The sequence below is a fragment of the Homalodisca vitripennis genome, chromosome 5, assembly GCF_021130785.1.
Source record: "Homalodisca vitripennis isolate AUS2020 chromosome 5, UT_GWSS_2.1, whole genome shotgun sequence".
Taxonomy (NCBI): domain Eukaryota; kingdom Metazoa; phylum Arthropoda; class Insecta; order Hemiptera; family Cicadellidae; genus Homalodisca; species Homalodisca vitripennis.
This window is the reverse complement of record NC_060211.1, coordinates 59284305-59356393: the sequence shown is the minus strand read 5'-3', so window position 1 is coordinate 59356393 and position 72089 is coordinate 59284305. Positions and strand designations below refer to the sequence as shown.

The 72089-nt window shown below is 31.3% G+C and overlaps 2 protein-coding genes across 2 annotated transcripts; both read right to left on the bottom strand.

The window, feature by feature from the left end:
• Nucleotides 1-18131: 18131 nt before the first annotated feature.
• Nucleotides 18132-20961, bottom strand: LOC124362272. The gene is made up of 2 exons (XM_046816629.1): nt 20771-20961; nt 18132-20342 (listed from the first exon to the last, which is right to left on the bottom strand). The coding sequence occupies exons 1-2, from the start codon at nt 20935-20937 to the stop codon at nt 18410-18412; spliced, it is 2100 nt and encodes a 699-aa protein (XP_046672585.1). The 5' UTR covers nt 20938-20961; the 3' UTR covers nt 18132-18409.
• Nucleotides 20962-24388: 3427 nt separating this feature from the next.
• LOC124363485 (protein gustavus-like) lies at nt 24389-47632 on the bottom strand. Its single transcript, XM_046818734.1, has 6 exons — nt 47556-47632; nt 41987-42107; nt 41392-41571; nt 39813-39966; nt 39240-39356; nt 24389-24507 (listed from the first exon to the last, which is right to left on the bottom strand). The coding sequence occupies exons 1-6, from the start codon at nt 47630-47632 to the stop codon at nt 24389-24391; spliced, it is 768 nt and encodes a 255-aa protein (XP_046674690.1).
• Nucleotides 47633-72089: the final 24457 nt, after the last annotated feature.

Below are 72089 nucleotides of genomic sequence, written 5' to 3'. Positions count from 1 at the left end.
CCTGCAAATATCGATTGTAGGACTGTAGGTCCACACATAATTTTGACGAAGCTGACGAAACCCGTCCGTGCACTACCGACCCTACTGTTCAGAACTGATGTGGCCGTATCGAGTGGTCGAGTAATAATATCGATGTTATTCTCAGTTGTTATTCCTATATTAATACATCACTTATTATGTATAGTGAATTTTTTTGATGAAATTTCGTAAAAAATATAAGAAGAAATCAAACAATGTTTGAGTGTACAGGCCCAAGGTGTGGCATATTATACTCTCTAGGTAACGGATACTTTTACACGAGTAAAGAGAAAATATAAAATAGAATACGGTAATGATGTATGGACAAAAACTGAAAATCGTCGCCTTTTTGTATGCAGTTAAAGAATCATTAACTATTGTGTGTTACATTAGTCACACCTGCACTTCTAACCCCATGTATCTGGAAGTGTCAAACTTAAGGATGAACATTCTTACAATATTCTGAAAAGAAGAGTGAAATCTCAGTGAAGTCTTTAAAAAAGCGTCTATAAAAATGTAAAATTTAAAATTACACTTCAGCTTAGCTGTACTTTTATTTTAAGGCTATTTATATCGGAAAGTGTAATGAATGTTTTTACACTCTAATTTTCAATTCGTTGTAATTGTTATAACTGATTTGTAAACTAGGTAGTCAACATATGTATAGAAGCATAAATATTACTTCATTAATAATAAAAAAATAATATACAAATATACATAATATTTCATTTTGTATACAGTAAACTTTTATCTTTTTTAATGTTTTATTTTCCGGGTAGAACAAAATCTTCAAACCTCGGTTAGAACAAACTTGACAACTGCAACAAATAGCAATCTTTACTGGTAAATTTAAGCATCTACGTTTACCATCGTAATCAATAGCATATCTACAAACTCCGTATAAATTTACAAGCCAGAAGAAGGTCTGATGTCTTCCACTTAAAAAACTAAATATTAAATAGAAATATAATAACTATAAAGACATTTTTTATTTTTGGTCTAGGTAATCAACATGTATTAGAGTGTTTTTTTTTTTTTTTTTTTTTTTTTTTTTTTTTTTTTTTTTTTTTTTGACGTATTAATCAAAAGAAACTTATATTCAGAAATAATTAAGGATATTATTACCACAGTTCAGCAATGTAATGTTAAAATCACATGATTAGAGCAGCTAAAATCAAAACAGCTGATTGATGGAGCCTACATTCAGTGCTGTCATATTATAATAAAGGCGAATATTGTTTGGTAAATGGTTTTAAAAAAACATTCATTGGTTTTAAAAAACAAACTATCTTCCTTATTTCACAACCAATTTTTAAAACTTGGTATCGTTGGATTTTTAATTAAATTGTGTAATAATTGAGACCTTTTTTACCATATATCGATCGCTTTTTAAGATATTTACGCTTAAAGATTTTTTAGAAATCACTATTTTGAAAATAAAGCTTGTAAGAAATTTAAATTTTTTATGTAATTACTCCATAAGGTTATAAAGGTACATACAAAAGTTTCACCTAAACAATCCACCAAGTATAAATAGTAAAGTAAAAAAAGACAAAAAACAAAACAAAATTGTGGCTATTTGAGTAATTATTGAGTTTTAGAAAGGTGAATATGGTTGTTTTTGCCTTTGGTCCATGAATAATGTCTGAAAATAATGGTAGAGGTTGTGGAACACTCTGTATAATAATTTTATATACAGTGTCCTGTAATTCTTAGGACAAGTCTATATACCGCAACTGCTCAGGTCATGGCAAACGCATTTCAGAATATGGAAATAGATCTTCGGTGCTTAGTTTCCTATCCGTCAGTATGTGTTTTTTATAGACAAATTCGCTTTAATATCTTAAAACAAATAAACAAATCCTACGTAATTTGGATCATTTTTTTGTGGTAATAAGGCCAGTTATAAACAATATTCATTAATACGAAATGGCGGTCATTAAATCTGATTAACTTTGAATGTCTTAAAATCCAGCAGGTATACAAGAATAAATCTGATCGTTGATTGTATCACAAATCTAATTACTCAAATACTATTTCAAAATAATAATAAATAACTCATTCAGAGCATCTTTACTGTAAAAAAAACATGGTTCGTGAAAATAAATTAAAATCAGCTTTAGAGTATCTTATCCCTATTTTTTATTTTTGTCTTTTATTATGCAAAACATTTGAAATACATGTTTCAGGCCTATCTAAGGATAGAATAGAATCATATATTTGATGTTTATTGAATTTATTTAAATATCTGTTGTTTTAGGACATATTTATTTACGAAAATTTAGTCAAGCGACAATCAGATGTATTTCCAATAAAACCACTTATCTTTGATTTTGTCATCTATAAAAGCATTATTGTCTGAATATTACTGTACGATTTTTCTTGTTGTTTATTATTCTTAATGTATAACAGATAACCTAGTCACTTTATTTAGTTTTTTAACATATATTTTTAATAAATGTAAGCTTTATGATAAATACAACAGTTTATTATTGTTAATTAAGACGTTTGTTTCTGTCCTTCATTGTTCATAAAGGCGTTCATTGTTGATAAATTTTCAATATCTCTAGTAGTTTTTAATTTATTAGAAAAAAAGTTGCTTGGCAACAGATATTAATGTGTTTCGTGCACTTTAAATGAAGGGACTAAGATGTGAGCACAATTGGCGTAAGATATTCTGGTGCTGCCGTTTACTCGATTTTTGTATTGTGACCTACTCGCTGAGAACCTCAATGTCGACAGTGTTTTGTAACAGTAAATCTGTGCATATGATATTTTATATATTTGTCCATTAGATTTGTGATAGAACCCTCTCAAATTCATTTTCTTGCAATATTTTAGAATAATTGCAGATTTTAAGAAGTTAAAAGATAAAATATTTTAATAGCCACTATTTTGAAAGTATTAAAGATAATATTATAATATATTTTTAGCCACCATAAAGTTTTGACCAAGACTTGGTAGGATTCAATTTATTAGGTTTTCCTCTTAGATTTTCCAAGATATTCCATTTTTAACAACAACAAAAAAACGCACACTAACCGACAGAGGGAAAATTAAGCAATGTAGATCCATAATACTCAGTATATAAATGTATGTTTTGACCTAAGCAATAACGCTTTTGAAAATACAGTAGTATATTTATTGCTACGTGTTTAATATTGTTTTCAACTCTTTTTTTTTAATTATAGTTGAACTAACTGATATGGATATAACTGAATGATATTTATTCTTGTAGATATAAAATAATATTTAAATTGTTTTTCAAGTGTGTTTGAATTATACTATTCAGTTTAAATAGTATAATTCAGTTTATGATACGTCATTAAAAATAATTGGCTCTTAGCCGTCGAAAAATTACAATTTCACGCTTCTAAACTTTCCCGCTTTTAATTGGTATTCGAAAAATTAAAATAAATAAATAATTGTTTTTAAATTGGTTAATAGGTTGATATAATCTCTGACCATGTATATTTATTATACATGCCAGATTTACGCAATATCAGTTCCTCTGCGTTGTTCGTACCATGATTTCAAATTAATTTTATTTTAAAATAAACCTGTATTTGAACGCCTAGAACCTAGTTTTTTACTTAAGTATATGTGATGCATACTATTTTTACAATTGGTAATGAACTGTTTGTTTTTTAAATATTAAGTAAACCACAGCAATGCAGTAAATATACTCATTGCATTATATTTAAATTAGTATATATATATAATATATATATATATATATATATATATATATAATTTTATATATATATATATGTTATTTAAAAATAAATCGCAATATGGTTAAACGATTATTATTCTATTCCGTTGGGGCAATTATTCATCTCATCAATACGGCGCTGATTTAGCAGCCCCCAGATTCAAGGGGGTGCTAAATCAGCACATGAACACGGTCAAGGCGCTGAATTAGGACCCCCCTATTCGAAGGGGGTGCTAAATCAGCACATGAACACGGTCAAGGCGCTGAATTAGGACCCCCGTATTCGAAAGGGGTGCTTATTCAGGGCCTGGACACGGCATCGGTGCTGATTTAGCACCCCCTTTCGTGACGTCAAAATGACGTCAGTAGCGAGGGGGTGCTATGTCCAGGGGGTGCTAATTCAGGCGCCCCGTTGTTACTAGTGCTTTAGAGTAGTGACTGTTTTATTGTGTTGTGATTTTGGTTTATGAACAATGGCTACTAGAGGATGTATAAACTCACCAGATTGCTTCTGCTACATTTGTGGTAACTATACCATTAAAAGGCAACAAAGAAACATTTCTGATTTTGTTAAAAAGGTATACTTTGCCTATTTTGGTATAAAATTAGGCGATCAAGATAAGTCTTGGGCCCCACACAAAGTTTGCTCAGTGTGTGTTGAAGAACTGAGGCAATGGTTTTAAGGTAAAAAACAGTCCTTACGTTTTGGAATACCAATGGTTTGGAGGGAGCCCAAAAATCATAGTGATGACTGCTATTTTTGTTCTTGTAACGTGCAAGGTTTCAATTTAAAAAACAAAAAGGACATTTCTTACCCTTACATACAATCTGCCATTCGCCCTGTTCCTCATGGACCTGGAGTACCAATACCCTCTCCTCCAGATTCTTTGGATGATATTCTAGATGACCATGAGCCATTGCATCAGCAAGGTGATAGTGAAGCAGACAGTGATGGCTACGATCCCGGCACATCTGATCCCATTCCATTTTCACAATCTGAACTTAATGATTTAGTTAGAGACCTAGGTCTTCCTAAGAACTCAGCAGAAATTTTAGGATCTAGATTAAAAGATAAAGATATGCTGGCTCCGGGTACATCTTTTTCTTGGTATAGATACAGGGAGAAGAAGTTTGTACCTTTCTTCTCTCAAGAAAGTGATCTGGTGTTTTGCAGTGATGTTCCTGACCTCATGGCATGTTTCAAAATAGAATATGCTCCTGATGAGTGGAGACTTTTTATTGATTCTTCAAAAAGAAGCCTTAAAGCAGTACTTATACACAATGGCTATAAGTATGCGTCTGTGCCAGTTGGACACTCGGTGCACTTAAAAGAATGTTATGTAAACCTTGACCTGGTTTTAAATAAACTCTGCTATCCGGATCATAAATGGACACTATGTGGTGATTTAAAAGTGATTTCAATGCTACTTGGTCAACAAGGTGGCTATACAAAGTTCCCTTGCTTTCTCTGTGAATGGGACAGTAGAGACAGAAAACAACACTACTTAAAAAAAGTTTGGCCACTAAGAAAAACCTTACAAGTAGGGGTTAAAAATTTTGAGAGGAAAAGCCTTGTGGATCCCAAAAAGGTGTTACTCCCACCACTTCACATTAAGTTAGGGCTGGTGAAAAATTCGTTAAGGCACTGCCAAAAGAAGGGAAGTGTTTTAAATATCTTTTTGAGCAGTTTCCTGGTTAATTCGAGGCAAAGCTAAAGGAAGGAATCTTTTTCGGACCATACATTAGAAAACTCATGAGAGATCCCAATTTTTGTGACAAAATGGAAACAAAGGAGAAGGCAGCATGGACATCTTTTAAATTAGTTGTTACTGGTTTCTTAGGAAACAAAAAAGATCCAAACTACAAGAAAATCGTCGCAGACATGCTTGACAACTTTAAGAAGCTGGGCTGCAACATGAGCATTAAAGTTCATTTTCTCCACTCACATCTAGAATACTTTCCTGAGAACCTTGGTGATGTAAGTGAAGAGCAGGGCGAAAGATTCCACCAAGACATCAAGGAAATGGAAAGAAGATACCAAGGAAGATGGAACGTTAACATGATAGCGGACTACTGCTGGATGTTGAAAAGGGACCATCCTCAACGAGTCCACAGCCGGCAAACCACTAAAAGAAGCTTCGACGGAAAGCGAAATCGTTACTATAAAGACTTATGAGCTTCTGAATGAAAGTGTATTGGAATTTATAGCTTAGAACATGATTTATGTATAAAATAATTTAACTTTAGAAAAAATGTGAAAAATTGGTTTAATTTTGTTTTTTTCCCAAAAGTAATTTCTTTTTGTGAGAAAACCTGACGTTATAGGAAAAAATGGATTGCATTTTTGAAATCAGCGCAGAGAAATACATAAAAATCAGCTACCAAACTTAAAACAACTTGCAAAAATATTTTTTTTGTAGACCTGTGTAATTTATGTAAAAATTTAGTTGATTCTACATATAACCAATAAAAGTAATATCAAAACAACAATAATTTCATAAGCTCTACAGCATACAAACAAAACTGTAATGAAATAAAAGTTACTTTGTTTTTTACGTACAATAAATGATATACTACGGTTGGTATAGAGAAATATGGAATTGAGTAAGAAGGGGGTCGTATCTGTTGGGAATGTGTTAATAGCACCAGAATACATCCGAGTGTCCGGTGCTTTAGTCACACGGCTCACAAGTCTAATGAAGTCGGATAGAATGCTGTGTAGGCTTTATAATTTTAGAAGATTACTTGGCTAGGGGGGGAGTTAATGTATACAGCATAAACATGTTACATGTGATACATTTTACTTATACCTTATGCAATGCAAACAATCAGTATAAATTCAGTGAGGATTTAACTTGACATTATATTGAATTGAATCATAGTTTATTTCCAAATATTTACATGCGTGCAGTTTTTTAAATATGATAAAACTTCGTGAGATGATTTAAATAAAATGTGGCAACAAATCTACAATATGTAATTGTAAAATTAGTCACTAAACATATGATGGAGTTAAATTGTGTAGCGAATTGGATACTCATTTATTATAAAACTTTTTATAAAATTTATATTATCTTATAACAAATTAAATATTTACATGAAAAACACAATACACATAAATTTAAATTGGCTTAGGAAATGAGTCTACAAGGGCAGAACATCCTCTGCGTAGGCTCTAGTGGCATTCCTGTAAAAGTTTGGACGGATCGTATATGGGTGATTATCGTACAACATTAACCAAGCTAATATGCGTGCGTGCGCGCCTCACACACGCACATACACGCACAAATATTAAAAGTTATATATGTATAAATATAATAAAATAAAATATAAAATAATATAAAATAAAATAAAAAATAAATAAAAAAATAAATAAATGTATATATATATATATATATATATTTATTGTAGGATAAGCTATCTGAATTGTGTTTATGTATTTCATATTACTATATAGTTCAGAACCCTTTATTCACAATTTCATAGATATATAAAAATTAAAAAATATAACAATATGTGGGGTTTTATTTGTGCTTGAAAATATGGGTTTTGTTAGTTTGGGATTCTAGGGGTCATGATCGGAATCAATGACAGTATTTCCGGAAATTTGTCATGAAGGAGATTGTAGTAGGCGGACCTTTATTAAATCAACGTAAATGTATACAGGGGTTTATGTTCAAAACATTAAGTACACATTTTAATAAAAACAAACAGGTAAAAGCGTTTATATAAAATTACATTCCCTTTTTCGGTTAACAAGCATGTACTTATTTTTACATACCAATTTATTAATGGAAAAAGTACTAAAGTATATATTGTACTTATATGCTCAATTACATCCAGATTTGGTATAAATCTATATGGACTTCTGGTTTAAAGCTGTTACAAACTATTTCTTTAAACTATCGAGTTGTCACGAATGTGAGTTGCAACTAAAGTTATAACAATTAATAGGTACATCAATTGTTAAATTATCTTCACATAGCTTTTATATCTCCTCTTTGTTTATAAGACAAAAGTTTAACTCCTTCTGCAGATCTCTTTTTGGCAACCTTTCCTTCACATCATTAAATTTAAGCTGAAATAAAATCTGCTGAAGATAAACTTATGAAATTGGTACAGTATGCACATGTGTTATAGGTTTTTGGAGTAACGTGGGTTTTATTCATTTACAACTTAATAACTTATGCTGTGACATTAAAATACCCACATAAACATAAGTATTTTATAGTTTTAAATTAAAATTTGTTGTTGTTTTAAATTTTTTAATATGTATGTGTTTAAAATATATAAAAGTGTAGTATAATATATAAGAACATTTTAACTTATAACTTCAGTATAAATCAGTACGTACGGTTAAACCAAATATACGGATACATATCGTAATTAAGGCATCGCTTAAACAATAATGTGACAAAAAATGGTTAATTTTGAAAATTTAATCGTGGTAATTAATTGGTTAATTATTACTTAGTTTCAAAAGTAACTAACAAATGGCTTTTATTTTTAAATATTTAACAGAGCAACTATGTATTCCTATAAAAGTTAAAGGACAAAGTCAACTCAACTAAACAAATTTTTCACATCTTCAAGCCTCAGATGTTTATTTCATTAAAAAGTAAATTCAGGTTATCAGAAGTTGTGAGGAACGCACTTTTGGAAGTTCTACTAGATGTTAAAATTGTATATTAGTGTTAACTAGTCAAAATTTAATTCTCTTTACCTTCAAGGATTCGTAATATTCACAACAGTATAATACCGCCTCTACAATATTGTTTATGACAGCACTAGACGTAGAAATTGACAACCGATCAGGTCTTTAGAAACTTTACACTCAACACTATTTTGATTTATCACTGCATCACAGTTTACTGGCGCCGGTATTTTGTGTATCCTGAGACACAAAGAGGTTTGGCTGTAATGAAGAGACTGCATAATGATTAGGATTTTCCTGTTGATGTTTTTACTACTTTGGTATCTCCACAATGTGCTACATACACTGAGCACTGAATGGATATATATATATATATATTATATATATATATATATATATATATATATATATATATATATATATATATATATATAAATCTTCAATAAGAATTCTTCAATTGTATTAAACAGTTTCTATATTTCGGCTTAAGCCGTCTTCAGGAAATTACAAAAAATATATTAGGGCTATAAGAACAGAATAAACATAAAACATCAACACAGAAAATGACAAATAAGAATGCATTATATACAATGCTAAACATGTGATTTGATTTTATAAATTCACTTTGTTGACTAAATTATTATCCTTAAAAATAATCCATTTGGATTATATATATCCATAATCCAAATTTTATAATTTTATAATTTTTATAATTTTTTATATATAGATATATATATATATATATATATATATATATATATATATATATATATATCAGCCCTGAAATAAAAACAAATCAGTCTGTTTTGCCTTTGAACAACATACAATATTGTGTAGCAACAGTCATTAGCCTATCTACTCATTCACACGCAATCATACAAACAAAAAGTTCCTCGTCCAGAGAAACATACATTCGTCATAGGCTCTTCGTTTTTTTTACAGGAAAGCGTATATTGTATTCTTCAGGTTTTACAGGAGAAGTAGCTTTGATGACGTCCGCGTACGTGTCATGCTGCATGATACGGTTTTGGGCAGGACTGGCAAGCGTCTCACAGGCATCAGAAGCAACAACCAAACCCTCCACTATGATTTCGGCCAGCAGCTCTTTACCCGGCAATCGCAGATGCATGCCATGCCGTGTGAACTAGTTTCTTCCAATATCATTGATATCGAGGAGCTTGAGATTTGAGTGTCTCACGCATAGCTCCTCTATGTATGTAGTAGTTGGCGAGAATGGTCCGTATGTTCACAGGATGGCTAACAGGCAGATCGTGACTATAAGGGAGCGTTGCCAAGATGACATCGGCCGAACTCAGTCGAGCGGTGACACTTTCCCCCAGGCGATTGTAAATGTTGTGGGGCTCGCCGGCAGCGATGTCGTTGGTTCCGGCGAGCAGGATGAAACAGCTAGAAGGAGGCGAGGGGACGCTGGACGTTACATTTAGGAGTTTGGCCCCGGGTTTACATATTCCGGTCACTTTGGTAGCCGATGAGTGGTGGTGCTTCACCATGCCGGCCAGGAAACGGGCATGACTGTCACCCTCAATCACAACATTCCTGAAGGAAAGCAACTCTCTTTTAATTGTGCCTTTCAGTTTTGGCCTTCTACCAGGAGAAGTTTTAGGAGGAGGGTGTTTGCCGGATGGTTTACTACTGTTGCAGGTTTTGTACGGGGATTCTTGTGTTGAACTTACTCTTAGAGAGGTTCAAATCTATTGCTGGTCGTAATAGGAACATATTTTTATTTTGACAGACAATCCAATCACTCGTCGCCTGAGAGTAGCCGCAGGAACACCCCTAGACCTTTCTCTCGGCCCGTAGACATTCGATCTCTGTCTCGAGTATCTGAATAGTATATATAAAAATATAGTGCATATATATATATATATATATATATATATATATATATATATATATATTTTATGCTTAAGCAATAAGAATAATTTAATACTAGGGGAGGTTTTTCAAGTTCACGCTTGACGGTGCTTGATCCTTTTATATTGTGATGACCTCTGTGTTTCCTAAAGTGTCAACAGCTAGTTAGGATCGGTATCAACGCCAGTTAACTTTTGGTTGTTTGTCGTAAATAGTACAATTCTGTTTCTATATTATTAAATATACTGATAAAATATATTTCTATGTTGCTCACCTTTTAAACCTTCCTTAGATGTCGGAACGAAAATTAGCCAAATCGGCCCAGCTGTTCTCGGGTTTAGTAAGGCTAACTAGCGTCATGTCATTTATAGGCTATATATAAAAATCATTAACATAAGAGAAAAATATGGTTTCTTAAAACACCGGCAACTATAAACAAGTCTCTTTTTTTCTGGGATTATTTATTATTTACCACTTGGTTAATCTAACCATAATTGTAATCATACAACTACTTACGATAACTCTGTTCCAATAGGATGGTTTCCGAACTGTCACGGCCCTTAACCTACCTCTAGTGTCGAGAATTAATTAAAAACAAGTCCAAAATCCACTAATCCTCTCCGACAACTACCTATCTGTATATGTCATAGATCTGACTCACTGTATTTCACCTTCTTTAACCGCTTGATTATCATGTTTGGCGATGGGGTTTTATATTTAAAGTAAATCTTAATCTCAAAGTGCACATCTAATTATATGTGGAGATGTCTTTATTTTAGGAAATTGTTCTTATATCATATGTTTTAGTCTAGTGATTATCAATATAGTAAGCTTAAAATATGTTGTCCAAAAGTTACAACGGTTGAATCACATTTATTAGTCAAAAAGAACCCAAAATGCAAAACGACTACTTTAATATTATAATATAATGGTAATGATTTTTAAATAGCTTTTAAAAGATACGTTTTTCTTTTATAAAGCAATATTTTCAATAAACACATAAGCTACTACATATAATTTAGAGTAAAACAGTCTGCGTCTACAAAAATCATATGAACCAAATATAGTCAAGATTTATTTATAAAATAGTATATAATAAAAACAAGCGTGGTAATTTGCATATAGATATTTAGATTTTGAGTAGCCGATATTTTTACATAATTCATTAGAACTAAGACGGTATAAGTGTACCTAAACAACACAAGTGCTTAATGAAACATCCTTAATACAATTCCCACTGCATTACAACCTAATTCTGGGAAATATTATTTCTTTTGTTCACAAAATTTATAAAAATATAAATTACTACCCTAATATGGTTTTTTTATATGGTTAATTATGTATTGCATATCACAATAAAGCAACACTCCTACACATAACGCTGGAAAAAATGTTTCGTCATAACTTTCTTGAAAGTTAGTGTCTATTTCTACTTTAACTAAATCTAGGTTTTTTGTATTAATTCGGTATTAGATTTTCCGATTCAAGATGGCAGCCTTTTAAACCCTTAAAACCTCAAAACAATATAATAGGTATAACCTATTATAATATATATTATGCATCGCAGAGCAAAAATAGGAAACGTTTGAGTATTTTTATGTTAATTACAATAATGTATCTTTCTACATATAAACTGCCATAGGCTACAAGATTTTCAGTAGTATACAGTACAAATCTAGATATTGGTGTCGGGCAGAGCTTTGCAGTGCTGGATACTTTTGTCACTTTCCTTGACATGTCAGATTTCTAACTTCGGCTAGCAGTGCACGCGGCATGCACAACAGGAAAACCCTCATCTCTTGCGGTCACAAGCGGTTTCTTTCATAGACCTACACTCTTTGTGTCTCAGGGATACCCAAAATACCGGCACCGGTAAACTTTGATGAGTGAGGAGCAGTGACAAAACAAAACTCGTTGAGTGAAACATTTCTCAGGACGAGATCGGTCGTCGATCGCTATGTCCCGTCGAGTCATAAACAATATTGTAGAGGCAGTAGTAGACTGTTGTACTGGCAATATTATGAGTCCTGGAGGCTAGGTAGACTTAAATTGTGCATGCTGTACATAAAAAAATTGCTGATTGTAATTATTTGTATTTTTAATCACATACAATGCTTCTACGATAAATATTTTAATACTGTGTTCTGCTTAAGAAAAGAAAAGTTAAAGGATATGTATTTTATTTTGTGCAATTTCCTTTGCAAAGAGTCACGATTATATTTGTTTGGAGAAGAAGTATTTATATAGAAGTTCAGGTGATAGATAATATTTATTTTATTTTATAACTCAGAACCACTGACTTTATAAAGGAATTGAGGTGGCAGGTATGTTCAGAAAATCCTAGAAGAGAGTAAATGCTAATATATTAATATGCATTCGGGAATTACAGTAAGAAAATGTATTATTAAGAAATCCTTTAAACCACAAATCTGTGAGTTTATTGAATTACTAAACAAATATTACAAAACACGATTTCATGGAGAGTTTAGCTTTCATGTAATGAGTAAATTCGAAAGTAGTGTAATATGTTATATTCTTGTAAATATAAATAAATCGATAGATAATTTACTAAGCGCTAATTTCGAAACGGCTGGAAAAGTGTCGCTAATGTGTAAAATGTTTGTTGAAATCCGAAGAAAGTTTACATGAAAAGAAAAATCTGAAAAATGTTCATAGAATGTTTTAGATTTAGTGAAAATTGTAATATCTATCCTTCATAATCCAAGTATAGATAACGATAACAGTTGTTGAAACCTTCAGTTGAAGTTCGACTAAAGACTGAAACATTTGTTTACATTTATATTTATACCCAGAAGTGTGAGAGACAGCAAATACAAATTTAATGTGTAGTTTTTACTCCAGATCGCACTAGTAACAAATATGGAACAACAGATGCATTGGAGATACTATTTAAACATCATCACAAACACGCTTTCATGAAAAAAAAACTGTCAATGTTTTCACACAAGATACCTGAAACCGGTTTGATTCTCTGAAGTTGTGATATAAAGTTTTTACCGTAGCTTGAGGAGAAGTACAGGAATGAATACTAACATGACGTCTCAACGAGCCATTCTTTCCCATACCACACTCCGAAAAATTCAAGACTTCCATAACGTAGGCTAATACCTTAGAAACGATTATTTTAAGTTTTGCATAGCCTTAGCAAGGATTTTTGCCTTATAATGAAAGAATATGTCTTTTGACACTAAAAAGCTCACGTAAACACTGGAAGATGTTATTTGTAGGTAATTTTGTTGTATGTTAAAACGAAAAATTAAAGAAGTTAAATTCAATATAACTTCTGATAGTTTTTTGATACAAGTTAGTTTGTAGTTGATGATCAGATTAGTAAAAATAGGGATCAGCAAAAGAAGAGTTCAGTTTTCCTTTTCCTGGAAACCTCATGGTAACGACAATGCATATGTGACGAAAAGGGAGTTAAAAAACGATCAACTTCCTATTCCTTCCCAATTTCAGTGTACCTCAAAATATCAGTTAACTGACCTGTCTACCGGAAATCACGGGAAAAAATAATCCATTTATTGACTTGGTATACTATATCATAGTAAACATAAATAACTACTGAACGGCCAACAATTTACAGAAATTATATTAAATCTAGAATTTTTATACTAGGATTAGTAAGCAAAATATGGATTACACGTAGGTATGATGAATCATATAGACTAAAGAAAGAATACATTTGTTTCTAATAAAGGGTAATGAGTGTTTTTTGTATGTTATTGCGGAAGGTTTAGAAAATGGTAATCCCAAAGTGAGGAAAACATATGTTATTGTATTTAGTATGCTTGCCAGATTTTAAAACCGTATAGATAAAAGATATATAAAAGTGTGTTTTTAAATAATTAATCCATTTAATGTCTCGTATTCTTGTCCTCTGCCGAGGATTACAATTCCTTTAAATATTTGTTTTGTTAAATTAGTTTTCCTATTTTGTAGTGGGGTTTATTTATTTAGAGTTAATCATAGTATCCAAAATTGATATCTACTTATAAGTGGACATCGTTACTTTACAGAAAATGTTATGATGAGTTTTAAAGGTACATGTTGTAAATTACACATCAAGCATCTCTTCTATTACAACTGAGAGAATATCAGCGTCTATTTGGCCAGACTTTAACTTTCTAAATGTCTTTCTCACTGTATTATAACGTAATTCTGAAAAATTACGTTATAATTACGTTTTTTGGTTGCTTTTATACTCGAGTTTAGTAAAGACTTATATCACTAGTCTACTGCTGATCCTCAGTATGTTTTAAATAGTATTACAAATCTGAATACAGCAGCAATAAACTAATAATAGTGCAAATAAATATTTCCTCATAATTGAAACAAACTTCTTTAAAAGTTATTGTCTATCTAATATGTCTAGGTTATTCGAAAGTAGTGTAATATGTTATATTCTTATAAATATAAATAAATCGATAGATAATTTATTAAGCGCTAATTTCGAAACGGCTGGAAAAGTGTCGCTAATGTGTCAAGTGTTTGTTGAAATCCGAAGAAAGTTCACATGAAAAGAAAAATCTGAAAAATTTTCATAGAATGTTTTAGATTCAGTGAAAATTGAAATATCTATGCTTCATAATCCAAGTATAATTAACGATAAACAGTTAACATAGTAAACATAAATAACTACTGAACGGCCAACAATTTACGGTGATTGTAGGTATTTATTTATTCACGGCAATACGCCAATTACAAAACTAAACACAGTTTGCAGATGGCTGTCTACAATAATAAAATAAAAGCCATTATGACTACAATTAAATTATGCATAAATATATAATAAGTAATATTAACAAGATTGTATAGTAAAAAGCTAGATACTTAATGAAAATAACAAACTAGATATATGAGTAACACCAAGAACCAGAAACGAAAACAATTGATAACAACATAATGATAGTCAACGATAACACTAATAGACTATGAAAAATTAACAATGTAATATATACTAGTAACTACTATAAATACGTAACAACTTGAACATGCTACGGAAAAGATAAATACATAACAATTTAAATAATTAATAACAGAAGATGCCGAATACACAATAGCCTAAGAGACGATTAAAATAAATACAATACAATAAACAATAAAGACAGATATGAGCCTTGTTAATGAAATACACCCGAAATCAGTTAAATGCCGTTGTTGGTTATAGATTTCGGAAGTCAGTGCTCTAAGGATAGGAATAAAGTCCTCAGACTAGAAGTGCTGTCGTAGAAGAAATCATAGTTCGCGGAGACCAGATTTCCAAGCCTGTGCAGACGAGGGATGACGCTGTTCAATTCATGATTGGTAGAACATGAGGGACGGCAGAATAAGTCCGGGCGGAAGTAGTTTATGATTGTATTTCATTTTGTAATAACAACGATGTTAAATGAATCAAAAGAAATACTGTTATTTATTAAAGAAGAGTATAAATTAAAATATAATGAAGCCTATATTTTAATAATCAATGTTTAAACAAGTATAACGTTTAGATTTTAACAAAACTTTTGCTAAAGTTTACTTTTACATGACTAAAGTTATTCACGTGACTAAAGTAAAGAATCACTAAATCTGTAAAGGAGTAATTATTGCCTTCCTGTCTGTTTATCTGTAAGATCTTGACAACGGATAATTCAAATGTTTGACATTTTAAAACAGATTTTTACACAAAGTAGGCTATGTATTTTTTATCTTAATAATTATTAAGTGATTTAAACACCAAATACGTTTTCATATATTATAAGTAAATAAGTAATTCATCTATATACATAGAAGGTATTAAATTCTATAGACGTATTGCATCTCTTTTAATTATGTGATTAAGTTTTTTTAATTTTAACAGAATATATTTATGAGTTAATTGTTTCAACTTTAAACATTTGCTTTACATTCCCTAAACCATTAAACAGTACTATATTCTACTGCATATACGTAAAAATACAGATTTTTAGATAAACCATTATTAATTTCTTATTTTAAAAACAGAAGGAAGAGATTTGGAATATGTTCTTGACACTGGTGTATAATAGCAGACAACTGCAGTGCTTTCCATGACATGTTAATTTATGACTTCAGGGCTCAGGGCCTTCAGCGCTCGCCGCAGACACCTAAGTAGTAAAACTGTCAACGGGAATCCCGTCATCATTATGCGGTGTCTTTAGCAGACCCACACTCTTTGTGTCTCAGGGAAGCCCAAAATACCGGCGCCATCAATCTGTGATACGGTGAGGAGCAGTGACAAAACAAAAGAGTGTTGAGTGGAAAGTTTCTCAGGACGTGCTCGGTCGTCAATAGCTATGTCACGTACAGTCATAAACAATATTGTAGAGGCAGTATTATACTGTTGTACTGGTTATGTTATGAGTCTTTGAAGGTGGGCAGACTCAGATTGAGCATGGTTAATCTAAATATACAGTTTTAACATCTATAAGCACCCCACACAGTTACAGGTCCTGACCTCACAATTTCTGATAACATGAGTTTTATATTTTAACGTATTATAGATTAGATCAATTTGATCAGTCGAGTTTATTTCATTATTGAAGTTGTAACTCAAATATTTTGAAAGAAATGCCCTTTGGTACATGAAATATTTTTAAAGATAATTTGCTACATAAAAGAAACAATATTTTTCATATAATTACAAATCATTTTTCATGACTTCAGGTTTCTTTTAATTTATCTTCAAAAGATTTTGAATTAATAATTTGTCTCTACTGAAATAATGGGGCCTATGATCAAAAATGGTCCTAAGTAAAAAGTTATCTATAAAAGCAATGTTTAAGGCAGAGAGATTATTTGTAATATACTTATAAGATCATTTACGTAACATTTACTTCACTTCCATGTAAAACACAGCTTTAAAATCGAATGCTGGTCTCATGTAACATAGTGGAAAATATACTACGTAAAGAAATCATTTTGAAAATTAAATTGGTCTTACTTTTAGAAAACAGTTTCGCAGGATTTCTATTACAGGGCATCCCATACAAACCAGGCCATTGGCGAGTAGGCCCCGTAGGAAACACAGCCACTACTTGGTTCCAGTCACTTGGTGCCAGTAGGTGAGGGTTGTCAGTCACTTTATATGGGACGATAAATCCTCCATCCTTACGCCGTTGTAGCAGAGTCTTATTGCTCAATTTTGTGCCTGGTCTCTTCTTTTCTTCTGTAGTAAAAAACCTGCAAGATAAATCTAGTGAATGACGATTTATTTTTTATTATTTAAATCTGTTTAATGAGGTTTACATGCTCTCCAATTCGTAAAATATTATTTTTAATTTTTTATATAAATACAATTTATAAAAACTTAAAAAAGTATATACTTAAAACGGATTTATTTAAGTACAAAACCAACAAACAATCTTTTATTGTAAACGCATGTTGTAATAACAACCATTTACAAAGTACACATTTCTCGACTTAGCCTAAAAATTTCTTATTTCTTTGAAAAAATTATTTATTTGCAGTGGTAGCATTTAATTATAACCCGTTGTAGCCAATAACAACAATACGACATAACTGCTATATTCTACAGTACTGCTGCTGCTACTATCTGCAATAAACATGGGAGTGAACCTTGTACATTAATTATTGTCCGGTAAATTATTTTGCTGTGTAAGAACCATGGAAAGAATCTGCATGTAGCATTATCAGTAAACTTAGCAGTAAACATTAAAAGGGGAAAAGCAAAAATAAATTTACATTACATGATTTTATGTAGAACTAATTTATTCGATTAAAAAAATCTTTTGCTATTATAAAGAAGAGTGTTTTTTTATCCTTTCGTGAGAAAACATTATACATTATACAAGTACAAGTGTGAGTTACTCGATGGGAATTTTTTAACATTTCGAGACGTCAGAACCAGAGGGTTCTATCTGCATTTTAACAAATTTTACAGTAGAGCGTTTTAAAGTTTAAGACCTTCTGCAGGGCAACTTTATATTGTACTGAAAGAAATTCTAGGTTATAAATAATCAACAGTTTGTTAGTGTTTACAAAAACCCCAGTTTATTGAAATATTAGTAAAATACAATTTTTTAGGCATTTTTAAACAAAACAAAACGTGCAGATGGAACCTTTTGTCCCTGAGTACAAATCAATATTTAAAGTCCAAAAGGTCCTTAATTCAAAACTGTATTTAAATAGTCTACATCAACTGTAGGCATCCATTTCATCATAGATTTTATGTCTTTAATCTTGTCTGAAGGTAATTTCTTCCTGTCTCGCACTACGTTTGCTCCCCAGAGAATTCTCGGCAGAGTAGTTGTTGCTCGTCCTGTAGATCTGTTCGACTTATTTTTTTTCACCAAGTTAATGCAGTTCCAAGGTTCCAAAGGATCATGGCTGGTTTTAAACTTTACTGATAGTAAATTAGATTGGCAAAATTGAAGTTGGCACACTTTAGTATAAGGGCAATCTTGATACGCAAGGTTCTTGCTTTGTGCTTGGAAGTCGAAGAAGTCATTTGTCAACATTTGGATTACTGAATAAGGTGACTTTTTATTAGATGCGATGATTACTCTTAAAAGAGAAACAGGGGACCAAACCTCAGTTACTTTGAGTGCCTTTTCAATGTTGGAATGCACATTATCTACTTCCTGTATGCATGAATGGCCTGGAGTAGAATATTTCATTGTTACTCGTTCAATGTGTTTATTTTTTGCCATAAATAAAGAAATGGCATATGAAATGACAGAGTTTCTGTTTTGGGGAACACAACTGTCACTCCACAAAATATAATCTTTAACATCTGGAAACGCTGAACTTATTTTTTCCATTATTTTTACCACTGCACTGGCAATATCATTCCCAGAACGACCACAAAGCGCTTCATGCCAAAATGCGCAATAGCCTTTTTTGTCTTTTGAGCAATGTGCAGTTAAGTTGTATACGTTCAACTTTCTTTTGTAAAAAAAACAGCTTACGTTAGCCCTAGGTAGCGCTATAACATTTTGTAAGTCAAAACATACAACGACTTCATTACTCTCTCGGTCTTTTTTTCTTTCATTTCTCATAAATGTTTTATTGAACATATGATCATCATATTTGGCAGCAAGCTCTTCTGTCATTCGATTTTCTTTTAGGGACATAGAGTATTCTTCGCACAAGTCACATCTGTCGGACTTGGGTAGCAAAAAATCCAAATTATATTCATTATTGAAAATAGATCTATACATTGATATGGATAGAGGTTTCACCTTAAGTTCCTTGCAATGTTCAAGGTACATGTCAAACATTCTACTGATATTTAAGTCAGGGCTAAGATATTCTTTTGCTGTTTTTGCCCTGCAGTAATGGGACTCGACTTTTGCAAAAGATTCAATATGTTTCCTAAGAATATCTTTATCAGCTTTTTGCGTCCTGTCTTTAGTTTTTTTTCCTCTTTCGTCCGATTTCGGTACTTCACTTGATTTGTCCTTATTATTGTGAACATTGTAAATGGTCTTCTGACTCACTAAAATAGTTTGGAGAAAAAACTGTTTACAAACTCTAATCTTTTCGTTGTTTATATGTAAAAAATATGAAAAGGAATTCTTTTTCTGGGGATTATTTTTCACCTTTGTTCTTACTGACATTTTGCACTCTGTATTTCTTAGTATGAAATGATATTTTTCATTTTGGTCTATTTTATAATAGCTCAGCATAACAGCTTCACGCTCATCTTTGCTTACTTTATTACTACATTTAAATTTACATTTGCAGTCTAAGTGTTGAAGGTTCTTTTGAGGAACAATCTTACCACATGAGCTGGTGTATGATCTACCCGTTTGTCGCCTCTCCTTCCTAACATTTTTCTTCCAATTCTTCGGATTCCGCTGTCTTTTTCTAGTTTTTTTCTTTTCCTTCATCGGCGTTAGTTCATCAGAAGTGGAGTCTTTTTCTGATTCTGTTTCACTGTAAGGAACTAGAGATCGATTTATTTTTCCACTTTGGTTCACTGTTGGGCTAACATCACAAACAGAACTATAGCTTCCTTCATTTTCCAGAGCTGGATCGGTATTGTTCGTTTGGGCTTCACTGGAAGTTTTATCCGTGTCGTCTGCATCAAACAACCTGAAAATAAACAAACGATGTTAGAACATAAAGCCAAAAGTCAACGATAAAGCTTTTTTAAAAGGCCAAAGCATAAAAACATCATGTTTACATAATAAGTTTACAGTAGTTTTTAGTTATTCTCTGCAAGATGGAGACATACTAGGCCTACGCCATGGTTAAAACTTCAAGTTAAGTAACATGAATATTTTATGATGACTAACTTTTGTTTATAACCGTCAAATCATTGTTAAAATATAACAGTTAACCCACTAACTGGCAGTTGAAATGCGCCCGAATGTCATAGATTTTTAAAGCGATTTTGCAAGGGTTGACTATAAAATCCGTCAAAAATAGTCAATTACTGCAAAGCTACCTATATTTGATATTAAAATGACCACAGATATAATCTAAACAAATCTAAAATAAACAAATATATATATTCATACCTTTTACAAAGTCTTCGTCGTTTTGGGTTTGGTGAAAGAATACAATCCTCTTCGCTGTTACTGTCGTCAGGTGAAGGTATATATTCATCATCACTATTGATGTTTTCTATTGACAAACTATCATTTAAACTGTCATCAATCCATTTATTTATGATATCACCATCCATTTTAATATGTTTACAAACACACAATGAAATTATTTTTAACACATTAACACGACAACATAACCTTACCAGCAGTGAAACAATACTATTCCCAGCTGATGCAGATAGAACTGTCTGGTTCTCAAGTTTGCCAACTTATGCAGATGGAACTAAATTTCCCTGCTTGTAAAATATTAACTGTTCATAATTACACAAAGATTGTGTTATATATTAGTACAAAAAGGCTTAATGTACACATTAATACAATAAAATGAAAAAATCAAAAAATTGCAGATGGAACCCTCTGGTTCTGACGTCTCGATTTTCTTAATTAAATAGATTGATTTGGAGTTGGCTTGAAGTAATACAATCATTGAAGATTATCGTTTTCTTTACCTCTTTCTTTCTACAAATTAAGATAGATAAAGTTGTTTAAGATTATAATTTTAAAAATCACCAGTGCCTTTGTTGTGAGTTTAAACTTTAGATATATAAACTCATGAATATTGTATTATAATAACGAAGCGAAGAATGATATCTTCTAAAATAGTAGTTTTGCGTCTCAACCAGAAAGATTTCTAATGCTGATTTAATAATTAGAAATTCTTTTCACAATATTCAAATAGAAGGAAGTAAAATAGATGGCTCTAAATTGTTTCACTTCATCGTTTTGATTTATTTGGTAAAACAGATGCAATAAGTAATAGATTTTTACACGACGAAATGGTGTAGGCCTGTACACCTCTGTATCCCTGTCTCGAAGTGAAATGGTAGACCTATCTGTAAACTCTTGGTCGATATAAAACTGTTTATCTCATATTTTAAATAACAAGATAACATTAAACTGTATACGAAACTGTTTACTCATGCAACGTCACAAATGTATATGAAATTCGTATATAACATAAAGTATTTTTTACTATTAAATTAAATCGTGGCATTTAGAAATAATTATAACTTATTTTCTTCTCAGCACAAAAGAGCAATTATTTAAAATATTTTACCGGATAGCTTTGGATACTTGCGATAAGTACAAGAATGCATTTACGTCAATTAACTATATTTAACTGTTTTAATATAGACATTTCAAAATAAAGTCAGCAAATCAGTGGTTGCAGAGGCTGGGATTGAAAGTATTCAGAAGTGCCCCTTAATTTTAAAATTATATTTTTATGTCAAACGGGCCTAATTTTAAATATTTCTTTCTTTAAACGCTTATTATATTCCCAGAACCAATATCTGTCTCTACTATACTATTTATGATAAGACAGGTGTTCACAGCAATTATTGGTCTTTCACATCCTGGAAAAACTTTCCACTAACTACCCTTTTGTTTTGTTATGTGCGGCCCCTACTCTACCGCGGTTAGAGGGTAACGGTATTTTTGGATTTCCAGAAACATAAAATCTGCTGATATAGTATTAAAGAGACCGCATAATGACGAGGGACACCCTATTTTATTACCATCCTGACTTCTTGGACTCGAGGTTCAAAAGCCTTCAACCCCTTCGTCAACCGACGGTTACATGGAGAACCTACTCTACTATGGAAATCCTGGTCGTCGATATAACTTGTATTTTAATATACTTTGCACCTATAGACACCTCCATAACTAGTGTATAAGTGCAAACATTACTGAATTAATACTAAAAGCGGGGCGTACAAGATGGTAACTATCGATTATTACGAATTTGCTATGGGTGAAAAAACGATCGCTCATCAGACTTATAATACACTGAGAAACATAAAACAATATTTGTTTTTTATCATTACATCCAAAAAAAAAGAAATACCTTTATGTTAAAACCGTAAAAAAGCCATTTTAGCCACAAGCTTAAAAACACAAGGGTCTGCTTTGACTTGTGACTTGTTTCATACAAAATTTGCGTTAAGACATTTAAACCACTTTAAGTGGTCACATTAATTTTAAAATGTTCTAATATCAATATACCAGATAACTGTGTGTTTAAAAAAAAAATATCCGAAGTTGGGTATTTATTCATAAAAGTCATAAGCTTGGATGTATTTGTATTACTGTATGCATTTTATTATGCATGCCATTAGATTATGTTATGAGAATAGTGGATAGGCTATATATATTTCAATAAAAGCATTTCCTAAATTTCATCATGTCATCTGAATAGCCTAATTAGTAAGACGTATTAAGCAGCAACTAGAGAATTGGAATGTTTTATCATGTTACATTTTTAGGGCACTCCATGCTGTAAGAAAGTTTCTCCGATTTTCAGTTATTTATTGATTATTGATTGCCACAATTTAATATTTACAATGATATACAACACTGAAGGTAAATAATGTTGAAAAAACTTATAAAACACATTTTTTACGTAAGGTTTAGAGTGTATTTTTGATAAAACAACGACTATACTAATTACATTGCATGTTATATGATATAGCACTTGTTACTTGTCCATGAATATTTATTTCATCAGTTGGCTAATTTATCCATGTTCCTAAGCTGCGGACACATAAAATATTTCCAGAATAAAATAAATTAGGTTATATTGCTTAGGAAGTGATTATTTTATACTGGAAATCGTATGTCCACAATTTAATATCTCAAGACAAGCGGAAAATTTAAAAATAAAATACCTAAAAAATACTAACTCGTCAGAACATAATAGTATTATACAAAACACGAATAAAAAATATTAAAAAAATAACCTTGGCGGGGATTGGGACTGCCTGCGCTTAAAACCTTGAACATGTATCCACCACTATCACAGATAACAATGTCTACATGATTCAGTTACCCACAGTCATCCCAGGTTAGAGCAATGTATGGTCGATGGGCCAGTCCTTGATCAGGTTTTTGTACAAAGACCATACATTGCTCCCCTCCCTTATTAGGTCGGCTTAGTTTTAAAATAAACGTTTAGATTATAAAGTTACAACATTTATAAAAATAAATACTCAATAAACTGAATTAGATATGAAGAAGTGTATATTAAATGATCTTAGAAACAGAAAAAGACCGGATATTGGAAAGAATATCAAAATTCCATACTTGTAAAATTAAATAGCAAGGGGATATTTGTCTATACAAATTACATGAATAAATTCTAATAAAACTGATAAACCAACGTATATGTGAGTTTTTCTTTTAGTTTATCTAATGTGCATGGGTTTGCTCTTTTCTTACTATTACCACATAAGTAGAATATTTAACTAGAGTATGCTATATTTGATATAAAATAACATTGAACTTAAAGAAACTCTAAAACACACTGTCATTAATTCTTTTGCTTTTGCTTTATAATGTTAAAGACTTCACTAAATTGTAAATGATAATATATGTCCAATTCTATACTTAATAACACAAATAAAAATAAAAATATAATAAATAGTAATAATGTATAGGATTATAATATTAACTCATATCACTTTCATGCTCTCAAACTATACTCACGTGTAGGTATTAACTTACCATCTGAGCCAGCGTCAGATGCGACAGTTACCCTGTCTGGAGCTGACAATCGGGTACTGGCAGTGCCCGGCAATTCCGCTGAGCGGTCCCCAGCCACTTCCCATTCACAATGAACGACAAAGTGCCGTCCATCATGTCCAGCACAACTATAACAGAATTGTTTTTATTCACTGTAATCGTAACATTTAGTTGTAATTCATTAGACATATGACTTATTGTATTCATTTTTTACTGAAATAAAAGGCTTTTCAAAATGTGTACAATTTACTACGATACTTTAAATTGGTTGTAGGACACAAATTTTGAAACAAGTTTGAAGCATTCAACTTCTAGAAACATATGCAACAAACAGGTAAACGTCTAATAAATACAAAGTATATAGATCCATCCACACTTCCACCTATGTTATTGTTAATGTGTTATTGAAGACTCGGTGCTTTTTTAACTTATTAATACTCATTATTAGCAACAGCATATATCCAATCTAGTAAGAATACCACTTTTATCATACCCGGGTCTTCACCTTACGCTGGTAGAAATCTAGAAACAATATTAAACGTAAATGAACAAAAAACTTAGTTGTTCAGAGTGAATTCAGTTCTGAACTCTTCAATGGAATGATATCACCGTTTTCTGTTCTATATTTCGCGATTTCACTCAAATAATTGTTAACTACAACCGTCAATGCTCCGTTCTAAAATATGACGTTTAGTATGAAATTCTATCGTAACGACGAATATTCAGCAATCACTTGTGCGTGAGAAAAAAACAGATTTTAATATCGGTGGTCCGCGAAATCTTGTATTCCACAGCCTTTGACTCAAATCGGTCCTTGTATCGTCTGCTAGTTTCTTCAGCGGCTGTTATTGTACTGTGTTGAGCTGAGGTTATGTTTTTAATTTACGAATATCAAAAATAAATATTAAATATATCAAACCAAGCAAATTCCTTCTTTACTAACAAATTTTCTAATACTAACGTTATCATATAAAGTTAACCTAAGAGCAAAATATCTAGGGGGAGTAGAGTTATATTCCTCCCCTGCGAAGCAGCTGGGTTCCTCCAAGTAAATTTGTTCAGGTTATTCAATACAAGTATCCTAGTTCAACTATAATACAGGTATTTCGTATGTGCTATTTTTTCTCCGTAGACTTTTAGTATCAAACCTATTGATACTAACAAGCACTAAGAGTTTGTTGTAGCTTACAACCCCGTAATACTTTTCGAAGTAGGAAGTAAAGCTAATGCTGTTTCCAGGGTGCAAAACACACGTTTCGGAACTAGGGTTATAATTGAGAGGTTTGATAAACCAATGACTAATGTCTTTGTAAACAGTGCTGTTACCCAGATAGCCTAATTAAGTTCCTTGCCTATCCTAGCGTCGATCAATAACTTTAAGCTTAGGCTGTTAGGCTTACACGACTTACAGTACGCAAAACATATGATTGTGAGCTATGGAAGTTTTATATAGGCTATATCTAGTATATTGACCACGTAGCTACGCCTAACCTATCTTATGCACCAAACTATTAATTTTAAGAATAGGATAACAAGCTTATACAAGTAACTATGATAACAAGCTATAGGATGTAGAATACTCTTATGCAAGCTAGGAAAGATAGTGAAGGTTAGTAGAACCTATCTACAATAGATATGCTACTGTCACTAAACCACTATAACCTATTAGCTGCGCTTAACCTATCCTACACACCGAGTTGTTAATTTTAGGAATAGAATAACAAGCTTATACAAGTAACTATGATAACAAGCTATAGGATGTAGAATACTCTTATGCAAGCTAGGAAAGATAGTGAAGGTTAGTAGAACCTATCTACAATAGATATGCCACTGTCACTAACCACTATAACCTATTAGCTGCTCTTAAACCTATCCTATACACCGAGTTGTTAATATTAGGAATAGAATAACAAGCTTATACAAGTAACTATGATAACAAGCTATAGGATGTAGAATACTCTTATGCAAGCTAGGAAAGATAGTGAAGGTTAGTAGAACCTATCTACAATAGATATGCCACTGTCACTAACCACTATAACCTATTAGCTGCTCTTAACCTATCCTATACACCGAGTTGTTAATTTTAGGAATAGAATAACAAGCTTATACAAGTAACTATGATAACAAGCTATAGGATGTAGAATACTCTTATGCAAGCTAGGAAAGATAGTGAAGGTTAGTAGAACCTATCTACAATAGATATGCCACTGTCACTAACCACTATAACCTATTAGCTGCGCTTAACCTATCCTATACACCGAGTTGTTAATTTTAGGAATAGAATAACAAGCTTATACAAGTAACTATGATAACAAGCTATAGGATGTAGAATACTCTTATGCAAGCTAGGAAAGATAGTGAAGGTTAGTAGAACCTATCTACAATAGATATGCTACTGTCACTAACCACTATAACCTATTAGCTGCGCTTAACCTATCCTACACACCGAGTTGTTAATTTTAGGAATAGAATAACAAGCTTATACGATGCAAAAATACACGTTTGCAAACCAGGAAAGTTAGTGATGGGTGGTAGAACCTATATTCAATAGATAAATTGCTGTCACTAACTACGATAACCTATTAGCTGCTCCTAACATATCCTACGCACCGAATTGTTAATTTAAGGAATAGGATTACAAGCTTATACAGCTTATAGGATGCAAAATACTCGTTTGTAAACTATGAAAGGTAGTGATAGGTAGTAGAACCTATATTTACTGATAAATAGATAAATTACTGTCACTAACTACAGTAACCTATTAACTGCTCCTAACATATCCTATCCTATGCATATAGGCGATTACGGCCACAACGTGATGGTATCTTTCTCAAAGATTCCGCAAAATTCAAGGTCAACCAATCAGTATGAACTTTGATATTTAACCTTATAATTTAACACTAGATATTCGTATTCTCATCAAATTTTCTTAATGAGTACAAATCGTGGTGACTCACAAAAAGATGATATATGGTGACTGCCTATTTTCCGATACTGGGCTCCTTTCCTCGAATCGATTCTACAATTCCGCAACGAAGTCAGAAAGCGAACTCCTCGTCTCGTGTCGGGTCGGCTGTATCAATAGACTGCCAGCCGGTCATGAACAGACACGTGTTTTCGTCAGTCGTCGGCGGACGCTGCAGCGAGGTTCCCTAACCTCAAATAAACTCTTTCTAATGGAATGGCAATGGCTATCGACGAAAATAAACTTGACACATCTTTTGTCAGAAAACAACAATAACTATATGAAACATCTCTGGCAAAATAAACCTTTCCCCATGTAATAAAAAAGGGGGTATAAAATTGACCCTTACAGTGTTTGCTGAATCTGATAGTAATGAGACAATGGGATCTCCAAAATGGTCCTTCTAAAGTATGCCTATTAAATCTTTCACTAGAACAGGGGATGTGTTTTATTGTGGGTAAGGGGCATTACGGTCCGGTGCACATATTAAATAAATCGAAAGTCGCAGTTTCGTCCGGCTAGGGATACCCTCTACAGAGAGAACAATGTATCATGCTCGTAGTTCAGTTTTGTCTATAAACTATAAATATTAAACTATAACAGCTGACATCTTTACACTAGTTTTACTGTATCTAAAGAGATACATTGTACATATAAAACTTTATTGTATACAACTTTTATTTTCTCCCCTTTCTGATATTTCTTAAGGTTTCAAGATGGCGGCTATTGAAAGTTTGGCAAATGAATGGTTATGTATCAGTTACTCGTCATTGGCTCGCTGGAGGATACAGCGCTGTTATTTAACAGCTCTGGAGGTGACTGTTAAATAATTCAGGAATAAGAAGATTCATGTGAAAGTTAATTTCTAAAATGGGCTTGTCAGGAAGTCCAGACCTTTATCATAGGAAATTTAAAACTCTTTTTCCATTGCATTTGAGCTATGATCTCTGATTTCCCCAGTACACAGCTCGGGAGAAAAACAGCACCGGTCAGCTATGATGAATTTTTTAGAGAAATTCAAATAAAGAAATTGCTAGCTTTCAGGTGTATTCTAGTGCTTACATGGATTAAGGTATAATTTTGCACAAATTTCAAGTTTTGAGTATACCAGTAAATGGACGTGACCTTGTATGCTCTAAGCAAATCAGTAACACGGGGGATTTAAACCATAAAGGGGGTTTTACTATCTAAAACTTACTTGACTAAATACGGTAATCTTTATAAGCAGAATAAGTTGATCAGGGTGTTTTATTTTTTCAGGAAAGTAATATCCAGGGGAAGAAAGGTTACTGTGGATTGAAAGAATAGGAGTTTCTTTCCTCGAGGAAATTAGTTGTAATGTCTGAGCAGAAGTTATAGTTTTACAGTTACAAAATATAACATATTCATTACATTTACTATTTGAGAAACTAATTTTAGTCTCAGCGGAACCAAAGTAAATACTCCCAGGTTTTATAGATCAAACCCCCTCAAAAACAATATAATCATGATTGAGCGCACACCCTAGTTCGAATTAGGGGGTTTTGAAATTGCCAGAATGCTCTTTGAGATAATAAATATTACCATTGCACAAGCAATTATTTATTTTGCATGTCAAACAAGCTCAAATTGATTGTATTGTAAGGACTACTATAATAGGTTATGCCTATTAGTATTTATACATGAGAAATGTGAGTGATGAAGCATTCCCTATGCCTATTAGCAACCGTATTTCTTGCTAAAACTCCAAGAAACTCCAACGTGTTGGAGACGTTCAGTCGTACATTATTACTCTGTAATGGTCCAAGCAGTGAATTCACTTATAGATATCTAACTGTAAAACAGCTCAAAACAAATGTTTAGAAAATTATTGCAATTTCCAAACAATTTACAAAACAACAGTCCTTTTAAAACGGACAATTCTTCATGGTTAATTTGTCTAATATGATGATTAAAAAATGTTAAATTTCTCAAAATTAATGTCAGATACTTTACGTCTGTCTGTTTTGGTTACCAATTCAAAAAGAAGGACTTTGTAGTTTCATAAAATATATTCTAGTTGGATTTCTTTACAATTGTCTTAATTAAAAATATATCTTAAACAAAATGTTTATTCTAATTTTGTTAACACATGTACATTTTGCACTAGAAACGAAAAGAATAGGTTTTAATATTTCCTCTATAGTTAAGATATAGTTATTTTTTACAAATAGTTTTTACAGGTAAAAGTACGTCATATTTAAGTTATAGTTGGTATATAAAAATGTTTATGGTACAATAATACAAATAAACATTTAAGAGTGATATTTATATGAATAATTTACATTGCGAGAGAGCTCAAAGTAAGTTATTTCATGATGCACAGGATCTTTCTGTAACGTTAATAGGCACATTATGATAATAAGTTTTAAATAAGGAAAAATAATTTATAATGCTTCTTAAACTTCTAAATTTTTTTGAATGTTGGTTTGATGCTCACCTAATTTGAATGAATCTCAGTGAACATTTTTACACAGTTTACTGGTAGGTTGATAATTTACACCAAGTACATCCTTGTAAACTTGTAGTAGATATAGATACAAAAACAAAGCACCTAATTACACATGTACACATGTAATTAGCATGTGTACTTTAAACATTCTGCTTCTAAACAAAATTTTTGTTTAAAAATGTGACTAAAAATCACTTAGTAATTCGGAACAATTTTGAAAAAAGATCGTCAAAAGCTGCACACTCCTCGGAGTGCATGGTAATTCCCAGAAATCAAACAATGCAGAGACGTTTAAGTGAGGCTTGTTTAGTGCCGGCACTGTTCACATTTCTATGAATTGTAATAATTAGAAGCTGCTACTTCTACTGTAAACTGCAGATGTATTTATGGTGTTGTTGGTAAGGATTAGTGGACTTTGGGTCAGGGAAACTTCCCTGGGTAAAAGGTCGGTAAGGAGTCGTAGTCGGTCGGTGCAGTCCCACTTAGAGCTACGGAACAAACCTTTAATTAGCAGTTACAATTTACAGTTAGCATTAAAATTTAAAATAATTTTCATATAATTTTCTTGTATTAGAAAGTACTAGTGCCTGTAATATTTATATTTATGTTTATAATATTCACTTTGGGTCCCCAGATACTATAAAAATGTTCTGGATATGTCCAAAATACAACTATATATAAAAAAGTAACATTAACAAATTGACTCGTTGTAATTGAATAGGTTATCAAACTGGAAATCTTAAAAATAGACAATCGTTAACTGTATCCAAAAATTGAACTATTTTCTTTGTTTTGTGCGGTATAACAACAATATCACTTTAATTAAGACAATACTCATCAACATGCTTATTTCAATATGAAAATATAAAACAAATTAAATTTGAGTAGCTTCTACGATTTAAAAACATATTGGAGGATAACTATCTAAACTAGGCGATCCATTCAAGTCAAACAATTACTTGGACACATTTGTATGTTCAATATTAGAGGTAATGTTATGCAAAATTTATAAAAAACTATGATTTTCATTATGAAATATGAGTGGTTTAATACATATAAAGAACGTATTGCCTTAGTTGTAAGGTGGGTTGTCTAAAGTTGTGAGGTGTTTTTCAGTTTAACGAAATCGTACATTACAGCATAATTATTATACTTTACAAAAATGCTAACACACTATGTTACTAAACTTGAATTGTGTGACCATGCCTTAAAATATAGTGCTAATCCTGATCAAAGCGTATCTTAGTGTATGAAATGTAAACAATGCTGTAATACATTTTAGAATATAGGCATTGGTATTTCTCTCCTTACAGTGCACTCTTGATAGTAAAACGATTAAATGAACTTCCGGATAGTCGGAAATGTTGGGATTTTTCGAAAGAGAATAGTTGGTTCACCTAAAAAATATAATATAATTTAATGTGATGCACTATATGACATAGATAACTTATACAATACGTGCTTTAGTACAACTATAATATACACGGCAAGTAAGTTAGTAACAATAAGAAAGTAACAGGTCTACCAACAATACAGTCAACTTGTGATGGGAATATATAACTGAGTTAGTGACAACTATTCTGTCATCATAACCCCGTTTCCTATGATAAAATGTCACGGGAGTTTGTTGTTATAAACTAGTGCAGTAGTATTTTAAATTCAGTAATGAGTAAAATGTCAAGTCGCTGAATATTATAAATACTGTTCTCAATAACTGCCGTCTAAATAATTTATATCTGGTGCACAATTAAAAACATATTAGACAATGAGGACACCTCGTCACATATATTCATCTGGATGACTGCTGAGTAAACCAGGCAGACTTCTTTTGTAGTGTAGGTGTCTCAGACGTTAGCAGAATGCAAAGAGTTCGTCTTTATCGTCTTCAATGTTTTAGATGTTTTCAGACAGACGCATACCTAAACTCCTGATTCCAGTCAGGTTTATGACTGCCTAGTGTATTGCAGATAATTGCATATTTGGATGGCCCACGTTTTAAATTAAGAATACGGCATTATAGACGTTAAGTGTCTACATAATTGATATTCAAGTATGTTTTAAAAGTGAGTGAATATTTAGTGTTTATTCATCGTTTATATAAAAAAACTACGTTTTAAGATCTGCAATCTCATCTCTTCCTCAGGTGAATAATTCACCTAACACATGCTTATGCATGCCACAAGACTCTTGTATGATTTTTTTAAATTGTAACCCTACCTTCATGTTGCATAAGCATATCTCTAAAGTGATTGTGTTCCATGATGCATTGAGAAATTTCGTTCAAAGAACCAATGTTGGAATTGTTGAAATTACAAACTTAGTTATCATATTTTTTGTCATGACGATTGTGGAAAGTTTGGTAACTTTAGACCTACTAGTTCTAGCCTCCTAGACTTCAACTTAAAGTGCCAACGTCCGTTTATTGCCAGTAAAATTTGGTTTTGAAAATTATATATTATTTTTCCGAATTGTAAAATATTCCCGGCCACTTTTTCGATCTTAGTTTTCTTATAAAACTTCCTATTATTTAATTATATTTTCGTAAATAATTATATTGGTCGAGCCGTTCTCTAGACTGATGTTTAGCAAGACACTGTGATTAATTTCTATTTAAAAATAAAAAAAGAATCCTGTTTAACCAATCAGAACTTAACACATCAACATAACATAACCATGAGCTACAGAAAATAAAAAAAAACAGCTGTCAAGCTGTCAGGACGTTCCTGCTAGGCACAACGGTAAGAAGTGCAGATTTTTCTACCAACACGATAGTGCACTAAGGCGATATCATTTTTAAAATTTCAAAACAATTATCGTTACTTTCCTCTTCAGCGGCAAGATCCTTTTTAATTGTAACACACGCATCAGCAACGACAACACTAATATCGTCAAATTGTATTCCTACAGTTACGGACAATGCAATTCGATGTAGGCTATTTTGTTCTTTAAATTAAGTGGCTTTAGCTGTAGAATGAGTGACTTTCAGACATTTGCAATTGGATTTGTTTTCCGTGACTACAAATATTACAATGAGATGTTTAGGCCAAGCAATTAACGTTAATGTCGATGCTTTTAAGGAATATATTGTATACGAGATTATAGATTTTTCATAGGTTATAGTTTGTATTATTCACCCGGATTAAGGTGTCCTTATGAAATTCGGAACACATTCAGTCTCCACTCCTGGCACTCTCTCTCTCTCTCTCTCTCTCTCTCTTCTCTCTCTCTCTCTCTCTCTCTCTCTCTCTCTCTCTCTCTCTCTCTCTCTCTCTCTCTCTCTCTCTCTCTCTCTCTCTCTCTCTCTCTCTCTCTCTCTCTCTCTCTCTCTCTCTCTCTCTCTCTCTCTCTCTCTCTCTCTCTCTAAAACACTTGCATTACATTCAGATAATAATATGAGTAGTTACTACTTAATTTATGTTTCTTTAGTTTAATATGTAAATTAATTAAATGATTGTTCAAACTTATATCAGATACATTATATCAGGTTACGCATGTATTTATTTTGTACTAAATTTTCTTTCTCCTTATGCTTTTCCGAAGTCTAGAATTTATTTAAAAGTTGAATTAGTCCTCATTATATTTGTATGGGTAAAGTTATTAAAATTACTGTATATAAATATATCGGTATGATTGAATACGTTCGTTAAGTTTCAGTATACTTAAATTTAACTATTATTTTTGTTGCAGGTTCTCGTCATTGAACTTTGAAGAGGACGCCAAAAATATATTTATGTAAAAAACAAAAAAACTTAACTGGAAAACTGTGTAAAAATTAAATAATAATTATGTAAAAAATTAAAAATAGAATAAAAACAAAAAAACAAAAAACATGTTTAAGGCTGTCATTGGAGGTCCAGAGCCCTCATGAGAAAAGCCGATGGGAAATGTAACGAAAACCAAAGAAAAAATCAGCGGATTAGAAGAAGCATCGCGGCTAACTTTAGAAATACAACTATCTCGTTACTGACTCCTTAGTGGCATGGATGTGAACTGTTTAACATGTACGTGGTTCGTATGTATCAGAATACTACTCAATATTACAACAAAATTATTTTAATCTATAAAACTTTACAGCCTCTCAACCAATTAAAGATTCAGATAATTATGTTCTACGGATTGCATATACGTAAGTTTATATGTAATCTGATCTTTACTACTCTTTTAGGTGATAGTGATTATTTATGTCCAAAAACACTAGTTAATGTATCAATCCAGTAATATTAACTTAAATTTGTGTATAGTGTTTCAAAAATTTTCCGTAAATCGTTTATTCATCGCCTCCATTTTTGAAGATATAGCCTACAAGCTACATTAAATTTATCCCATACATGTACCTCCTAATGGTGTAGTAATACAGTATTTAACAATGATAGAAGCACAGGCTTTTTTATACACTCTCTGCATTTTAGAATTTTAAAAAGTTTAAAGTTACAGTTAAAAATCGTACTTTGTTTATTTATTCTACCAATATTTTTATTAAGACTTACTTATAGCGTTTATCAAAGTAGCCTACGCCAAACTTAATCAAAGCACATCCCCAGAATCTTTGTTGAGTTTGCTTCCTTTAAAAGAACACCAGGCCGCAATATATTAGGTTAAAGGCAGAGGTTAATGACATTTTATTATGATTAGACAGTTTAAAAATCCATTTCACCAGAATACTGATTACATGAATTCAATTACCATGAATGATAAGATTTCTTTTGTTCAATTGGTTTCAAACGGAGAACCGTGTCATCCAAGTACTGAATTAATACCATGGTGGATAACTGACTTAAGTCTGCGCAAATAAAGCAAATAAATAAGAGGTCTGAAGAACACCATTAGCCATTTTTTAATTTTAAATTAAATGGCTAATGACTTTTAAATTAAATTTGAAATTGTGTTACTGGGATATGAGTGATCACGTTTACGATGGTGGTACTGTGGTAACTAGTGTTTGTCTGTTTATGGATCAATTAAAATTGAAGAAATCGATGACATCGCGAAGCCCTTGAGTAAGGTGTAAGTTTTGTTCATCGCGTTAAAGTGTACGTCTCCTACTATAAAATATTATTAGATTTCGTAAAAGAGTGTTAAAGAGCTTTGCCACAAAAAGTTGCTTCCGCCATTGGGAACGTTACAATCCTAAACAAATACTTTCCCAATTCAATTCGAATTAATTTTTATATATTCGGTCTAAAAATTTAAGTGTGATATGCTGTTAGATTTTGAGGGTCGTAATTTTGACAAAAATGTCCACACTACCCACTTTGAATTGTTTACGTTGAAAATGTTTTATCATTTCGTGATTTTGAATTTGATAATGTTTATTGTTTCTTGTTGGAAGCCGTGCTCAGTTACAATAAGCTCATCAGGTTAAGGTTATCACGCATAATCACTATGTAATCAATTCTGCTGTATTTTGAGTTAAGGAGAATAAATTAATTTGTAGCAATACAAGTTTTAAGTTTTGTGAAGTTTTTAAAAATATTTCCGTATGTATAGATTTTTTGTTACTAGATTATATTTGCAATTAGGATTTTAACATAACCATATAACATTGAATACATTGATTACATTCAGTCTTTAGATAAGGATCCCAGCTATTTATTTATATGGTCTGGATGTTTTAAGTAACTGTTCCTTTTCATGAAATTCTAAAGTTGCAGTTTACACTGACGGGTTGTGGAATACGTGATCCCTTGTGCAATGAAATAGCCTGAAGATACCACTTGATCGAGTACCAGAAGTTACGGGAATGTTAAGCTCTTCTAGCTCCATTAGTCAAATAATTGAATGAATCTATGGTTTGAATAATTATGTGATTATGTATTTAATTGTCAGTTAACTCAAAAGGCTGATAGCAAACTCAACCAGAATGCCAATCCTGCTAGTAATGTTATGACTATTTTTAAATTAATTTAGAATACATAAACATTTTTGTCCATGTATAAACTTATAAAAATATAATATCTTCTTTTAGCAATATTCTGATTTCTGGACATAGATTAAATACCTGGGATTATTTAAACATAATAAATTTTTAAATTTTGTTATAAGACACAGATCATATATAAATAATATTCTATGAGTTATTTAATAATTACCGAATATGCTCGTTTTATTTGCTTAATCTTCGCTGACCATATCATAAATACCTTTACTGTCTCTAGAAACGGCGGCTTCTCAATATTACGACCCCTTGTAATATTAACAATACCGGCGCTCAACACGTCTGTGAATCTGCTTCGTATTGATCTGTTACTTTTAATGTTATATTGTTATAATGAATAGTTTTGAGAAACAAAGGCTAAAGCCTCACAACAAACAATCTTTCGTGGAAACTATTAATAGTTCTTTTCTGACTAAACGTAACGAAATTCCTTTGGACAGTGCTTAAAAAGTAGTACCACAATACTGAGAACACGTATTCAATCTCATTTATTTACACAATTACTCAGGTATACACAAATAATAACTAAGCCAGGGATTAATTGTGTAAGCAATGTTTCGATGTAGTCAGAAACGGAAGGCTTTTATGTAACATACTTAATTCTTTATATGCAATATATACAAATTACAGAAAAACAGTTAAACGTATATAAACAGTTGTCTGGTATAGTATTTCTCTTTTTTATTTAAAAACTAAAAGTAGTTGTTTAAGTGGGTAAGATTATTGTAACTTTCAGGTCCACGAAATTCAACTGTTTACTTAATACCAGACTTAAGTCAATTTTCGTAAAAAATATACGAGACAGTAAATATATTTAGTTAATATTAAATATATATTACGCAAAAAAGTAAATTTAATTATAATTTTACGTATGAAATTTCTAAATCGAAATGTAATACTAAATGGTATAAAATAAGTTTCCTTCACTTTGGATTTACTTTTCTCTAACATACCGAACTAACAGACAAGAAAACACACGTTACTGCTTTGTGTATTCAGGGACAAATTTGCTCTTGAAATTTAGTTCAAAAAATGTTTAGATTTGTTAAGATCAAAACTTTAGTTATTTTCCCAACTGATGCATATTATTATACAGATTTATATAAAGGTGTTTAAAAAATAATTTATTCTTTCTGTATTTTATTATAAAATAATCATTCCTAATGTAGCGTGATATGGATTCGCGTAGACTTACAATGTGGGTTTACTCTCAGATTAAAAAGTACAAGTGCCCTAGTTTGCACATCAACAACGAACCAACTTGAATAGCAAAAATAACAGAAGTTAACTTATAATTTCCCTTTATTATTTTTTAAAAATATACAATTAATTAAAATCATATTTTCAAATTTTTACGTTGGTAAAAGCGAAAAAGTGTTCCAGTGTTTGGTGCTTTTGAAACAAACTTCACTTATGAAAATTCATAACTGAGGAAATTGTTATCCGATTGACACAGTTACTATACAGTTTTTGTTATAATATATAAGAATCTTAGTATTATATGAAAAAGCTATTATAAATTGCCATTATTAATTGTAATCTGACCTTGACCGGATGGTAACAGCATTGAATTGATTTGGTACAAAGCTCTTTAAATACATATTTTGGAAATTTAATTTTGATAACCTCTATTTACAATGAATATTTCTTAATACAGGTTTAATAGAGGAGGGTTTGTCAATTTACCGCGGCCAGCGCCTGTTTTAGTGCCCAAATAATAAATCCAACCTGTAAAGTAACGGGGTACCCAGGGCGTCAGACAGGTACTTGGTTCAAGAATATTATACAAAATCGATTCCCTTACTAATCATAGATAAAAATTAAAATAATGTTATTACATCAGGTAAATTTAGTAGATTAGGGACAGTAATTTAAGGGCAGTTTATGCGTCCAATTTTAGTCGTAAGTTGTCTAGCTACAGTAATTCCAAGAAAGATATGGAAAGCCCAACAATGAATATTATGTTTTACTACCTGTTTAATAATTCTTTTTTACATTTACATACATAACCATTTTATCAGTCAGAATTTATTAAAGATTACAAATGTCATTAAAATATAATCGTAAAATCTCTAATTTTGACTAATGCCAGCCTCAAACATTTTAATTTAGGGGTACAAAGTCAGTTGAAACTTAAAAAATAGGAAGAATATTACTCCGATAGTATAACATTAATGCATCAATAGTAAAAATAAGAATGTTAGATGATTTTAACAGGTGACGGGATGCAATTACAAGTCTTCTCATTGTTAAGGAAGGATACAAGGATAAATTGGATGCTCTACCCCTGCTTTCCCCTAGCAAAGGAAATATTAACAAATATCTGTCTGTGCGTTATTTTGCGGGAAGAAGTGTATAACAACATGTTAAAGTATACACTATATTTTACGTAACATGTTAAAGTATTTGAAATAAAATAACACACGGAGAATATGTGAATTAATTTGAATACTCTCAAATAGTAAGTTTAATATAATCACCAAACCTGCTCCCAACGCCGTTCGCAGAGGATTGGATATACCGTATTAGTCATCGTCAGACATACGGTATACTCATAAGATTGTTTTGTGCGATCACATTTTCCATCGACTTTTCTCATGAGGGCTTTGGACCTCCAACGGCAGCCTTAAAAATGTGTTTTGGCTATCCTTTTTAATAAAGGATTATTACAGCCATGTACCTAAAAAACTAAACAATTATTTTGTTAATGATACCAAATATAACTAAAAATTACTTCCTAGTATCACAAGACATTCAAATATTTATCATAACATTTTCTAGAACATAAAAACTCCAAGTATTTACAAAAAAAGATTATAGTATTTACAAGCTAATAAATACTACTACACATTACATTTCAAACACAAACCTTATACATATGCTAACATAACATGAAAACTAATGTTACTTGTCTACACTAACAAATATTAATACATATTTTTTAATTTGATAACCTATTATTAAATATTTATTTTAATGAAATAATTCATCAAGTATAAGAGGTATAAAACGTACAAGTAAAATAAGAGGGGATGGGTAAACTCAACCTGCGGTTATTTTACTCAGCATAAAAATAAACGTGTTGTAAAAACAATTTTTAAATCCTACGTAGTTTTTAGAAAATTCACTGATTTGTCATATTATACGATAACCTGTCAGAATTCAATGAAAAGAGTTTTAAGACTTTCGTATCAAAAGTCATTGCATAGACAATGACTTGATTCTAAGCAAGTTCTGAATTTATCTAACCTATTACACTTTGAATTAGTATATAATTAAAATCACTATGTATTCTAATCCTTGTTTTTAAGAATTATCCTTTTGTCTCACAAACTATTACCCATGCCTCTTTTATTTAAATTATTTCTAATTTAAGTTTAAATTATTTCAATCAAACATTTTAGTAATTTTTAAATTTTAAGACTTATACTACATACTTACTTAAGAGACCATACTTACCACCTGAGATAACGCCAGATACGGCAATTACCTTGTCTAGATGTAACGATAGGGTACAGGCAGTGCCCGGAGATCCCGCTGAGCGCTGTCCCCAACCACTTTCCGTCCACAATAAACGACAAAGTGCCGTTTGACATATCCAGCACAACTGTAACAGAACAGTATTATTAGTGATATTTCTATGTTTAGTCTTGTACAGTGTTTTATTGCACTCCAATTTTAACATGTTATATTTATTAATTATAAAAATACTTCAACTCGACAGAATGTAATACTTTCCGGGTGTTTCACTTTTATTACTTTCATGTTAATTAATTTTATGCATTTTGTACAATATATAATTATGTAATAGCACCGTTTTCATTCTTATGCCGTACGAATTTAAATTTCTCTAATTGTCTTTTTACAAATAAAACATATATCTGGAAGTAGAGAACACTTCCATTGATATAATTGAATATTAATCTTACAATATTATAATAAAAACTGTAACTTTAAAAGAAAATAGTATAAAAATTACTAATGAATACTTAAATACATCCCTTATATCATACAAACCATCCCATACAAATACAATGAACGAAGAAAGTAATCAACAACTCACCATGGAACTTATCCGGGACGACATATAAACTGCTACCTTGTTGGAGAGGGTAGCATTTATTATCACTGCCATCGTGGACGAAACCATCCACCATGAGTTTGGTGGTGACCAGATCCCATCCCCAGGATCGATGGGCAGGTTCTTCACTGTCTGCCTGTAAAAATAAATATATAATAAGATTCATAAGTAAATTTTACACTTTGATATTTAGAATAATTAAACATATTTTACAGTCAGACTATCTTTCTATGTTTAATACTAATAAAATGATTCATTTAACATTATTTTCTACCGGGATATTTCACAAAACATGACTGGAAAAAACGTAAAAATAGAATACTTGATGAAGGAAACAGGATTTTTCCGGACATTTGCCATCGTTAAGTGAAACAAGAAAACAGTAACACTACGTTTCGAGATCTGCTATCTGATCTTTTCTTCAGGTAAAGAACTAACCTAATACATAATTACAAACTAGGTTAAAATAAACAAATCTTACTAAAGCGTTGTGGCACGCCTGAGTCAGGAATCACAACCTACATGTTGTATGTCAACTTCACTAACACTAAATACATGCACTTAATAAAAAACTATACAAAACACCAATCATTAAACTAAACTACGGAAATGGCCATTTCCGTCAGTCGTAAATGGTTAGTAGACGAGTGAAGACATATTGTGACCTGTATTCCGTAGTTTAGTTTAATGATTGGTGTTTTGTATAGTTTTTTATTAAGTGCATGTCTTTAGTGTTAGTGAAGTTGACATACAACATGTAGGTTGTGATTCCTGACTCAGGCGTGCCACAACGCTTTAGTAAGATTTGTTTATTTTAACCTAGTTTGTAATTATGTATTAGGTTAGTTCTTTACCTGAAGAAGAGATCAGATAGCAGATCTCGAAACGTAGTGTTACTGTTTTCTTGTTTCACTTAACGATGGCAAATGTCCGGAAAAATCCTGTTTCCTTCACAATCCTTCCATCGTCAAAAATAACCTTCAAACAAAGAGAATACTTGATATCCAATTGACAAATATAAATTTATATAAGTTTATGGTATATACTATTACATTTACATGAATTATGATCACAAATTTATCAAGTTTGCTTATGTGAAGGCATATCTCTAAATCTATAAATCAGAGAGGTTACTTCTTTTGCTCGATATGTAATTGTTTGTAAGTGTATTCAAAAATTATAAAAATATTTTATACAACTAAAAATAACAATACCATCACGAATTGTTTCTTTTAGAGTAAGAATTTCTAATTTGAAGGTCTTTTTATATGCTAAGATTAGACATATGAAAACATTACTAGCAACGTAATAAAACCAATCCAGATGTACACTGTAAAATTAATTTTGAGTAATCGAAAGAGCTTATTTCTGTTTAACATTCATTGTAATGAATGGACATCGAAATCATTAAGTATTCAATGATTCTAGTCAAAAAGCAAAACCAAGGAGAGGAAAAGCACACTGTATTGCTATTATAAAGGAAACGAAAAATTATGATGAGGACTTATCCATAGGAAGGGACATTCTTAATAAAAATAAAAATATGTTAACCACAACTTACCTTTCGTTTTACGGGATACATTAAGCCACCTTTTGTGGCAACTCCCACCACAGCATGGCTGCCGCGAGTCTCAGATGGCCAGTCCATCTCCCAGATGTACAGGCCCTCTGTTAAACACGGTGCTTCCTTAAGTTTCTCGGTAGTCGTTGCTCGTGGAAATCTGAGGTCGGTTGGTAGTAACTAAATAACAAAGTTATCGAAATTAAAGTTTTTATTATAAACGTTTACTTAAACATTTACATTGTTGAAACACAAACTTAGACACCTACAACTGAAGATTAAAGGTATTCTTCACGAAATAAATTCTAATAGTTTATCGGAATATAAGTTTTAAATGACCTAATATATCATACCTTCATTATTTTAAAGATATACTTTCTGAAGGTTAATATTAATGTTCATGTATTGATAATAATTTTAAAAAAATTCATAAATACCAGATCTTGTAAAAAACATTATTTGTTATAAGCTGATAATCACGGAATGCATCCATGTTACTAAACTCTTGCAATCCAATTCAGTCAGGGTAGAGGAGGGTTATAATTGTATTGAACTAAGTAAACATAGATTTTAATAAGGATATATGTCTACTTACTGGTCGAGAAAGATGGAAGACCGCATCCAAAATTGTCCAGCTATAATGGACATGAGGCTTTTCATCATCGTCCAAATCCCTGAGAGTGATGTCATAACGGGACGGAACTCTTCTCATCGACCTAAAAAAATTATTCAGAATACTTAGAATTTAAAAAAACAATGATAATACTTATGATTTACTACACAAATTTAACTGATACGTCCAAATATGGCACTGAAAACATCTTAGACCGGAAATATATTATATGGATTGGAAATACGTGTTTTTACCGAAATGAGACTGTGGTACATATTTTTATATTATTTTTATCGGGAGAACAAGACAAACATTAAAATTTTCCTAGAGGAAACTGTGTACATTTCCAGATTACCACTGTGTCCGTACTTTGATTAGTCTCGCATGGAAATTATAAAGATAACAAAACATATGTGTCGTTGATAAAATGTTTTGGGGGTTTTATGGATTATTTAACACTTGGGGTTTATTTATTCAACACATAGACAACGACAACGCTCTGAATATGCAGGGGCGGACTTATGAACTTTTTACCCCTAGGCACTTTTCTGACTGCCGCCCCTTGAAACATGCATGTGTCACAAAGTCATTATTTCAATAAAAACTTATATCTATCGAGTTCATAAACGGTTGTTCATAAAAACGCCAAGATTTACTTACTTATATTTTAATTACATTTAAAAAGGTGTATACTTCTACAAATACAACTTTATTAATAAAATACTTTAATAAACATTACCTAATAAACCAACGTATCAATGATTCTTACTTACGGAAGTCTTTCTTATGTTTTTCTTCCATTGGTTTCCCCCTACATTTAACAACTCCGATCTCCTCTATTAAGTCTTTAACTTTTTAATCACGGTTCAAAAGTTCAGCCTTTATGTGTAAAAATAGCCAACAAGTTCATTTTTTCTTTATTCATTCTGGATCTTAGGCAAGATTTTATTAATTTTAATGCAGAAAATAAAAGATATGCGGGGCAGTTTGAAACAGCTGAGCACAAATACATACGAAGAGCTATATCTGTATTGGGAAATTACACCTGGATTTTTTTTTCTCTTATGAGCTTAATCGTCGATAAAGGGTTAATCATCGATAAAAAACCGCCACTCTTCAAAAAGCCAGAGAAGTGTACACACTCATGTAAAAATGATTTTTATAAAAAGTTTTTTATCACGCTCAATAATAGTTAGTCGAAGAAAACAACGGTAGGTTGTTAAAAACTGAGAACTTATCCGCAATAACGTCATCAGCGTTTCTGCGCTTCAGTAAAGCTGACTTGAGTTCGTCAAGAACAACATCATATGTTTCTACTCAAAATTTATAACGGACTGTAGGAATAATTTCGTTTTCATTGGTTTCTTCTGCCTGGATTTTCCTTTTTCTCTGACGTTTGTAGCTTGGTTCTCACTCTACGTCACACCGTTTCTTACATATCGTACGATTGCATCTGCAGTTGACTAAATCAATGAGGTTTAAAGTTAACACAGTCATTACAGAGTTAAGGTTAACTCCTTTAGATTTGTGGCCCGTAATCGGTAAAAACAAGAGAAATCGTTTAACAGGAATGCCATTTTCTTTATCAAACCTCAAAACAAATGACAATTGGTTAGTGTAACTTATGTCAGGCTTTGAGTCTACTATTATGGAGTAATACTTGACTTGTTTCAACTCTTTAATTATGAAATATTTTACTTTAGAAGATGACAGTTCAATGATTCCATTACAGATAAACGATGAAAAATAAGATTTTAACAGCCTAATAATGATAACTTTCGTATATGTTCAGCAAGGAAAGGGTTGAGTTCAATGGACGCTATTAAGTCAATGGACGTCATGTACTCACTATTGTTTATCGACCCAAATATCTCATCGACCCTAGAAACGTCCCCTGCTTGCTAGCTTTTTCACGACAGCAAACACACTTCCCAAAACCGTGTATCCAATATTTCCGATAAGTTTCAACGTAAGAATCAAACTGAACTTCAAGCGTTCCAACTCTTCTTTTACAGGTTAATAGCGCTAATTCGGAGTATGTGTTCTTGTGAATTTCAATGAGCGGACAAAAACACCTTTACTGGTTGATTTGGAACCTGCTTGATGAGAACCAAAAAATCTGAAAGAAGCGCAAAATACCAAACCTGTGCTTTTTGAATACACCAAGTAATCTTTTGATATAGTTTCTCTATTTATTACTTTCTTATTAAATACATGTTTGTTTATATATATTATAGTTATTAAAATTAGTTATAACAATTATAGCTATTTCAAACAAAAAGTAGATTGTTGGTGCAGTAATGATTTCCCTAGTACTGTACCTATTCGGGCTGTTACCAATCCATCGCGGGACTATTTTTACACCCTGTATATTTTTTACGTATTGAGAGAACGACGAATTCTAAAACCCACTTCAGAAAAAAGTAAATTAAAAAAAGTCTCGCAATAATATTTGTATTTTAAAGATTAATTCTTAAATCCACGTAGCAGCTTCAGGATGGCTGCTATATATCAAAACTGGCCTATCAAATGTAACTTCTATTTATAGATTTGAATTAAACAGTTTCCGTGTGTTAAATACCACCGCCCTTACAACCCCTTTCACGTAATTTATTGTTCTTCCAAAGGGAAATGCTTTGTAAGTGAGAAGGAATGACAGAAAAAATTTAGATGAAAAAGCCAGAAAAGATAACACTGTTGTAAAAAGAAACTACTTTAAGATAAAACAAGGTTTGAGATCCGAATTTGAACAATAATCACAAACTATAATAACGGAAATTGCATTAAATTTTGATTTTTTTTATGCATTCAGATAATTATAAAATTGAAGTTATTTATCAAATGTAGGTTTTACTTTTTATGACGATAAAAAGGTTACAGGTACCTCATTTTTGGTGATTTAAAAACAAACTGAACTTTGAACATTTGAACTTAGAAACTCGTGAGGCAATTACATGTTATCGTTTATACAAAAAAAAATATATATTCATACATATATGTATATATACATATGTATACTATTTTGTGAGTATGCAATTTTGAAATATATTGATTGTATGAAAAGTGTTTGAAAAATTTACAGTTTTAGTTTGATTCTTCACTGGACGGTTCAAACATTTGGCATTGTTCTCATTATGGAGGTTACATTTTTAAAATAAAAATTAAATCTTTAAACTAATTGAACACCAATTTATCTTCATCTGAACAGTTTTTTTTTCAATATATCGTTGCTTTTGCTTTGAACGTCTAAACCGCAGGACTGCCCAGAGGAATTACTTGAAAGTCTGGACGTTGCATATCGAACTCGCATGCTAAAAGTTTTATATAGGTTCCTGCTGGTATATCAGTCGTATATCAGTTGAAGCTTATCAGCTGTTTTGCTTCAGTTGTAAAATATACAAGATGTTAAAAAAATTCACCGTTATTTGCAGTAATTGTTATAAAATTGAAAAATTGTGGTCCCGGCTTGATACAAGCATACCTATAAAGTCATTGTGTTTGCTCATGTACTGACGGATTTTGTTGAAAAGATAACTTTCGAATTTTTATAAGATTACTAAATAACAAGTTTCGAGTAAATTTTTGTACAATGTTATTACATGTTATTGTACAAAATTATATTACAACTACTTTCTTTGACATTTGACTTTGAAGATTTTTAACAGGCGGAATTTTGTTAATTTTAAAGCAAATGACACCCATTTTATTTAAATTGCTGTCTTATGTTTTTACTCGCTATGTACAATGTTTCATATGTGTACCTTTACTAGTTCTGAAAGTATTAATTGTTTCTAAAACAAAATATAAAATGTTGACTAGCGACTAAACTAGAGAATTCTGGATCTTAGTATATAATTATGATATTTTTGTTTAAAATGATTTATATTATCATCTATAGAAGTTTGTGATTCCTTTTTGTAAACACTCAAACTGTAAACAATATGCCCTGCATTTGATTTCTTTGTTCTTACCATAGCCTGATTTGTTATGCAGTTTATATAAAATTATAACCATGAATTAATACTGTATTGCTAAAATAATTTCTTTCTTTTTATAGTACTTTTTGGTGTCAAAAACTATTATGTAATATACATTATTATTTAATATAGGCTACATGTCTTATAAAATTCGAGAGATCTTAATCTTTTGACGTGGCTTTTTAATATTAAAAAATGCAAAATTAAAAATCAATGTATCAAAATACCATATAATTTATTAAAATATATTTAGAGCGCGTTGTTCAAATGAAAACATTGAGCAGGTAAGTCCAGCTTATCATTATGTTGTGCTTAACCAAAATTGTAAACTAGATTATTAAATCTTTCAGAGATTTTTTTTATAAGCTAACTATTTATTTATATATTAATTTACCAGTTTTTTACTTGTTACTATATTTTAAACAGAATAGATAAGTTTGTGGACTGCCCATCATAGTGGCGAAAATATATGTTATGACCTGTCAAATGTAATCGACTCTAATGTGTAAACATTGTTGTGACAGCATGTATGATAATTAATTTGACCACTATTTTCAATTTATTTACATTTTAGTGTGTACATTTTCCAAGTAGTAACCATGAGTTTTATACCCTTTTTAGTTTTAAGCGATTAGCTAAGTACTCTACCCTAGAAATCTACTTATTAAAGCACTTCAATAAATTGTCCTAATACGTCAGATTTCTATAATTCGACCCCAAACACTGATTGCCTTTGAAGTAGTCGGCAAGAACACTACAATATGACAGTTCGCTGGACTTTGCGGTTGAACTAACGTATCAATTCCAGCTCTCGAAGTTCAAATATTAAAAAATATATGGTACAGTTTATAAGAAAACAAACACGCAAATAGTGTTATTGTTAATTTACTATAAACAGTATTTTTATAGAATATTAAGTATTAAACATAGAACACAAAGTTGTTATTTTACTTTAATAACAAATTTATTTAAAGCCTTTTATTTTATTTATTTTTAGTTTATTTTAACAGAACTAGGCATCGCTGATCAGTGATGTATATCAGGAAAAGGACAAAATCGACTACGGAACAAAAGAATACTAAGACCAATTTAAAATGACCATGCATATGCACTTTTTAACATTTTCTTGATGGTGGCAACAAGGCTAACTTGACATTGGCGTTGAAAATATAATTCACTCGAATAAGAAATAACCAGTTAAAATCTACGAAATAACGTGCAAAACCGTGACTAACTTCAAGTATATAAATATATAAAATATGAATATAAATATGTTTTGTCTGTTGTGAACCAATTTAATACATATTACTGTGCAGCGGGACCTCGCTGGCCAGTAAGCCTAGCGCTCTACTTAGCTTAGTAATGCTTTATATATATTATTTAGTACTCGGTTCACTTTATCTTGCTTGTATACAATTCGAGAGGTTATGTTTAGCAGAAAGGAAAACAAACATAATCTAACAATGTTATAGGACATGTCGAAGCTAAGACAGCACATCAAAGTGACTAATTATAGGTTTTATACCACATATAAATTATTAAAAATAATATAGCCTACGGTAAAGTTTACTTACTTCCGTCGTGATTCCGTTGCGTGAATGAACATCGGTAGAAGAGGACGTCCGTGCAGCAGATCCGCTACCGCAGCCATTGCTCTCAAAATAACTTCACACAAAAGTTGTAACGCACCACAAGCTATACACTCGTGACAGGTACCACTGGTAAAGTGAGACTGACCATCAAACCCAAAACTCCTCTGGGGTTACACAGGTAGCAGGAGTGGTGGGGGGAGATGTTCCTGAGGGCTGTGAGTAGGCGGAGCGAGAGTTTAAGGAATAGAAATGGGTAAAAATATAGGACTCCTGCAAAGGTTATCTATAAATAGTGTACATTAGTTTATTGTGGCAATAAAATTATATAATGCATATACAACACATAACTATTTTGAAATAAATAGTTTCAAACGTGGAAATGATGCTCTCGTGGATATTTCCATTACATCTCACAAATTGCAAGACGTAAAATAATAATTTCTTAAAGCATTATTTATCTAATTATAACTGTACTTATTAACTCTGTAAAGTTTAGCATTTTCATTATTATCTAAAACCGATATTATATTGAGTTTTTTGTTACTATAGACAAGACCATGAATACGCTTTGTCTCTGGAACAGGCTCGGTTCAAAAAGCGAAAAACTACAAAAGGAGTTCAAGGCCTCACTCTAGCTATTAACTTATATTGGATAGAGCAATAGCTAAAAATACCCTTTCCGTCTCAGTCAAAGCTAGATTTGCTTGTGGCCGTCATCTCTAATAGTTAAAATTCAATATCAGTTTTGATTTATAACTAAACAATACTAATGGGAGAATAAATTTAAATATTGGAAGTTTAATATAATCGTAACTCGTTCAAACGTTTTTAAAAGTCAATAATCTTGAAACCATCAGAGGAGTAAAATGTTATAGGCAAATATTCGTAGATTTATAGGTGAAAACGCGGTATTGATTTAGTTACAATTAATAAAAAACTATCTTTGTAAACATATTTACTTATAACGGTACATTTCTTTAACGGAAATGATATTGATGGTAACTTAATAGTTATTTGAAAATAATGAAGGATAAATGTTGCGTAACATTTCTTGACAATATTAAAGAAAAAGGTCAAATTTGATTTATGTTACAAAATGGTTCATAAGTTCACGTTAAATGGTCAAAAACAGATTTTTAAATTAGTTGTTTATGAACTGATATTTCAAAAGGAAATAAAAGTCATAAACATATATTAGTAACAAACGTATAAAATCAATCTAGATGTACAATATTTATTTCCTAACAATTTATGGAGGATAAAATATACTTGAAAGGTAAAGATCATTACAAAGTAGTATATATATGTTGTAAATTTAATACGTAACAGTTAACGAGTAAAAGCACTTAGCCTAATTCTACTAGAACTTCTCGTAGTGCTCTAATGCTGATGCCACCCAGTTAACTTTTAATAAGAGTAACATATTCCATCATAGCACATGTTTAGGTTTTTTAATACATTAAATCTAGCTACTAATACTTAATAATTAATAATAGGCCATACATTTTTTGTAAACACGTCTTTAACGCTGGTCACCGACTGTACCACGTGGAAATTTCCAGGGAGCAAAACAATGAAGTGACATTTGTGATATTTCTTTGGCGCTGCGTATTAAAAATTTCTAAGAATTGCAATAATGGGAAGCAGTCACATCTACTGTAAACTGCTGATATATTTATAGTGTTGTCGGCAAGGATTAGTGGACCTAGCAATGTGGTTCTTCCAGGTGACAGAGGCTAGTGTGAGTACCTAGCAGGTCGCCACTGGGGAAAATTTACTGGAGCCGGTATTTTAGGTTTTGCTGAGACACAAAGCCTGTGGGTTTACTGAAGAGACCGCATAATGATGAGGGGTTTCCTGTTGACAGTTTTACTACTTATGTGTCTGCACCAAGCGCCGCGGTCACTAAGCGCCGTAGTAATCAATGTCACTTGTCTAGGAAAGTGACGAAGGTACCCAGAGCTGCGATATTCGCCTAGACGACAGGTTCAAGAACATAAATCAAACCTATTCCTTAAATGTTTTAATCCCAAGATGCAATAATGGTTTATCTAGAACTCTCTATTTATCCTGTGTAAGCGGTAGATTATGAGTGAATCTGAGGAAATAAAGCTTCATTGTGTAAAGCCATTTAAATAGTTGTTGTAACGGTGGACATCTACATGAAATGCGCATATATTTTTTAATTTTTGAGCCAACACATTTTGGATTTTTAATAAAAATACTAGGAGGGTTTGAAAAAGCATCGATATTCACATAATGGTTTGAACCGGTTATACCAAACCCAAATGTTATATTTTGTAACCTTAAGACAATAAAATTCAAGACTAGCGCCATTCCATTTAATAATTAATAATTAACATTCTTGGAAAATAATTCATTTTGTTTGTATCAAACTTGTCATAAGGTTGGGATAATATGAAAGACAGTATTTACAAGCAGCTGTATTCGTTTCCATATTATCCTCAAAACAGGGAGGAAATGGTATACTACGGAATAATATATTTTATATCTAGTCTAATTTGGTATCAGTCTTCGCTGGCACTCAGCCACTTTCAATCAATAATCATTAAATAGTCATTTGAACTTATTTTATATTGTGGACACACAGTAAAATGTAATTATGGTTTTTTATACACAATCGTACAGGGCCCGTCCATACCAATGGAAAATCTACTCATGTAGTAGTTAAGTGTATTCACTGAGCATTAACAGTTCAAGCTTAATCCAATCGTGAAAACTCAATGAAACATGTTTCTAGATACAATTAAAACTATGTTATTTGTATATGAATCCATAATTAAACTATTTATTTTCATTTAATAGCTTCACGGAAATGGAGTGTTCTTTTTTAGTTTAATTAACTGAAATTTAAAAAAACTAATATAATTTTGTAAACAATTTAGGCTCGTATTTTTAGGCAAAATAGTTCACTGTGACAATACAGAATTTTTCTTTGCGGCATTTTTGTTTCATATATAATTTTAGTTAAATTATAAAAATTAGTTTTTATGGAATTAAACAGATAAAGCATGAAAATTATAGTTTTTGACTTCTCATTTATTACAGAAATAATTTGTCAGTACCTGCCCTTAAATAATTACTCGTAAACCATATGCAGTAAAAAACTAGATTAGACAGTTAGCTGCTGTTGATATAGATCCTAACCAGCTGTTGATACGTAAGAAAACACAGAGGTTATCACAGTATAAAAGGATCAAGCAACGTCGAGCGTAAACTAAACTATTAAACAATTACTCTAAACGCGCATGAAATATATAGTTTAAAAACCCATTTTACTTATTTATACCAAAAAAACGAAATGAATCATTTAGGTATATGTTCTTGAACCTGGTGTCTGGCAGACCATTGCTGCGCTGATTAGCTTCATTACTGCCCTTGTCAGATATATCCATTCAGTGCTCAGTGTATGTGGCGCATTCAGCAGACAACAAAGTAACAAAAACATCACCAGGAATACCTAATCATTACGCAGTCTCTTCATTCGACCCACACTCTTGGTGTCTCAGTATACCTAAAATACCGGCGCCAGTAAACTATAATTCAGTGACAAATCAAAAGAGTTTGAGTTGAAAGTTTCTTAGGACGTGATTTTTGATAGGACGTCAATTTTCTATGACCAGTCCTGTCATAAGCAATATTGTAGAGGCTGTATTATACTGTTGTACTGGCAATATTATTAATCCTTGAAGGTAGGGAGACTTAAATGTAGACTGGTTAACACAAGTATACAATTTTAACATCTAGTAGAACTTCCATGCACTCACAGGTCCTTTCCTCACAACTTCTGACAACCTCAACTTTTTTTTAATGAAATAAACATCTGAGTCTTGAAGATTTGAAAACTTTATTTAATCGAGTTGATTTCACCCTTGAACTTATTTATTATACAAAAACACTGTTATTTTTTTAAAACACATATATATTTAAAAAAACTTTAAAAAACAACTAATTAAAAGCGTAAAAAAACACATACATACATATATATATATATATATATATATATATATATATATATATATATGTGGGTATTTAAATATCATAGCATAAGTTATTAGTTGCAAATGAATAAAAAGCACGTTACTCCCAAAACTTTTAACTCATGTGCGTAATGTACCAAATTCATAAGTTTATCTTCAGCAGATTTTATTTCGGCTTGTATTTAATAATGTGAAGAAAAGGTTGCCAAAAAAAGATCTCCAGAAGGAGTTAATCTTTTGTCTAATAAACAAATAGAAGATATAAAAGCTATGTAAATTCAATATAACAGTTGATGTACGTATTAATTGTTATAACTTTAGTTTCAAAACACTTTCATGACGACTCGATATTTTAAAGTAATAGTTTATAACAGCTTTAAACCAGAAGTCCATATAGATTTATACACAATCTTACATACATATAAGTACAATATATCCTTATATACTTTAGTACTTTTTCCGCCGATAAACGGGTACTTAAAAATAAGTACAAGCTCATTAACTGAAAAGGGAATGTAATTTTATATAAACGCTTTTACCTGTTTGTGTTAAAATGCATACTTTAATTTTTTGAACATAAAACCCTGTACAAAATTACGTTGATTTAATAAAGAACCGCCTATTTACAATCCCCTTGATGACAAATTTCCGGAAATATTTTCATCGATTCCTATCATGAACCCCTAGAATCCCAAACCAACAAAACCCATATTTTCAAGCACAAAAAAACCCCACATATTGTTGTATTTTATAAATTTTTTATATCTACGAATTTGTGAATAAAGGGTTCTGAACTATACAGTAATATAAAAATACATGAACACATTCCCGATAAATTATACAATAAAAAGATATACACATATATTTTATAAAAACATTTTGTATAAAACTTTTAATTTTATAAAAGTAATCACGCTAGATTTATTTCAGTACCGTACTATGTATATACAGGTTTTTCTCTTGTGTTTTATGTTAGTGTATGTGTGCGTGTGTTTGCGCGCGTAATAGCTTGGTTAATGTTATACGATAATCACCCAAATACAATCCGTCCAAACTTTTTCAGGAAAGCAACTAGAGCCTACGCAGAGGCTTTTCTGCCCATGTAGACTCATTTCTTAAGCCAATTTAAATTTATGTTTATTGTGTTTTTCATGTAAAGCTTTAATTTCGTAATAACATAATGGAAATTTTACAATAAATGATTGTCCAATTAGCTACACTATTTAATTCCAAATCAAATCTTTAATTGCTCGTAACAATTTGACATTGTATGGCAAACGTTATAATTAATTCTAAATTTTAAACTCACATACCACATTACCCAAACGTTCAAACTTACATAATTTTCATACATCCCAGTCTAATTCATCCTTCGCCAATCTCAACCCACTTCGATCGCTGGGAGTCAGTCATCAAATTGGGCGGTCTGCCAGTTAAACGCCGGAAACTCTTCAACGCTGTAGAACTCCTTTGACACCAAAAAGCGCTTAAGACGAGCTTTTTACACCTTGAGCGTTTGGGAGTTTTTCATAGAATTTGTCAAATCTGTTGATGAAATGAACACCTGCCTGCGAAAGCAAGTGCTCATAAACCACCGTTCTGTATCCTCCAGTTCGGTAGTAATCTCTGCCTCTAGTCTCATACCCGTGTATGTCACGTTCCCTGGTTATGGCACATTTAGACAAATAGAACAAAGATGTTTCTAAAATTTAGAGACTGGGCAAATAATCACAAGATCATTTGGTACTACAAACAATTGTCGATATCAACAATTGTGTTCAATATTTCAATAGCCTCAACCTTAAAAAGAATTCTTCGAAATCCTTGCTAAATTTCGCACTGCCCCCAGTGGACTGCCAATGTGGGTCGGCCATCGTGTTGGCAGATTCCATATTGGAAGAAGTCTACTCCCCAAAATTCCTTGGAATAGCCCCAACCTTGGGAATAGCCTACTCCACGATCGAGAGTTGACATGGAATAATCACATTGACCATCTGTGTACTCTGATAGATCTGACTCACTGTATTTCACCTCGGAAGCGGAGTACAGTTTCTGTAACCCTTTGAATATCATGTTTGGCGATGGGGTTTTATTTAAAGTAAATCCTAATCTCAAAGTGCACATCTAATTATATTTGGAGATATCTTTACTTTAGGAAATTATTCTTATATCATGTGTCGTGGTCTAGTGATTATCAAGATAGTAAGCTTTAAATCTGGTGTCCAAAAGTTACAACGGTTTGAACCAGATTTATTAGTCAAAAAGGACCCAGAAGGCAAAACGAGTACTTTAATATTATAACATAATAGTAATGATTTTTTTAAATAGCTTTTAAAAGAGATGTTTTTCTTTTATAAAGCAATATTTTCAATAAACATATAAGCTAGTACATATTATAATTTAGAGTAAAACAGGCTGCATCTACAAAAGTGATAAGAACCAAATATAGTCAAGATTTATTTATAAAATGGTATAAAATAAAATAGCGTTGAAAATCGTTGTAATTTGCATATAGAAATTCGCATTTTGAGTAGCCGGTATTTTTACATAATTCATTAGAACTTAGACAGTATAAGTGCACACACAACACAAGTGCACAATGAAACATCCGTAATATAATTCCCACTGCATTACAACGTAACTCTGGAAAAGAATTATTTCTCTGTTGCTTTTGTTCTCAAAATTTTATAAAAAATATAAATTAATATGCTAAAACGGTTTCTTTATATGGTTAATTATGTATTGCGTATATGAATAAATCAACAATATACACATAACGCTGCAAAAGATTGTTCCTCATAGCTGGCACAAACTTCCTTGTAAGTTATTTTATATATCTACTTCAACTAAATCTAGGTTTATGTATTAATTCGGTATTAGATTTTCCGATTCAAGATGGCAGCCTTTTAAACCCTCAAAACTATTATACCTTTAATATCAGATATAATGCATCGCAGAGCAAGCAAGACCAGACATTTTTGAGTATTTTTAGGATATTTAATTACAATAACGTATCTTTTTACATACAAAATGCCATAGGCTACAAGGTTTTCAGTAGTATACACTAAAAATATCGTGGGTTATAACAAACATTGTTAAAAAAATGTTTGATGCCTCCAGTAACACTAGTTTTATACTTCAGTTTACGTAATTTTTAATCAATATTATTATTTATTTATTTAAATCTTTTTTTAATTTGAGCGCTATATTTAATATCCTTTATATATATATATATATATATATATATATATATATATAATTATAGAAATTGTATAACCCATCAAAAATATCATACTCAACTGCTTAAAACAAGTGTTTTTATAAACCATTGTTACAACTTCATATAAAAAAAAATAGATGGATAAGGTTTGGTATATGTTCTCGATCTTGGTGTGCGACCGAGCATTGCAGTGCTGGATACCTTTGTCACTTTCCTTGACATGTCAAATTTATAACTTCGGCGAGCAGTGCACGCGGGGCATGGACAACAGGAAAACCCTCATCTCTTGCGGTCACAAGCGGTTTCTTTTGGTAGAACCCACACTCTTTGTGTCTAATGGATATCCAAAATACCGGCACCAGTAAACTTTGATGAGTGAGGAGCAGTGACAAAACAAAAGTGTAACGAGTGAAAAGTTTCTCAGGACGAGATCCCGTCGAGTCATAAACAATATTGTAGAGGCAGTATTAGACTGTTGTACTGGCATTATTATGAGTCCTGGAGGCTAGGTAGACTTACATTCAGCATGCTTTACATAAAAATACTGCTGATTAGCTGAGTTTACTTTTTTTTTGTAAATACCTATTTGAGGTTATTCTTAACCGAAGTAATTCAACCCTTCGCCGATAAATATTTTAATACTGTGTTATGTATAATTAGTAGTACATGGATACATATTTTATTTTGTATAATTTCCTTGCAAACCGTAAATATTATATGTGTTTGGAGAAGACATATTTATATAGAATTTCAGGTGCGAAATATTATTAATTTTTATTTTGTAACTCAGTGACTTTAAAAATAAATTGAGGTGGCAGGTAAGTTCCTAAAATGCTAGAAGAGAGCAAGTGCTACTATAGTAATATGCATTCGGGAATTACAGTTGCTCAGTTTATTAAGTTACTGAACAAATATTGTAAAACACGAATTCGCACTAGTGACATATATGAAACAACTGATACATTGGAAATCTATTTAAACATTATCATAAAACTCACGTTCATGGAATAAACTGACAGTTTTTTCACACAATATACCTGAAACCGGTTTGGTTCTCTGAAATTGTGATATGGCATTTTTACCGTAGCTTGAGGAAAAGTACACAGGAATGAATACTAACATGTCTCAACGAGCCATTCATTCCCAGACTAAAATTCAAAAAACAAGACTTCCATAACGTTGGCGATACCTTAGAAACGACTATTGTAAGTTTTCCATGGCCTTAGCAAGAGTATTCGCCTTATAATGAAATAATATGTCTTTTGACACTCAAAAGCTCACATTAGTGAGCAAAACATGATAACAGGTTGGTATGATAATTCATAGATGAATAAAAGATACATTACGTTTATTTCTAAAATAATTATTAAAATCTGTGCAAAACTTATTTATTATTTAAGCAAAAAACTAAAGTTTTAGTTTTAACAAAGCTAAATAATTTGTTAAAATTGATGTATAACTTTCAAAGCAAATTTGTCATTGAGTATACAAAAGAGTAATGTGTGTTTTTTTGTATGTTAGTTCGGAAGGTTTATAAAATGGTAAACCTAAAGTGAGGGATACATATTATATTGTATCTAGTATGCTTACCAGATTTGGGAACCATAAAGATAATTGAAAAATAAAAGTGTGTTTTTTAAGAAATCTATGTCTCTTATTCTTGTCCTCTGCGGCGGATAACAGTTCCTTTAAATTTTTGTTTTGTTAAATTAGTTTTTATATTTGATGGTGGGGTTTATTTATTTAGAGTGAATCATAATCTCCAAAATGAATATCTACTTATAAGTGGACACTGTTACTTCAGGAAAACTTTTATGACGTGTTTTAAAGATACATAATGTAAATTACACATCGAGCAGATCGTTTATTACAACTGAGAGAACTATAATTTCTTAAATATCTTTCTCACTCTATGTTAACGTCTTTCTGAAATATTATATTTCTTGGTTGCTTTTGTACCCGAGTTTAATAAAAAATTATATCACTACCATACTGTGGGGTCTCAGTAAGTTTTAAATATTATTACATATCTGAATAGAACAGCAATCAACTAATAATAGAGTAAATAAATACTTCCTCATAATTGAAAATAAACTTCTTTAAAAGTTATTTAAAGGTTTCAAAATATATATTGAAATATTAAGAAAAATATACATGAAAATATATTGAAGCCTATATATATATGTTTAAACAAGTATAACGATTCGATTTCAAAATAACTGAACATTTTGCTAAAGTTGACTTTTACATTATTAAAGTTATTTACATGACTAAAGTAAAGAATATTCTAATTTTCACAGAATATATTTATGAGTGAAATTTTTGAACTTTAAACATTTGCTTTACATACACTGAACTATTAAACAGTACCATATTCTACTGCATACACATAAAAATACAGATTTTTATATCAACAATTATTACATTTTTATCTTAAAAATACCAGGAGAAGGTTTTCATCTTAAAAAAAGTAAAGGTTTGGTATAGGTTCTTGACACTGGTGTAAAGCCGACGATTGCAGTGCTTCTCTTGACATGTTAATTTATTACATCAGCGCTCGGGGCCTTCGGCGCTCGGCGCAGACACCTAAGTAGTAAAACTGTCAACGGGAATCCCGTCATCATTATGCGGTGTCTTTAGCAGACCCACACTCTTTGTCTCTCAGGGAAGCCCAAAATACCGGCGCCATCAATCTGTGATACAGTGAGGAGCAGTGACAAAACAAAAGAGTGTTGAGTGGAAAGTTTCTCAGGACGTGCTCGGTCGTCAATAGCTATGTCACGTCCAGTCATAAACAATATTGTAGAGGTAGTATTATACTGTTGTACTGGTAATGTTATGATTTTTTGAAGGTGGGCAGACTTAGATTGAACATGGTTAATCTAAATATACATTTTTAACATCTAGAAGCACCCCCACACCGTTACAGGTCCTGCCCTCACAACTTCTGATAACCTGAGTTTTATATTTTAACGTGATAAACAACTAAGTATTATAGATTAGATCAACTTGATCAGTCGAGTTTATTTCATTATTGAAGTTGTAACTCAAATATTTTTAAATAACTGCCCTTTGGTACCTTATAGATAACATATTAATAATTAAAAATACATGTACGACGATTAAATATGAATTACACTTTTTATAGATGATTATTTCAATCTATAACCAATAAATGATCTAATACCGAATAATATAACCTAATTTGTTAAGCTTATTCCTACATAAAAATTCGTACTTATGTTACTTATAAAAATGTTTACGCCTATATATTAGCCAATTGCACTGTTATTAGTCTTAATATTAATATATGCTATAATTATTCAAATGTAATGAATGATTCGCCATTGTTATACATTTTGTAACCTACAACTATAAAAAAGTCCAAAAACATTTTATGGTGTTGGACTAAAATACTACCGAGTTATGGTTAAGACAATTAGAAGAATATTCTTCTGATGTGTGTGATTTCCCTGCAAACTCTTACCATCATAGGTACCTATTTGAGAAGATTACAATAAAAAAAAAAATAAGATTTTAGACGCAATATACTATTACATTTGTTTTATAACTCAGAACCAGTGACGATATAAAGAAATTGGTGTGAAAGGAGATTTCAGAAATCCGCAAAGAAATCAAGTGCTGATATATTACTAGGTCTGTGTATTTGGGAATCACAGTAAGAATATATATGTTTCTAATGAAAGAAGCCTTTAAAATATTCAATCTCAACAACGTTATCGCTGACCTAATATTTACCCAGGCCATCAACATCTGTGTTTGCTGGTATAGTTTTAATCCCACTAAGTTAATATATATATTCTTCTCTTCTAAATCATATAATAAAAAACGTCCAAAATAATTTTGAAAATACGATTACGAACTCTGAGTCATTAAGTGTTTGGAATACACAAACGAGTTCAACAACACACGACAAGTGACTCAGCCAGGAGATAGTAGATATAAAGGATGACTAATAGTGGTCCAGGACAATCCTCACAGGTTGTAATTGGAATATTCATCAATATAGTACAATAGGTTTTAACAGCAGTACACACAATGTCGGGACCCTGCTTTCTTAGATGCGTCAATGACTCTCTGACAAGCGTAGGTAGCCATACCCATTTCTAAACTAAGAAACATGGATGGCCTATTAATTCAGAACCGTATATAATTCAATTAAAAATATTATCTTTAAACTTTAAAATGTGACATTTTTATTATTATTGATAAGTAAATCTGATGTACTTTGATAAACTTTATGATTAAATCTTTACGGTCATGTCACCATTTTATAAACGGTAAGATGAGGATCATGTATGGGTGCGAACACTTTATTTCCTAAAATTGCAAAAAGCAATAACAGTTTAAATAATAGACTACTAAAACTTCTACAGTATATGCACTCACTTAGTATTTAAAATACAAAATGTATATCCCGGTGTTGCTTCGAACTGTAAAGAAATTGAATCTTAAATGGACATGTAAAGAAGTAAATAACTACTCTCGAATCAAATATTAACATACCCAAGTATAAAATAGACCACAAACGAATAGAGATACAATAAGGACATTACATTAAAATAAGTTTATTAATTTGTGCACTTAGAAGGGTAAGCAAAATAATTTACAAACAATAACTTCCATTTTTATAACGATAATAACACAATAGCTACTGTGATTTAGTGATTCCTAACCAAACTGCAACTTTCAAAATTCATTACCTGAGAAAATTTTAATCAGTTTATTGTTTTGGGATGTATAATTTTAGAAGATTAAACTATTTGTGGAGCTTTAGTGCAACCTAACTTGCTACACTGGAAATATATCTTTTCTCTGCGTCTATTTATGTACAAGACATCTAGAATGTAAAGTGAGCTATAGATTTGCTAATTTAGTAAATCCTGTTAATATACTTTATGAGGTGTACTTCCACTTTGTATGGATGAATTTTCATAGCAAGATGAATAATATTTTTAGAGATAGATTAAAGAGATAGATTTTAATAGCAATAAAATATTATCTAGACTTTCACTCTGGAGAGGGAGTTCAATAAATTCGGCATTATTCAATTTCTGTATTACACCCCTTTCATGCGTGTGTAATTTTAAAAATTGATTACACTAAGCAGGTGTGACCAATTTACTCAAGTTAGAAGATATAAAACTACATGTTTGTAAATGACGCATTTATTATGCTATACAAGGGTAACTCTGTTTTGGATATTTAACATATCACGCTAATTGATAGTGTGCAATACTATTTATAATTGTATGGTTATATTATTAAAACAGAATAGGCCTATTCAAAAACATTTTATAAATCAATCGTAATACGGCTGGTGTTGTTTTTAACTGTTTTACTATAGGCTAACCTACTTCTAAGAAAGGACAATCAGTACCTGCCGTGACCTGACCGCTGGAGCCGGGACGTTTCCGTAACTTAAGGTCCGCTAATCTTTACCGACAACATCATAAATACCTCGGCCGTCTTTAGAGACGACGGCTTCTCATTATAACAGTTTCTTAGAAATGTTTAACAATGACTAACTTTTCGGTAAAAATGTTTTTGTATTGATTCGTTTTCTTGGAATAATATTTATCCTCTAAACCCTTTAGTTTTAACTTTAGAAAGCCTTTGTTTCCATAAGCAGTAGTATTCTATTGAGTGTGACTTAACAACGAAATAAGTACGAGCAAAAAATCAAATTGTGTTTCTTTACCTTTAAATTAAAGTTGTACAGATACAACGCTTTATACCAATTTACGTTTAAAAAAACAACTAAATTAAGATACTTTATATGTAGTTGACCAACATTTGTAATGTTCCTAATGACTACCAGAACCATCAGTACAGTCCAATAAATTTCGGATTTTAATAATTACGTTGACGACAATGAGTGATTACTGAGACTCTTGTAGTAACCCTGAAACCTGGCGGATGAAATGTCAACTTATCGTATCTACTAAATACTTTACAATTCTATCTTTAAGTTGTTTAAGAAGAAATATTATACAATATTCAAATGTTCTATGTTAGTTGCTCTCAAACAGATATTCATAATATTGGCATAAACAGAAATTTCAAATATGAAAAAAATAATTCTTCTTGATGGAGGTGTACTAATTTAGTGTGCAAGTTATTTTCTGATTTTAACGATTGAATTGTAGTTTATGTAGCCTCAGCAACGCTTAAGACTGTAATTCTGAGAAAAAAAACTGTCAGTTGCATTGGCTGCTATTTATTGACTTTTGGTTAAAAATATAACAAGATTTCATAACCATAATTTTACAAAATAACACCACTTGTCAACTATGACATTCATATTTTAGACTTCCACATACGGTATTATGAATAACATATATTTTTCTGGGAAACTGCGTGTCAAAACACTACTTAAACAATTTATTAAATTTGTGAAACATTTCCGTCATATTCACTCAGTCGCTACTTAATATATCAATGAATTTAATAAGGTTTGGTAAATGTGTTAAAATAAATCACAATATGAGGTATTGGTCTGTAGAAAACCTCCTATAGATTGTAAATCCCAAGTGATAATAAAGTTTTGAAACCATAATAACAAAATTCTATGACTAATTTTTTGATTAAACATTGAATCGGGAAAGGTAAAGTGTAAAAATTACATTTCACACGATCCTCCAAACTTACCAACACATATTCTTCAAGAAGTAAAGCAAAAATGTGGTTGATGCAAAATAACGCAACCATACAATAAACCCGTGATGAAATGTGTTCTCAAAGATAGATAGGTGGATCAGAACTAGTGTATTGGCTTGTTAAATCTCACTTTGTCATATAATTATTAATGGGGATGACAAATATATTATAAATCCGCTGAGGGCTACAACGAGAGACGATATTATTGTAAGAATCATAAATATTATAGTTTTCATCGCTAAGGACGAAAAGATTCTTTATTTAAATTCGGACAAGGTATAGTGATACGCAATATTCTCACGTATAAATATTGGTATTTATTATACATTCTTTGGTACCTTTTATTGCCAATAACAAACTTAAAACACAGAATTTATTCATGCCATAAGAACCATAATACCATCTATACTTAATGTACTATGGAAGATCCTTAGAACATTTATAAGTATTTAGAAATATTATAAAAGTAGAATACTAAAAAATTTACTTTATAAGTACTATAACTTTATAACTAATACTCTTTTACACAATTCGTTATGAAGAATTTTATTTGTGTAGGTGTGCCTGTTTATAGGCTATGTTTAGCGTGCTAAACCCGTATAATATTTTCGATAATCTAAAGAAATCCTTCACAACATTTCTAAATTATATCAAAAGGAATATAAAGATAGTATTTTGTATATTAATTATTATTTTAATGTTTAAAAAACGATAGTCTTTTGGCACGCTGGCACATGTGTCTCATGTTTTCCTAAGAATAACAGGATACCATTTCTGATTCAATTGCAATGGTCAAAATTTAGAGTAGGATTTTAAACAAAAAGAAGAATATCGCTCTAAAAGTATTTTTATTTAAAGTAATAGTAGCCTATAAGCCGAACCGAATGATAACAGCTTCTCTATTTTAAGGAATGGTAAAATAGAAGATATCTTATTTTTCATGTTTTAGGTGCTATTATGAGAGCAATATAGATATAAACGTAAATTAAAGATTATGATTATATTCGGTTTACTGAAACTTTAAAATAACTATAATTAGATCTATGTTAATACTTGACTTTTTTAGGATTAAAATATCCCAGGAATACTCTGTAAATTGAAACAGACAACTAGTTTTAACTCATAGTGGATACTAATTTAATTGCTTTGTAATTTAATTGGTTGTTCTATTTCCATAATCTTCTTCTTAGATAAATAGTAGACGGATTGTCTGAGACACTGTAGATTTTTTATATAATAAAAAGCTTGAAATAATTCCCATAATCTAGATTAACCTCTTAGGATGACGCACTGCACGAGTACAAGTAAGTTTAAGAAGTCATTCAAATTTTAGAGTTTGTGTAAAATAACCAGCCTTGCAAACTTTTGTATTAAACACCATACCATTTTTAATAGATGGGGGGGGGGTTGTATTATTATTTTTTTAATTAAATTTATGAATTAACAGTCTAATTAACGGAAAGTGCCAGTAAAAATAATGTTCTCAATGTTTAAAATAAAAGGCTTTTGATATATTCTTAGAAAGGTTCATTCAAACAATCGTTTGTTACATTTAAATATTTTATTACTACACTAGTAGGAAGAAAATGTATAGGCTAAATTTAATGTACCTTGGTATATCTTTTAAAATGGAGGCGATAAATAAACGATTGACGGAATTTCGTTGAAACACTATACACAAATTTAAGGTTATATTACTGGATTGATTCACAAGTGTTTTTGGAAATAAAGAATGACTATTACCTTAAAGAGTAGTAAAGATCAGATTACATATAAACATATATATGCAATCCGTAGAACATCTGAACATTTAAATTGGTTGAGAGGTTGTAAAGTTTTATAGATAAAACTATTTTTTTGTAATATTGTAATATTCAGTAGTATTCTGATATATACGAACCACTTGTCTGTTCAACATTTCACATCCATGCCACATGAAGTTAGTAACGAGGCAGTTGTATTTCCAAAGTTAGCCGCGTTGCTTCTTCTAATCTGCTGATTTCTTCTTTATTTTTCTTTACATTTCCCATCGGCTTTTCTCATGAGGGCTTTGGACCTCCAATGGCAGCCTTAAAAATGTTTTTTTTTTGTTTTTTATTTTTATTTTTTTAATTATGATTGAATTTTTATATAGTTTTCAATTTTTTTTCTTTTATACATAAATATATTTTTGGAGTCCTCTTCAAAGTTCAATGACGAGAACCTGTAACAAGAAAAATGGTTAAATTTAATCATACTGAAACGAACATATTCAATCATACCCATATATTTATATACAGTAATTTAAATAACTTTACCCATACAAATATAATCAGGACTAATTAAACTTTGGAATAAATTATAAACGTCGGAAAGATATAAAGAGATTACAGAAGGAAAATTTAGTACAAAATAAATATAAGCGTAACCTGATTTAATTTATCTTACATATCTAGATTGAACAATAATTTAATTAATTTACATACTAAACTAAAGAACCATAAATTAAGTGGTAAATACTCATACTCTTGGCTAAATGCAATGCAAGTATTAAAGAGGGAGAGTGCCAGAAGTGGAGAGTGAATGTGTTCCGAATTTTCATAAGTACACCTTAATCCGAGTTAATAATACAAACTATATCTCTAAAAAATCTATTCCTCAAAAAGCATCGAAATTAACATTAATTGCTTAGCCCAAGCATATAATTGTAATATTTGTAGTCAGGGAAACAAATCCAATTGCGAGTGTCTGAAAGTCACTCATTCTAAAGTTCTACAGCTAGAGCCACTTCATTTAAAAAAAAAATGCATCGAATTGCATTGTTAGTAACTGTAAGAATACAATTTCATGATATTAGTGTTGCCTTTAATAATGAGTGTGTTACAATTAAAAACGATCTTGCCGCTGAAGAGGAAAGTAATGAGGTTTTTTAAAGTTTTACAAATTATATCGCTTTAGTGCACTATCAAGTTGCTATAAAAATTTGCACTTCTTACCGTTGTGCGTAGTAGGAACGTCCTGACAGCTTGAATTTCCCTGAAAGTCCGTTTCCTTGCAGCCATTTGTTTCCTGGGAGTCTGATGCTATGTCCTTGTTCCTAACAATCTGCTGAGTGGCGTTTTCTAGAATACACACATTTTATATTGTAATCATATAAAAACATTATAAACATTAACTAACTAAAGCAAAACATATTTTAAACAAAAATGCCGTATTAATAACAATATTATTAATATTATACAAATCTATTGTAATTGTATAATTGATAGTCTACTTATATATTAATATACAATATTATTGTTAACCTCATTAAAATACGGTATTTCATACATATGGCAGGAATTATGGTGGTAAATAAATCAATATACTTTACATACTTGCTATTTACGCCAGATCATTGCAAAACGAAGGAGTAATTGGCTTCTGATTTAAATTAACATAGAATTTTTCAAGTATGTACTTTTATCTTAGTATCCAGTAAAAAAACTATAAATTATAAATAATTTCATATCTTATCTTCATTACTTGTGTCTCGTATTAGAAATTTAAAAAAGTAAACACTGTTTTATTGAAATAAGTTTAATAATATTATTGAATTCTCCTTAAATTATAATTCTGAATGTGATAGTGTTAATGCCATTGCAGAATCGTGTCCAAATAGTTTATTGCATTTCAAGCTTTTCTTAAATGTTATTATTTTTGTACTGTGTTAATGAGAAACTGCAACATACTAAAATATTATTTTCGTACTGCTTTGAATTATATTTTTGATACATTTTGTTGGTATATTGCTTCCTACTTTACATTAAACACAAATATTTATCTTTATTATTAGTTTCAAACCGTAGGTTTTTTGCATAATTTCCATGTTGAATTACTGGGCTTTGAATGTAACGGCTTTAATGTTGTTTAAATGGTCTTGACTTAAAAAGAAATTGCTGAATATAAAGTGAGTTGCAAAAAATTAAAAAAAAATACTATAAACACATGTAAATTCCTATTGTAGATATTGTTTTTCACTACAGCCTAAAATACATACCTTCAGCTTTAGGCTCTTGTGTATCTTCTTTGCGCCGCCACTTCAGCGCCGACCGCGGCGGAACTGTTGGCCTCCTGGGCAGCAATTGTGGTCTTTTCTTCCATTGGGGAAATTGAGGCCTCTTCCCCTGAGGCAGCTGTGGCCTTCTATCAATGGAATACGGGGTGAAAGCCTTAGTCCTAAACAGATGAAATATGACAATATAAATGAGATAGAATTAAGTGAATTGGCTAACTCACTAAAATATATTAAATTATATCTCTATAATATTTTAGTATTGACTTTTTTTAATTAGTAGTTTTATTTATTATAGGAACGTAAATATTCGTTTTTTTATCTTATTTTGATGTACCCGGAAATTGTATACTAGCCTAATCAGTAAAGAACACGGCATAATCTAGAGTAGACTTTTCTTTCCAGCATAGAATAATTGATTATTTTTAAATTCACTTTGGGTCGGTTTGCAATGTGCCAATTTTACTACGAAAGATGTTATGAGATCCGCAAGGGTTCTCGTATAGGCCAGCCAGCCCTTAGGTAGGTCCGACTGTCAATTAGTAATGTAAAGTTTTCATTAGCTTACCTCAAAATAAAAACAGTTAAATTATAGACAATACTCTCAGTTACGCTGGCAGGGGCTCAGATATGTCCGATTGTCAAGTAATTATGTATTGAGATAATTTAAAGATAAGTTTTAACTACATCTACTCTAATCAGAAATAAATCATTTAGGCTCACCGGCTACGAGATTTAGTTAATTATCCGTTGCAATATGAAAGCCTCGTTCTGTGAATCTTACGTCACTGAACCAAATGGTTCCGTAAAAGTCCCAAAAATCTATAACAAAACTAAGTATGAATACTTTAGCCTGCCGAGAGTTTCCGACCTTGTCATATTTACACGTAGTGACGGCAATAATAATAAATATGTTTTAAATTTTTCGCACGATATGATGTTTTCTTAATCATTGTAGATCAACCGCGGCGGTCTTTCACGATTTCGAGGTGCCTCATTATGCCGTGGTGCACACTTTAGGATTGATTTATAGACTGCTTACAACAAGTTAATAATTAACGAGGAGTACTTACTCCTACAAAATACTAAATAATATCATTTTACTTTTTAATGAGTTCCTTCAATAAATAATTCACATTGATTAATCACGTTTAAATGGCTTACTAGAGGGAATTCAGAACCGAATATCACTGTTGGATATATTTTACATAATAAAGTGTTATTAAAATAAAAGTCCAAAATAAGATATATTTCTTTTTGGTCAATTCATTCCAGTTTCATTGTTGGATTAAAAAGGAATATTTATCTTCGCAAGCTATTTATTCTTTTTGCTTGCCTCAATGTTTATCAATGTATCACCAAAAATGAGCATCAGTTTTTTCTTTGAATGAATTTTTCTATTAAGTTTACATTAATTAACATTTTATTCGTTATTTCTTCCTTGAAACTGCTTGGAGATGTATTAGAGTAAGTTATATGAATGGTGTTTACGGATTGACTATAAAAACTACATTATAGTTTGTAAATCACTATATTGAAATGTTAAACGTAAATTGAGGAGTGTGGTTGAAGGGCTGTCTCAAATCGCGCAAGCGCAGTTGTTTGGCATTTACTATTTTATAATCAAAATTTTTTCCTTATATTACGGTTTACATGTTTTCTATTACGAGCTGCTTCTGTTATCGCTGTTAGTTGCTAGGAGTAATAATCGAACAATACTGTCAATTAACGCTAGGCACATCACATACCAGTCGTGCAAATCGGGTATACGGCTCTCGACTTCCTGTGACAACAATATACAATTACCGCTCTCTTTCTGTCTGAGTTCTGGGGTGTTATAAAACACCCTTAGTTTTCTTCATGTAAATCAATGAGCATGAACCTTACCAACTCCTTACTATATCTCTCTTTGTCCAACATATTACGAGTTAGTGCCTACTTCAAAATTCTGGCACGTAGGCCTATGTTATAAATGTATACTTTAAACTTAATATGTACTTGTTGATAAAGTTGGTTAAACATTTAATGTATAATTAAAATAATTTTAGGAGTTGTATACGAGTACACTCTGGTCAGGCTACAGATATATAATGGTGCACCTCTTAATACGAGTATATTGCTTATGTACATTTCTATACATAATTTCGTAATTTTCTCTAGTTACTGAAGTAAAGTACTTAGCCCACTACCCACGATTTTAAACTATATTATTAAAGTGAACATAAAACGTATTTTTAGTGTCTTATAAAAAGAAGTTTCCAACCGGACTATGAGACATAGTGGATAACATATTAATGTATTCCATAGATTTCAGTATATAACCTCATATTTTTGGCAATTACTGTTATGGTGCGGTAGCAGGAGGTTCGGCTGGACTTGACCTCCCCCAATCACTCAGTGTTATCGCACAGATATGGCTAAGCTAAAACAGCTGCTGGGTGAGACGAATTGAGTGTATGTTTAGGCTACAGTAGGAAAAAAATGTCAACGACATTTCATTATTTGTTCACGTTTTTGAAAATTGTGTTAATAGAAGTAAACTAAAGTACTAATAATTGAAAAATTTAAGAAAAAAAGTGCAGTAGATAAAAGATTTTATCTGTAAGAAAGTTAAATATAAGTAAATTGGGCTTAACATAAAAATTGCTGTTGATCTATTAATTAGACTAAATTTATGAAGTTTGTTCTTCTTAATAAGGCTCACCTTAATTATGTAGATTTATATCAAGACCCTTGTGTTGCATTTTAATTTTAAATATTATCTGATTGCTGTTTATATTGTAAGAGATTCATGTAATATGGAACCTCTTACCAAGCGTTGCCTAAGAGGTCCTACATTTTTCTTCTCGGATTGTAAGTCATTACATTTTAGATGCACCACACAAAACTAAAATCCTGACCAACTAACTAATAAAGTATAAATTATTGTATCTACTTACCGTCTCCACTTCAAACCGTTCTGAGAGAGGTATCCCACGACTTGATTTTCGCTCATCGTAAAAATCGCACTTTCGACTTAACAGTTCAACTGTAGGAACGAGAATGAGGACGCTTGGGGAAATTACGAGGGGTCCACCCGGCGAGGGTGTAGAGGGGAGCGAGCGAGATGATGGTGGGCCAATGGGAGAACCTAGCTAGTAGTGTCCTTTACTTGACGGTAACATATTTGAAAGTACAATGAGAACTGTAATTATGATTCAAATTAAAAGAAATCCATCCTCTGCTAAGTCCAATAATTTACCAATTACTAACACAAAATTTTAATGGCTTCTTAAACTTACTTATACTTGTGCAGTGCGGCATCCTAAGATGTTAATCTAGATTATGAGAATTATTTCAAGCTTTTTACCATATAAAAAATGTACAGTGTCTCAGACAATCTGTCTACTATTTATCTAAGGAGAATATTATGGAATATTATCCACTATGAGTTAAAACTAGTTATGTCTGTTCCAATTTACAGAGTATTCCTAGAAAATATTTTATTCCTAAAAAAGTCAAGTAATAGCATAGGTCTAATTATAATTATATTAAAGTTTTATTATACCAAATATAATAATAATCGTTAGTTTATGTTTATATCTATATTGCTCTCCTAATAGCACCTAAAACATGAAAAATAAGATATTTTCTATTTTACCATTCCTTAAAATTGATAAGCTGTTATCATTCGGTTCGGCTTATACTATTACTCTAAATAGAAATACTTTTAGAGCAATATTCTTCCTTTTGTTTAAAATCCTACTCCAAATTTTGACCTTTGCAATTGTATCAGAAATGATATCCTGTTATTCTTAGGAAAACATGACACGAATGTGCCAGCGTTCCACAAGACCATCGTTTTTTTTAACATTAAAATATTAATTAATATACAAAAATACTATTTTTATATTCCTTTTGATATAATTTAGAAATTTTGTTAAGGATATCTTTATATTATAGAAAATATCATTTGGCCATGAGCGCGCTAAACATAGCCTACAAACAGACACACCTATACAAACATAATTCTTCATAACAAATTGTGTAAATGAGCATTAGTTCTAAAGTTACAGTAGTTATAAAGTACATTTTTTTACGTTTATAATATTTCCAAATACGTATAAATGTTCTAGTGATCAAAGTATGTTCCATTACTACAGTAAGCAAAGTTCAATTATGGTTTGATACTCTCTTATGGCATGAATAAATTCTGAGTTTTAAGTTTGTTATTGGCAATAAAAGGTACGAAAGAATGTATAATAAATACAAATCTTTAAACGTGAGAATATTACGTATACCTTGTCCGAATTCAAATAAAGAATCGTTTCGCCCTTAGAGATGAAAACTATAATATTTATGATTTTTACCATAATATCTTCTCTCGTTGGAGGCCTCACCGGATTCATAATATCTTTAAGTCATAACCATTAATAATTATCTGACACAGTGAGATTTGAAAATTTAACAAGCCAATACGCCAGCTCTGATCCACCTATCTATTTTTAAGGAAACATATTTCATCACGCGTTTCCTTTCATTACGCGTTTTCTTACATGATTGCGTTATTTTGCATCAAACACATGTTTGCTTTACTGCTTGAAGAATATGTTTTGGTAAGTTTGGAGGATTGTGGGAAATGTAATTTTCACGCTGTTTCCCGATTCAATGTCTAATAAAAAAATTGGTCATAGAATTTTGTTATTATGGTTTTAAAACTTCATTATCACTAGTGATTTACTTCCTGCATCTATAGGAGGTTTTCTACAGACCAATACCGCATATTGTGATCTATTTTACCATATTTACCAAACCTTATCACATTCGTTGATATCTTAAGTATGTTTCACAAATTTAATAAATTTTTTTCAGTAGTGTTTTGACACGCAGTGTCCTAGAAAAATATACGTTTTTCAAAATACCGTCTGTGGAAGTCTAAATATGAATGTTATGATTGTCAAGTGGTGTTATTTTGTAAAATTATGGATATGAACTCTTGTTATATTGTTAACCAGAAGTCAATAAATAGCAGACAATACAACTGATTTTTTTTTTTAGAATTACGGTCTTAAACATTGCTGAGTCTACATAAAGTACAATTCAACCGTTAATATAAGTAAAATAACCTGTACAGTAAATTGGTACTCCTCTATCAAGAAGAATTAGTTGATTATTATTTGAAATTTCTCATTGAGAGCAAGTAACATTGAACATTTGAATATTGAATAATATTTCCTCTTAATAACTTAAAGATAGAAGTGTAACGTATTTTAGAAAGATACGATTAGTTGACATTTCATCAGCCAGGTTTCAGGGTTACTACAAGTGTCTCAGTAATCACTCATTGACATCATCGTAATTATTAAAATCCGAAATTTATTGGACTCTACTGATGGTTCTGGTAGTCATTAGGAACATTACAAATGTTTGGTAAACAAGCAACATAAGGCGTCTTAATTTAGTTTTTTTTAACGTAAATTTTTATAAAACGTTGTATCTGTATAACTTTAAATTAAAGGTAAAGAAACACATTTTGATTTGTTGCTCGTACTTTTTTCCTTGTTAAGTCACACTCAATATAATACTACGGCTTACGGAAACAAAGGCTTTCCAAAGTTAAACCAAAGGTTTTTCGAGGTTAAATATTATTTCAAGAAAAGGAATCAATACAAAACATTTTTACAGACAAGTTAGTTGCCGGCATTGTTAACAATTCTAAGAATTGTTATAATGAGAAGCCGTCGTCTCTAAAAACAGCCGATGTATTTATGATGTTGTCGGTAAAGATTAGCAGACTTTAAGGGAAACGTCCCGGCTCCAGCGGTCAGGTCAAGGCAGGTACTGATTGTCCTTCTTAGAAACAGGTTATAGTAAAACAGTTAAAAACAACACCAGCCGTATTAAGATTAATTTATAATATGATTTTAAATAGGTCTATGCTATTTTAATAAGAGCATTGTTTTAATAAGTATAAATAGTATTGCACTCAATCAATTAACGTGATATGTTAAATATCTAAAACAGAGTTACCCTTGTATAGCATAATACACGCGACATGTACAAATGTTAGTTTTATATCTTCTAACTTGAGCATGTGTTTGACGAATATTTTATAATTTTATGCTATTTGCCTGTACTTAATATTACAAATGTTTGCTGAATCACGATTGCGTGAAGTTTCCTCAAGAGGCTTGATAAAATAAAACACCTATATCATATATTACAATTGTATGGTCCTTAAGAAAATCTTACCTCTAGGCTCAAAATGATTAAAACCTGAGTTAAGTGTAAACCAGAAACCGACCAGTAGAGCTACAAGAACGGCGTTGTTTTCATGTTCTTATAGCGATGTGTGCGCTTTAACATGCTGGTGGAGGCTTCAGTAAATTACACACGCATGAAAGGGCTGTAATCCAGAAATTGAATAATGCCAAATTTGTTGAACTCCCTCTCCAGAATGAAAGTCTAGGTGCTAATTTAATAGAAAATTCATCCATACAAAGTGAAAGTACACCTCATACAGTATATTAACAGGATTTACTAATTTAGCAAATCTATAGCACACTTCACATTCTAGATGTCTTGTACATAAATAGACGTAG

Coding starts and splice junctions, on each gene's coding strand:
- LOC124362272 (XM_046816629.1), bottom strand. CDS start 20,937: ATGGATGGTGATATCATAAATAAATGGATTGATGACAGTTTAAATGAT. Junction 20,343..20,770: donor CGACGAAGACTTTGTAAAAG/GTATGAATATAT, acceptor GTTTATTTTCAG/GTTGTTTGATGCAGACGACA.
- LOC124363485 (XM_046818734.1), bottom strand. CDS start 47,632: ATGGCTGCGGTAGCGGATCTGCTGCACGGACGTCCTCTTCTACCGATG. Junction 41,572..41,986: donor TCTTCCATCTTTCTCGACCA/GTAAGTAGACAT, acceptor TTTGTTATTTAG/TTACTACCAACCGACCTCAG. Junction 39,357..39,812: donor CGTCCCGGATAAGTTCCATG/GTGAGTTGTTGA, acceptor GTTCTGTTACAG/TTGTGCTGGATATGTCAAAC.